The sequence below is a fragment of the Anopheles arabiensis genome, chromosome X (genome assembly GCF_016920715.1).
Source record: "Anopheles arabiensis isolate DONGOLA chromosome X, AaraD3, whole genome shotgun sequence".
NCBI lineage: Eukaryota > Metazoa > Arthropoda > Insecta > Diptera > Culicidae > Anopheles > Anopheles arabiensis.
In genome coordinates, this window is record NC_053519.1 from 19478766 (window position 1) to 19536697 (window position 57932).

Below are 57932 nucleotides of genomic sequence, written 5' to 3' on the forward strand. Positions count from 1 at the left end.
GGGGCAAAGAAAGGTAAAGACATTTCAAACAATCTTAGCGGGCCACAGACATCGCCGGCAGACCCTGGACGATGAAGAAATAAGCCTGGCTCGTAACGGTTTAGGCCAAACAAACAAAATTAAAAAAAAAAAGCCGATCGTCTCGACAACGATGTGACAATCTCGTTTTTCCCCGAACGAGCCCAGAGTTAGAGTTAATGTGTTTCGTTTCCCCTTCCTCTCTTTATGCTTCCGATTATTAAAATGAAGAGGCCATTTTTGTGAGTTTTTTATCGTGCAGTGCCCCCCTGCTCGACCTTAGTTGCATCAAAACATAGTTCCTTTACTGGCCAAGGTAATTGCGATAATGTGATTGGTTGCGACTTAATGCAAACATCTCGGTTTCAATAAAAACTTATACTTCCGCCGAGTTATCGAAACAGTTCCTTTTAAAATTTTCCTCGGAAAGCAGGGCATCCATTACTCTCTGATGGTTGTTTGGAGCATTCGAATTAAAAGCACTTGAGTTCCTTTAAAACTTTTCCTAGGAAAACAGGGCATCCATTACTCTCTGATAGTCGTTTGGAGCATTTGAATTACAAGAAAATACCCTTTTCGGTTGCTATAAAGAATAGCTTGGTTGGCAATTATTATAACATCTCCCACAACACTGCGTTAGCGTGTCGTATTGACGGTCCGACAACAAAGACACTCGTTTCAGGGATACCGTCCAGCATATATCACACGCTTCACTTCACACTGGCAGGCTGTGCGAGTAAACGCGCCTGAAAGTTATGCACAGCCGCACTGCTTCTCGAAAGCCAATACGCAATAAAAATCGAATGATCGCGAGTCATAAAACAGGTATACGGTCGTAAAGCTGAGTTCAATTATATGCATATACTCTTTTAACGGATGAAACTTTTATTACAAAAAACCCTTCCAGTTTTTTTTCTAAATTGCTTTAACAAAACTGCCAATTGTCAAGCATGTGGCGTATGCTTTGTCTGTTTCCAACACTTGAGCAGTAGTCGTTAGTAGTTGTGGAGAAGATTCCGGGTGACTGTATTAATGCGCATAAATTGAGCATGGAAGGTACGGTAGTTAAGTTGGTCGCGAGTGCATGTCTCGTGCATAAAGGAACACTCGAGATCGTCCGACAATATGTAGATAATTTGTTTTTGCTTATTATTGTTGCTTATGGAATTGCACTGGCAAGCGATGTTTTACTAGCCCAACATGGTAGCTGTAATAAAGCTCCATTCATCATATGGTTAACGAGGACACGTTGCTACATCTAACCGTGCAACCAGACATTCCGCCAAATAGTGTCGAAATGTGAAGACGCAATCGGTTATATTCGATGAAAAGTCCGTACCAAAATCCAACTGTTTTATGGCGAATATGTTTACGCCATGTGCGGGCACGTGAAAAACACGTAATTTCGTCGAACTTCATCGAACCATAAAGGATGACAATTCTGTACATACATTACTCGTGAAATGTGACTGCCATGTTGATTTTGGATTCTTTTTACGCTTCACGGTGTGAAATTGTCTCGATAAATCTTGATGCACGGTAAAAGTTGCTGTTCCGTGTGGGTTTTTCATGCAACACATACGAAGCAACTCACTCTTCCCTACCAGAAAAATCGAGTGCATTGCAACGCATGGACCAAGTGCATTTAGGGATGAAATCATTCAACCCACAACGAATCGCAAAAGGTTACCGGTATAATAATCATCCCGTATGATTTTTACATCCGTGCCTCTTTTCCTGGCAATATCACACTTGGCTCGCCGACGTGTGATCGTTAGGGGTTTTTTGCTTAACCTTTTCGTAGCTGCCATGCGACGTGCCTACCTTTGAGGCGCTTTTCTCGCAATTCGAATGAAACATTATTACACAAGAGAAAAACGTACAATGAAGAGTAACACAACCTAACAACAATCCAAACATACGATACGAACACATTACAAGATTTCTGCACGGTCTACCGTGGACGTACTGCACGGCACTGTTCATTAATATTCATGGATATGTTTTGTGTCGTGGATGGCAGTAGAAAACGTTCAACGAAGCTTGGCCTCCGTGAGGCACAACGATCGAACGATGGTAGGTCGTTTCTTGACTGAAAAGAACCACAGGAAAGAAGGACAACAAAAACACATACACTCTAAACCGCATAGAATTATGGCCCACTTTGGTCCACTGGAGATCGATTGCGCCTGGTAAGTATGCAATGCTTTCAGGAATGTGTGGAGCGAACCACATCTCGCTTCTGCAACAAGCCTTATGATTGATTTTGTAGATTTTGTTTGTTTTCTTCGTTGATTCCACACACACATACGTTCGCACACACAAACACATATGGTATTCCCGGTAGCCCGGGACGAGACTCAAGGATGAAAGGTTGTTTGCTTCTAACTTCTTGTTCAACACATCGGTTGTTTGGTTCGGGCGAGAAGTGAGCATCGTAAAAAACAGAACGCCTTAGAAAAGAAATTCCAGCAGCAAGCCTGGTTGTATCCGCTCAGCCCGTTTATTATGAGCACTGAAATACTGCGGGATACTGGCACCGTGCAACAGATGTTGTCTCAATAACACGCCAAAGCCTCTTGGCATCCGGCCTCCGCCGTCGGCATCATCGCCAGCCAGAATGGTGGCGAAGAGGAAATAACTGTTGTTACCAGTTACTTTGATGGTGTGCTGGGGTTTTGGTCGCCTTTGCTATTTTGCTTTTCGTTCCCTACTGGTTCGTTGTTTGTTGTTTTGTTGTACTTGACGCTGTTTGTTGGTTTAGTTACTTGTTTTTCTTCCTCGCACATTGAGCGGAGGAAGGTAATTTCAATTGAGTGCTTCACAAATCGAAAGGTACTTGCGAAAGCCGGGCAAAAAACGGGAGAAAAGAGAACAACAAATGAAACTTCGCCATTCTTTCCCCCAAAGCAGGGTCAACAGGTTGATAGTTGTTACACTCTTTTTCTTGTGGTTTTCTTTGTGTGAGTGCGCTCGACAACTTGATTGAAACGAGGGAATGGCGTTGGATTTAGGGGACAGCGCGGCAAAATGGTTAGGTGGGACGAATAGGTCACCCGTATTATTGGCTGATCAACACAATTAAAATTTCTATACTTCTATAGATTGAAAAACATCAAATACAATGCGTGATGCACACTGTTACCGTTGTATAACCTAAGATTTTAATAAATAAATGAATAAATAAGGAAACTAAACTACTGCTCAAAACGATGTTATTTTCACCATCTCAAAAATAATCATTTATAAACGATTAGCAGATAGTTAGAGAAAATAAAGGATGTGTATACAGGTACATGGCATAAGTAAAAAAGTAAGCATTTTAATTCATTATAATGTTTTTAAAGTTGAAGTTCGAAAAATGTTTCACTTGGGACAAAATGGTAGGTATGTTTCGGCAGGAGCAAAATAATGAGGCTGTGGTGTAAGGAAAGGTTGCTACAATATGCAGCCTTCTCTGAGTTACGCATTTTTTTTACAATACATATGTCTAATCGGTGCAGCTTTCTCCAACAATTTTCAAATGCACAGTAAAATGCATTATTGTTAAAAGTTTATAATCTCAAAAAAGACATAGATATTCGATAACTTTTTACATGTATTGTACCATGTAAGTAACTAAGAGTATAAATGTACTAAGCTTAATCAGAAATAACTATTTAACAACTATATTTTGAATGAAAAACGTTTTATTATACTTACACTGCTTCTAAACGACGCGCGACAAATTTTCGGAGATACTTAGAGTAGCGCCGGATAAGTAAGTAGTTTGTTCTAAAAAAAAAAAAAATTTTGTTTTTATAACAAAAACAAGGACAATAGTAATTGTCACGGGCTAGATGCAACAGCTTTAACCATAGCCTAAAGTCTGTTGTTGTTGTCCTTTATGTCCTATTGTTTTGATGTTTTTTGACACTTCGTATATGACCATATTGCGTTACACCGAAACGATTGAACCCCTCGCAATACATTTTCACGACTTCTGATGATGTTATTTAAATTTATACATTTACTTTTTATCATTGTATCATTTTATTTATCATTTATCTTTATACATGTAAATTTGTTGTTAATATGTCTGCTACAATTTTTGTTTCATGAAAAAAAAACGTTGATACATCGATTGCGGTAGAACTGTCAATGTCAAGTGGTGTACCCAATGGGTAAGGAGCGAAATCCTTTACAGTGCCATTTTGACTCATCTTCCCCTAAATTACTGCTGAGTGTTCACGCTGGTGCTGCAACTCCAAGGCAATGGCTTCAACTAATTGCGACAGTAATTTAGTGCTTGTTTGTTTGGGTGGTGGTGGTGGCAGTTATTTAAAGAGGTACTTGGGATGGTGAAAAAAGAATGAGAAATGTTCTCCAGGGGCTTGCTTCTGTCGAAGACCCGAATCCGAAATGAAATGAATTTTAAACAAGGACCAAAAACCATCGCCATCTCACGGGCAAGGGAATGAAAAGTTGCCCGAACACGGATTGTTTCGTTGCTTCCTGACATACCGATCGAACTACCAGAACGCACGGATCTTTGAGCCACGCCGGAAGTGGGTGCTCGTGCTTTGTGCGAACTAATTGGAAAATTCCACCAATTCACCTTTCTACCTTCTGGTGCAATTTCAGTTACATATTAAAAAAAATGCACAGCTGAACGGAGTGGACGTTGTGCTACCTGCACAAAACAGTAAAAGTTGGTTCGGGCTCCATTACGCGGTGCCGTGATGTCATGGCGACCACAAATTTGTAATGAGTATGGCCAAATGGTGCCAGCCGCAGCGATCCCAAAAATCCCCGCCAAGCTCGCCCTTTTTCGCCGGCACGTCCGCGACAAACACAGCACCCCAAGACCCCAGCCAACCACAGAAGAAAAAAGAAAAACTTTCACGTTGTCGCCATCGAAAGTTTTGGGCATGTTTTCGTCGGAGCACAAAACTCATAAAAGTTCCAAAGTGAAAACGCTGTATGTGTGTGTGTTTAGCATCAGTTTGCGCCTATAGGGTTCGCAGGCTTTTTTCGTCCCTTGAGCCTAGTGCCTGGAGCGACACCACTACTACGCTGCTGCGACGCCTGTAGTACGGTAGTGCGCAGCTAAACCGTTCAGCGTGCAAGAAAGAGGAATGGCTGCTTGCTCTTTTCCCTGATTTTTTTATTTATGTTGCAACAGCCATGCCTCACACACCCACACACCCCTGTAGTATCATTTTTCTTGTGATACTTTTTCTTCTCTTCACCCTCGTATTGAATTGCTTCGGTTTTAACGTTTCGGTGCGGGTGCCGTACGCAACGAGGAAACTTTCATTCAATACGTGCGTCTTCTTACTCATTGCTGGTGTCTTTGCGTGCCCTTATCTTTTTTCTTACTCCATTCTATTCCCGAATGTAGCACAATCTCACTCTTAAAGTGGTGAGGCGGGAGAATGCGTCAGAAAAAGGAGGACGGATTTCCAATTCTAATTTAGAGTTTCAGATCTGTAACATTTCTGCAGCGTTTTTTTTTTTTGTTGTCTCGCTTTCTGCTCTCTATTTCGTGTGCTTCCTGGTTTGCTGATTGTACCAAATTTCATTAAGAAAGGAATGGAGTTGGAAGGTTGAGGGATAAAGCCTAAGCAAGGAGTGTCTATGACAACAAACGCATTGACGGCACGGAAAAGTGCTTGGGCAATTGTTTTATCAGAGCGTTTGCTTCTTCCTTGCGCTGGCCCTCTGTTCCGGTGCCGGAAACGAAATATGCTGAACGAAGAAAGCTTTAACCAAAGTTGGGCAAACCACTTAACTCATCAACAAAAAACTTGGAAGCGAAGAGTGCTTCACCAAAGCAAAAGGTACAGGAAGTCAACGTAAGCGATTTGGCTGTGTTTGCCCCCGTGACTGTTCGGATCTCGCCGCAAGCTCGAGCTAGCCTAATGTATCTTGCTCCTGCCGTACCAGTGCGGCGACAAGTGGCTTATTCATCTTCGCACACACTTTGCGCGTTTTTTCGCTGCTGTCGCTTCGGTCACGTGGGCAGTTGCAAGCAGTGAGATAATAATGTGTTACGAACGTGTGCGGCTGATTGGACGTTCCGCAGGAAATGATTTCTGTTTGCTTCTCTTTTGCTCTGTTGAAAAATTCTTCAAGTAATGAGTTGCTTTCCAGGTTAAAAAAAAATGATTCCAGACAGGATACATATTTTCAACTTCAACGCTTGCTTTGACACAACGCTCCTACCCCTTCTCCACTCGTTTGATCAATTTTGCGGCCTCGACGCGGTGAGCAAGTTGATTCAAACGCTGCCCCACGCTCAGAAACACCTGTCGCCCGGCACTACTTTCGCGGGCTAGTAATAGATAAAGTGAGCTCGAATCGTCCAAAACCCACCCTCATCAACGCCATCTGATGACGCTACCGCTCATTCCGGCGGGCAGCGGTTAGTGTGTTTGTGCAGTAATCTAATCAATTTCCACGCAATTTTGCGTAAAGGCTTCTGGCTCAAGTTGTTTTCCGCTATCGTTATGTGCTTAAATAATGGCGCACACAGCGAACACGCAGAAGCGGACGAAGCGAAGCGTCCGATCCGCGTTCTGCTCGATAAAATGCGGAACGATGGTAACTGAGAACGAGACAGATTCGGAGCGGGGAAGTGCAAAACTTCAAATTTCACACCCCACTGCCCATTTGATTGGCGTGCCGAATTGCCGGGGACGCGGGTGTGCGATGGGTTGGAATAATTTGCCGGATTTCCAGGGCGGGCGAAACCCCTGTCCGAATCCCGAAACCATGATCACGGGGAATCTACACCTGTGCCGAACGCGTTAATGGGATTTTGCTTTTCACTGTTTCTGCCCCTTCAACGGACACCTTTCTGTCGCATTTCAATAGACGATGCACACGCTTTGCGCTAGAGATGTGCATTTTTTATTGTAACTGCTAGAAATAAGGTGTAAAAGTGTGAAGTGTACCTAGAATAAAATGTGTAGCCTATATAATTTTTCAAGTTTATTTTAAGAATAACATGTTTTAGAATTTTAAGAAACGGTATTATACGTGCTACTAGTTACCTCAAGTACTCATTACGTTCCACTCAGCAGATCAGTTTATCGTAACTTGTAACTCGTTACTTTTTTGAATTAGTTGATTTTTTTTTTCTAAAAAAAAATATATATCTATATATCCTTGCTATCCTTGCTCGCAAAGCATAGCAAGTTGTCTCATTTTGGTTTTTTCTTGTCCTAAAAATTGCCATCTCTAAACACTTCTTTGTGGAAAAATAAAACCAATTTTGCAGGTGGTGCGTGAATGAAAACAGCCCGATAAAGATGGTAAAAGCCATTCTGCCGTCAGAATCGGGCCGCAGGTTTAAAGAGTTTCGTTGTTGGTCTGAAGCCTTCCGTTCGGGTGGCATTTTTGCACACCCTGTCATACTTAATGAGTCCATCGCACCCGCAGACATTTCAATTTTTGCTTCAAAATGCCCCACGTTGTGGCGGGAATTGATTACTAACTTGTCAGTGGATAATTAATTACTGGTGATACTGAAATTACGAGAACGCAGGAGAAGGTGAAAGAATGTAAGTGAGAGACCAAAAGCACATACGAGCGAACACGATAGCAGACCGAATCAACAATATACTGCTGACTTTTTTGAATGAAAAATTTGATTTTGGAACAAAATATTGAGTTCAGCGCACACTTAAGGCGTAATGCTTGAAAGAGATTATCAGAAAATTTTAAAATAATGTTCAACATCACGTGGTTGTGTAAAATAATCGCATTGGTTGGTTTTGTTTTGGTTCAGTTTCTGATCCATTTTATTTCTTTTATTAAATTTTATTTTATTTCTCACATGAGTTATTATAATGCTCCATTTAGAGCCACTGCCACAAACACACATACAAACACGCACACATTCGCGCCCAGTCCTTTTCGCCTCCAACATTGCATGCGCCTTCGCTCCCAGCGTAGCGTTTGATCGTTGATCAACGATGCACACGTACATCGTGCCAACATCGTTCTCCTTTCTTATCCCTTTCTTTGTTTTTGGTTTTCTCACTCTACTCGGAGTTGCAGTGCAGGAGCTTGACAATGCTCACCGCTAGCGAGCAGCTCACGGTAAACCAGGATCCCGGGTATGTGCATGGTTTGCCGGAGTGCGCCACAAAAACGTGAGACGACAGAACAGCCGTTGAAAGGAGAACAACTCGGGACGATGTGATGTATACGGCTGGGGGATTGAAGGAGGGAGATTTTGTTTAAAAGACGAGGAGAGAGTGTGAGAAGAAGGGCTATGAAGAAGGGTCCGTTGGAACTTAGGAAAGGGAAAGAATCGCTAACATTCGAAATAGCAACTACATCCGCTACTCCGCTACTCAGCTCGATCTCGCTAGCTCATATACTCCCCTTCTTCGTTCTCGGATTCTCGTTTAGCCTACAGCGTGTGTTTGCGTGTGTGCGGTGTTTACTGCCGTGTAGTGTAGCTTGTTCTGTCCTGTCCGGTATGCGCAGTTCGCGCTAGGCGGTTGCTTCCATTTGTTAAAGGTGGCTTGTCCGTGTATGTTTGCATGTACGTGTAGAAATATAGTTATGAGTGCGCATGTGTCTGTGGTTCATTATATGTGTGTATCGGTGTGTGTATTTCTGTTGCTGCCTGATCTATGCTCTTTCGTATGCAATCTGTTAACAAATAATACCGTCATTTCTGATACTGTTATTTTTTCTTCGATTTTCTCGTGCTTTTCTGAACTGTTTACGCGTGTACGCCTTACGGTATACACCGCACATATATATGTATATATTTGTAATTTATATTCAATGTACTCTGCTCTTCGCTCTCCATCCCTTTACCTCTTTCTGTTGTGCTTTTTTTTAGTAGAAATAGGGAACTTTTAGAAATCGTTTATGCAAAACAACGAAACCAACACAAAATAAATATAAATACACAACATCTCGTTCGTCCGTTTATCCTTTCATGTGTCAAGATTGTTAGTGATTATGCATGATTGTGTTTTTAAAAAGATTCTCGCTCTGTCGCTCGCTCTCTCTTTTTTGCTCTTAGCTGGAGAGTTTTTTTTAGTATTTTTTTTTAAGTTACTGCGAAAGAAGTAACATTTTTCCCATTTTCCTCCATCCTCTACTACGTACTAGTTAGCCGCGGACAGACGCCCGGTAGCTCGCGGTTCTCCGCGTATAAACCGAACCTGCGCTCGGCTCTTATCATGCCATTATACTCTGCGTGCTGCATACTTAGATTTCATACCTCGTGCAAACCGTCGAGAGCGTATTCGCTTTATTGATCACCTTATCATGGGTACGTTCTGCTCACCATCCTTCTGCTTTTTTTCTGATTCTCAAGTAAGCGGATATGGGAAATGGGGAAATTTGTGCTGGCCAGCCGTTGGATGGGAGAAGGGTAGGGGAGGAAAAGTTATTCAACTGTCGGATAAAGGAGCAGAATAGGGAGTGTCAGCAAGCCTTCTAGCATACTGGTCGGGCACGGCGTGGCTCCGTCTTAGTGCAGCGTCGAGTACAGCGGTTTCGTCTCCGGTTCGTACTCCATCTCCTGCGGGAACACTACCTGGCTCGGTTTGTCCTTGAGGTACAGTCCATAGCGCGATGGGTATCTGTAACGAGCGTGTGCCAGCGCCAGAAAAGCAATAAAAAATAAATATAAAATAGTTAAGCTTCTCTATTCGTTATTAAATGAGTCTGTGTGTTATTACAAGTGTGTATCTTTCTCTCTCTCTCTCCTGCTCTCTATCATACTCCCTCTTTCTTTCTTGCTCATTTCCGTAAAGCATTTACGAGCCTTCGGTGACATTTCGAAACGGCATCCGATGACAGCGTTCCCTTGCAGGCCGAATGGTCTCACTGAGAGCTCTGAGGGGGATGCTGTGCTTCATGTATAATGTACCCCCCAGTCGCAGTAAAATGTGCCGAGCGCACACTTTAAACCACGATTCAATTCACTTGCAGTGCAGATGAGGTATGATAAGGGCTATCTTAGGCGTGGAAAAACTTGCCCTTGCTTGTTTGCCGTGCGCTCAATTCAAACTTTTCTCAACATGTCGGATGGGCCACGACAACTTGGGAATGCTCTCCTTTGAAGACGGGTATTATCATATTCTTCATAAACCGCTTGGTTCGTTATGATATCTCGTGATAGTAGGGATGGCGAGGACGTAGGTGACCAAGTTTATGTAAATTGTATAATTTTATGTAGTTGTTTGAAGGAAAAGCCATTCATCTTTTAATCGTGGCGTCTGATTTTTCTGCATTTAGGGGTTCCTCTCCCTATAAATAAGTGCGGCTCCATCGGTTCAAGCAGAATCGCTTTATGACCACTCTTGCCATGTCGCCACTCTCACAGTGCCATGATGCTAATCGCTGGTGAAGCTCAGTGAGCGATCCAATATCCTTTCCCGGGACGGATCATGTCGGTCCCAAGGGGAGGAGTAAAAGCGAACACCAACAGCGCACTGAATATTTTCAACACTCAGCATTCTTCTTCGTATTTTCGACTGCAAAAATGCGTCCCACTCCACCCTAAACCACCCAACCACTGGGGGGCATCCCAAACCGTCGGACCAAACTTCATGTCGGTACAATTTACACTTTAAGCTCATCGTGAAAGGCCACCAGTTTTTACTTTTTATTCTCTTTTGCCACTGCACACAGCCTTCCCCTAACAGTCCCGTCGTTCATTTTTTACGTGACCAAGTGAAACTATTCCAACGTGAAGCACCGTGCAGTACTATACGTGGTAGTACGGCGAAAGATTTCCAGCCATTTCCTCCCACTTGGAAGGAGGCAAAAGAACAAAAAAAAACAAAAAAAAACAAAATCCTACCAACGCGGCAGTGAGGTACCCGCAAGCCGCTGGTGTTTTTTTTAACTGTCTAGGCATTTGGGCCGGGTAGCGTTTGCCTTGCCGTGTTCGAGTTTTTGTTTTGTATTTTTCCCGGAGAGGGTCGTGGTGCTATCGGAAGCATTGTAGTGTATGGCGTGTGCTGAATTGAATTAAATTGTCCCCACTCGCAAGTTGGAAATGAACAGAGGTTTTATTTCGGGGGCTGCATTGTTATTGTCAATTATGTACTGGAAAACCGTTCTTGGCAAGCGCGAGCTGGTGGTGCATTTTTCTCGGGAAAACAATGTACGATGGTAGCCTCTGTGCTATTCTGGGCTTTCATTTCCCTTTTTCTTGGGTAAAAGCTTTTGTTTTAGCACAAACGATTCATAGGAAACATGAAAATGGCATAATTTTAGGCGCTCAGGTTATACCGATTGCCTACAAGCTAGGCAATCCATTCATGCGCCTAGAGTTAGGCAATTTTTTTCCTCAGCAACGACAACTCAGAAATAGAGTTTTTAAACTGATTATTAGCTCATTTATCTAGTCCACCCCGTTCGCTGCAAAATTGCTTCCCAAAATTTAATTTAAAATTTTCGCATACAAATCCTGCTTTAATCTTGTAAATGGAACAGAACCCTACCTGCGGTCGATATCCCTCATCCGTTCCAAATGGTCAGCCCAGGCTTTCTCCGCATCGGCCAGTCTGTTTACGCTTGCTGTAACAAAAACGAAACGAAATAATGAGCATCAATGTAATAAGCCGCGCGACTGCCCACCATCGACATTGTGGAATCGAGAGCACGGAAAGCGGTCGGATTAATGTATGCAACAGAGGCGCTTCGTGATGGGAAATAGTAGCACTGCCGATCGTTTATTATCTGTGTTATTAATTTTCACCGTGTGTGTTTGACGCAAAATTACCGGCCCGAGTAGCACCGAGTGTTGAGATCGAAAGCTAGGGTGTGTAATTACATCCGGCCGCTTGCCGTGCTTGTGGACGGTAAATCATGTGAAATTAGATGAATCTTCACGAGTCAAAAAATCAATAGTGCGCGTTTTTGAGGGCAAACTTTTGCACCCTGCCCTGGGAGATGAGTTTATTTAGTGCACGATCCTGAGTCTCAGCTGGACGCGCATTGCGGTTGTTGGAAAACTAAATGAATAGCTAAATTGTAAAATCGAAAAAAAACGGAACGGCCGTTTTCCATTTGCCACCGCCAAACAAATATAAATATTTAAAGCTTAGTAATTAGGAGGGTACGCTATAACTTCCATTTCCCTTACTCGCTCGATTTGCATATTAATCGGAAATGAAACTAGCTCTGTTAGCTTTCTCCCGTAGCAGGGACAGGGGTCTTGTTTTGCTTCCACCGTTTCCGTACTTACGTGCTCTCTGCGAACGCGTGTAGTGATGGTCGTAGATGGGACGGGGCGAGTAGCCATAGGTTTCGCGGTGAACCGGCAGGTAATGATAACCGGGCGAATTGATGCGACCGACAGCAGTGTCCGGTTCGTCGAACAGCAGAATCGGCCGCCGGTAGGCCGGAGTGTCGTGTGCACGAATATCATCAGATCCTAAAACACGGAGGAATACATTAAGACTCCCTTAAAAACGGATGGCTGAACGGCAGAACCAACTAGTCAAAAGCCCGTTTTGGCTAGTGGATTGCATACTGACAAAAGTGACGGGAAATTTCGAGAAAGGCGCCAAAAACTACACTCCACATAAATACTTACCCTTCAAGGATCTGATGTATGACTGCCAAAACTTGGCCTTTTTGTTTGGCGTCTCATTCATGCCAATCATAGCAAGATGGTTCTTGAACATTTTGGGATTGTGTTCTAGTCGAGTGTTTCGTTCGCTAAAAGGAAAAATGAACAGGAATAAGAGCAACAAGTGCACCCGGTGAGATAATTTGGCTTTAAAACCGAGAGCGAGGTTCATTTGCATAACAAGAAAATAATTTCTTCCTATTTTGCGTAAACCAGGCAAAGGTAGCAAAGGTAAGACCGACAACACTGTTGGTTCTATAATGGTAGTAGAATTGTATGTATAGAACGACTTTATCAGGCAAAACCCAACAACCACATAGTAGCGTCCCGACAGAAATGTGAATTCGTGTGTACAACTAATAATTGTTTAGTGCTTTACTCTCTCTTCTTATTTCTGGCCAGTACGATCCAACAATCAGTGTACAAACAGTAACAAAATGGGTTACGATTAATTTCACCTTTGGACCCGTCACTCCCGAACCGATTACCCATAGAAAAACTCAACAAGCGGGAATATTTAATTGTGCCAAGAAGTTCGTCACTGCTAGAGCCTTGACTGTAACACAACTGTAAAACTCTCACTCCAACAGGACGTGTCAACAATTAGCTTGATTGCCTAACCGGCCAACGGACAGATTGCATGGAACCGGGACAGTCGAGAGACGGAGATCGTTATCTTAATTAAAATAAGCTGATAGTGCTTTTCGCTCATTGTTCGTGCCGTGTTATATTCTAAGTAGCACACGATTTCACCCTAACCGACGAAAAGTCGCAACCATTTACCTTGGGCTCGATTTTTGCTTGAAACAGCGGTGGAACGCTTCTAAACGGTTGCGAAAACCATTAATCAATCATTCAAAGCCACGACTTGGCCCATCAATACTCCCAAACTTGCTGACCTTTCACCAAATGTTGAAGTAAGAGGCAGGAAAGAGGGAGAGCTAGAGAGCAGCGGCAAAATTAGCACAAAAAAATTCGGCACACCAAATCACATCGTTTGAGCCCAAGCGGTAAGCGCGGAAATGTATGAAATCGAGCGCTACAGCAACCGCAACGGGCGAAAGACTACCCGCCCGTTTTCAGTTTTAGATGTGTAATTGATTACACACCGCACACATTCTCTTCTCCCCTCCTCCTCCCTATCCATTTCTCCCCATTCCGTGGCGTCCAGTGCAGCCGATATATTATGCTGTGGAACATTTCACATTTCCCTCTTCACTCTCGTCCCTTGCATGCTTCTGCATTTCACTCCCAGCTGCAAAGGAAATCGCACCTCAAAATCGACACTGGTTGCCCATGGCAGGGCCGCTCTATTAAATTATTTTTCCACCGCACTTTATAGCGGTGCCCTAATACAACGCCCGGCGGGATGGCAGCTTCTAGATGCTCGGGCGCACGGTGCAAATGACGCGGCGACCGGCCCCAGCGGAAATAGGGTTCTTGAAGGAGCTGTTATAACCGTACCTAACTTTCGCTTATATTTAATGGTACGGTATGCATGTGTGTGTGTGTGTGTGTTTGTGGGTGTGCTTGCTAGAAACGTGAGCTGAATCCCGACAATCCAGCGGACGGGTAAAAATGTATGCTAGACCGGGGTGTTGGTGTTTAAGGAGCCAGCCAGCGCTGCAATTGACACGTTCATGATTGAAGTCATGTGTGAGACTTTGGCACCCACTTGGATGAGAAAAAAAAACTCTACGTGTACGGGTTGCACTTTTCCTACTGTTCATTTCATATCGCAAAACCACTGCAACTAATAAAACCACACACACACACACATGCATATGTATGGAGTTGCGAACAGAAATTAAGTAGTGTTTTACTTCTTGTTTCCTACGTACTCTTATCCCCATGCAGCAAGTACATTTCCTTTCATAGGTAGGATATCCGCCATTCAGAGGTAAAATCCTTCAAAATGATTGTTTTAACCACCCCTTCAGAGTAGCCGTTTGTGTCTAGCAAGGGCTATTGATCTCTCTTTCCTACACTCGCTGTACCTATGTACCAGTGCACATGGGAACGGTTTTGCAAAGTTGAATAATCGTTTCAACTCCTCACATGCGTACAGCGATGCTATCACGGAGCAGGTGAAACAACATTTCAACATCCACCCATTGCCATCGGTCTTGGAATCCTTAGATTGAAATTCCTGCTAAACTCCTATGGTAAAATATACATGAGTTCACACACATATACACACACATATACAAACATATACACACACACACATACACACAATTGTGATCAAAGCTGAAGGAAAGCAAGACTCCGGCTCTCGCTCCGGTTGGATGGTCTAAAAATAAAATCTCATCCAAACCGCGTGATGATCGCGATGCGGCTGCCGTGTGTTCACGGAATTGAGCGATGGCGGCGAAGGTTTTACTGACATTCTAAACCTGCCCCACTGAAATCATTAGTTCTCAACTAATGAAACTAGTGAAATAGCTGTTTATTTCATAACAAATTTAAATATAAACAAAGAAAAACAAGAACGTGACAAATGGCAGGACATACCGTCCCTACCCACAGAGAACTAACCAGATCAGTAAGGTAGTACCCAAACAATCAAATAATATTTCACACAATTGCACAAAAAAAAAACCAATCAAACTAGTACCACAATGCACCACAACTGGAATACAAAATCTCGCTCACTGGACACCGATGCGTTTGATTGTGATGGCCTGTGCGTGCGTGCCTGCGCTAATAACTACCTACTTGGCGTAGTGCAGCTGTAACCTGTGGGTAAAACCTACTTCAGCAAAGCTTAAACCGTTTCGGTCGAAGGATACGATCGTTGTCGCCGGAGCGTTCACTGCCAACTAGCGAGCCTGGGGGTCGCTCGCTACCGTACTACTCAGATCACTCGGACACAATCCCACCCACCCACATTCCCACACACATATGCACGATTCACTCGTTGGGCCCTCCCTCCATCTGCTTGAAAATATTTGCCACCTTGGTGCCGTGACCAGGATCCTCGCGCATCTCGGGCCAAATCCAAGGTTACGGAATGGAGGGGATAGACAAACGGTAAGCCTGTATGTGTAGGTGTGTTAGTTTATTCCAAACAGTAGACGGAGTCAGACATAACCCCATCCCCGCCCTTTTCCTCCACTTCACACGCTTTCCTCTACCACCTTCCATTGTAGAAATGGACAAGGAATAGTTGCGCAGTGGGCGAAAGAGATATTTATAGCCGTGCAGTGCAGCCGTGCAACCAAAAAAAAACCATGGATAGGAAATGGAAACGAGAAGCACACACACACACGTCAGGAATTTATGTTACTTTTCTCTTTCTCTAAATATCTCGTTCTCTCTCTCTCTATCTGTATCTGTATCTCTATCGCTCTGCTCAAGCACATACGCTTCAGGGTTAGACGAACCATTAAAAGACAATCGATTGTCTCGGAATGCCCTTTTGCGCGCATGGCGATGATCTCATTAATCCAATTTTAAAATTGATGGATTTTTCGTGCAGGATGTTAAAAGGGAAGAAGCGAGCACCAGTGCCGATGAAGATAAACGATCTTATCTTGGCCACAGTTGAAATAAGGAGACTAAAAACAAACCTGTGGCTCATCGCAAATTGCATTACCTAACCATTGTTTATGCCCGCTGTTTCAAAAAAAAAATATTTCACATCGTTTGGCTCAAAACTGCTCAAAGAGAACGTCATACAAACATCCCCTTAGACACACACCATTGCCTGACAGGCATGCAGCCCCGTTTGTGCTGGCGCAACTAATAGTGGTGCAAAATAGCACCTGGGATGTGCGCACGCTCGGCCTGCTCACGAGCTGACCGCTGCACCACTGCGGCCACAGGCCCGTGGGCAATCGGAAAATTAAACATAAAACCCGAAACACAATTCCCCATCGTGGGAGGAGTGGTTTAGGAGGAGCAAAAACTATTTTTGGACGGCTTTGTCCAGGGGCTTTTGCGTTCGGCTGTGGATCAAACATTCCAATCTGTGCACACACAGCCGACGTAGAGGAGGTTGATATATCAGCGCACGACTGTGTGCGTGAGTGTGCATCACAAGAGTTGTAGATGGGTAGATTGATGGCAGTCTGCGCAGTATACAGTCCCAGCGATCATGGCCGTCTTTGGTGTTGGAGTGCAAACGTATACGCTAGGTGCCCCGTCTCGAATTGACGTCCACTCCAATTATAGAGTGGGAACATCACTACACTTTTGTCAGAATGGCTTGCACAGGTTGATTGGAGCTCGCCAGGCAAGATGACACACATTTATGAGCCACCACGCATCTTAGCACATTGGTAACTACTCCAATGGTTCTGTGCGAATGTCACTTTGTTTTGTTGAGTGATTTTGGTGATCATATGATCCGTTCCAGAATTGCTGGCTCTGGATGCACACACACACACAGTAGACTGCATATCAGTGTTCGAGTACTACCGTACGTACCGTGCATTGCTCACACCAAGCACATCAAGTACACAATCAAAGAATGAAACGTAATCAAACAAAACAGCACAGTCCAGGCCCAGAAATATTCGCTTGCTTTCCCATACCAAGTTAGGATAAGGTTCACGCGTAATCTCGCTTTCTATCTCTCTCTACCTCTATGTCTCTCTATCTATCTCTCTCGCTCTCACTCTCTTCCTGTCTATTTCTCTATTTTTCTTTCTCTTCTTTACTTCGTTCCTGCCCTTGACTAGGTGTACAGATAATCTGTCAACACACTCACAGCAGGCACTTCGCACGGGGATGCGGTTAATCGAAAACAGGACGATGCTCCTCGGCACACTTTGACCACCGAACACGTAAGCACACACACACACACACACACACAACGGAAAGCGAACAAACGGAAGATGCGCTATCCTTACAGAGTCCGGAGGAGTTTGAGGATGGTGCTTTTTCGATCCTGCTTGGAACGATTCTATCGTAATACTGATCGTGATCGGATCTTGTCCCAGCGAGGAAAGGTGCCAGCCCGGCTGGGTCTCGGTCGGACCGCTCCAATAATTCCAACACCGTTGTCCGAACGGTTGAGAGGGAGAAGGAAATGGGAGAATGGGGCAGGAGTGGAGGAGTGGTTGGAGTAGGGAGGAAGGATGCTCGCGCTCGTGTAGCACGTTACAAACGATGTTCGTTCTTTGTTTGTTTTTTTTTTTTAAGAAAGTGTGTTAGTGTGTGCTCGATTTTAAGCCAGGTCTGGTAAAGGTGGCAGTATTGGTCGTGCTGGTGGTGGTTGGAAGTAGTTGAACCAAAATCTGAACCGATGCCAAATGGGTAGAAATAAAATTCATAATACAAATCATTTGCCCTGACACTGATTCTCTCTTTTCTTCCCTCTCTCCCTCTTTTCGTCTCTCCTTCTCTCTCTCTCTCTCTCTTTCTCTCTTGTTTCTCTTTCTATCTTACTCTATCTCTCTGTCATGGGTGAGGTGTGTTCGTTGCTATTTCTACACCCCTTTATCTATACACACTCTCTCTCTATATATCTCTAATTTCTCTGCTCTTAATGCGCGTCAGATTCGCTTGCTAGACCGCTTGGTCTGAAAAACAAACGCACCGAGAGTGAGATGCACTTTCGGCCTAGCGGGGATTTGTTACTTTTTCCTTCGTTCCCGCCTTACCTCGCAGACAGACTCGCTGTTTAACTTTTCGGACACGCGCGAGTAAGCAAAAATCTACAAAACTCATACATACTCACACACACACACACTAACACAGATACAATGTAACCGAAAGGGGCAGCGGATAAAGAACACATCTTTCACCGACAGGCTCTCTGGGCAGTGGAAACCGTGTGCAACCGTTAGTAAACTCATCCGTGCAGCAATCAAAAAGTATTGCACTGGTGCATCCTTGAGGAAGGGTTGTGTGTGTGTGTGTGTGTGTTGTTATCCCCTGTGTATAACCCCAGCTTGCGTATACAACCGATGAGTGGGGTTTGACCATCTCCTTTTGTGCAACAGCAGCAGTAGCAACAGCAAATGGAAGATATTATTTATACCTTCTAACATTTTATTCATCGCAGCTGCTCTATCTTTTGCCAACGCGCATTTTGCTCTCTGGTTTCTGTAGTGTAGGTGTGTGTTTTTAGTTGTGTTCTATTTTCAACACAAACCGCATATCGCTTTTGTTCACCAGAAGGGTCAATCGCGTATGGAGACGCCCGGTTGATGGAGGCGCCCGGTAGGGGTGGAAGCGCCCAGTTAACCCCATCAGAAGGTAGCCCATCTCAAAACACCGGTTGAGTAGAATCGCGTAGAGTACAACCGTGCTTTCCCGTACCAACTAAACAACCAGCACATACACACACGCGTGTGGTTGGGAAATTGACAGGTTAATTTTTCGTGCATTGCAAGCGCAACGCGGTGATGGATGGAGGACAAGGTCCGTTGTAAAAATGGGAATTAAATGGAGCTCGGGTGTATTTTTTGAGGTTGATGCTGTTGCTACGATTTAAGGTTATGCTTTGAACAATGAAAACGAGTGTTTCTAAACTTTATCAACATCTAGCACGAAACTTTATCATTTTATCGCGGCAAGGCTCTTGTTGGAAGCGTAATGAAACGGGAATGATGTAACAAAAGTTCATTACGTCTGAATTGGTATGAATAATTACTTCATATTTCGTTTACATTTAACGTAACATATTTTCTCGGGAATCATTACACATCAACACCTGACGTGATGTGGAGCAGTGATTTGTTTGTAGCAAAATTAGGAAAGTTAAATAAGAAACATAACATGATGACATTAATTATATGAACTACAAAACAATCCCGATACATGGTCCATTACAGGATTTTCCTGGGGATCTCATAGTTGTGGGACACTTACTTGACTCTTTATTATAAGAAGTGAATTTCATATGATGGAAATTGCACTCTATGTCACCCTTTTTGGACAAGCTCCTTGGAAAATCCTATTCGATTTGTCCAACAAGAATGCTATAGAGTCCAATTCCCATTACATTAGGTTGGTTTCACGCAAGTAAGAGTTAATAAACTGTCCCACAGTTATGCAAACTCCTGGAAAACCCTGTATTATGGAAGTACTATAACCTACACATTTTAGGGAAAACAAAAGGAGCATCTGTTTGATAACTGAAAGTACAAACATAGTTTCCACCAAAGGTCGATTGTATGCGAAATTATGCCACATCGTTCTTTAAACATGACGCAACAGTCAATCTCAAAGTTTAGTTTGTAAGTAAAAAAGCTTCCTTTGTGGATATAAAAGGCTCATATTTATTTCTACAACTCGATATGCTTAGTTATTCTAATCTATAATAAGGTATTTATTAAGATTTTTTAAATAAAATAATACTTCTGCAATACAATCTCCTCCCTCCTTCCCCCTCCCGAGTTGTCTACCTTACTCATCGTTACATGATGCCTCCCACATAGATGGCAACACGCACACCTGATGCTTGAAGCTGTACAGGGTGCCCGGTGCACACGGTAGCGCCAGTGGGGCCCAGGTGCCATTGATCCTCCGGCACTGGTAGAATTTGTCCGAAGATTCGTGCACCCAGAGTGTGTTCACCTCCTTGTACGTGCCGCACCGTGGCGCCGCACACCGCTGCTCATCCGGCAGCGCCGCACAGCCCTTCCAGTACACCGGCAACACGCACACCTGCTGCTTGTAGCTGAACAGCGTGCCAGGGGCACAGGGCATCAGCTGGAGGGCCCAACCACCGGTCGCCACACGCCGACACTGCTGGAAGTAGGCCGCGTCCGGGACGGCCCACAGTGTGTTCACCTCATCGTACGTCACGCACCGGGCCACCGGACACAGGCCATTGTCGAGCAGGATCGGTTCGACCGCTTCCTGGCTTGGGTTGACCACTAGCAAAAGCAACAAAATAATCGGGAGGACCATCTTCCATCGGCCCGCACGGCACCGCACTCACGCAAGTTTTAACTTCCATTTTTCCAACTGTTTTGCTCTTATATTGCTTCCTGCTTGCTTGCTAAATTCCATTGGAGCTGTAAAGACAAAAAAATGGCTTTGTCGGTGACTTTTTGACAACATTCATTTCATTCGTGTGCGCTTATCTCTCGAGCAATAGCGGGGGATGTTTTTTTAACAATCACACACGTGCACACACATACATGAACACGAACATCCGTAATCTATATAGAGCCAACAAAGACGCATGTAATTAAGCTGTACTGATGTTTGCTACGCTGTGGAGGCGCAATTAAACACATTGTTTTGCTTCACAGAACAACGTGCGCATTCAGACATGTGCAAACAGTATTTGATGATTGGTGGTTGACCAAAAATGATTTATCTCAAACTGGTAAGCGTTTAGAAAGCGAACTAGTGCAAGTTGTTTCAGAAGACTGCGAAAAGTTTCTGTTGTATTTAATCGCCGAGAAAAATTGTTGAAAGCATTATTGAAGCCCTAAAAAACGGTACAAAACGGTACAAAACAAACGGTACAAAACGGTGTGAACTGAGTACTAGCTAAGAAATAAACTTAAACATGCAAAGGTTACACAAGTATAGAGTTTGTTGACGTTCGAACTTGGGTCAGATAAAGCGAAGAGTAGGCATTCGAATGTTTAAACTCAACTGCACCGGTTTCTAGCCAAAATGTCAAAAGAATTTTTCGCTAGTATAGTTTTGGTTCATGGGAACCTGTACCGTTGAAATGGAACAATTGAAACAGACACGTTTCAGATACTACAGGTTGACTCAGATGATATTTAGCACATTCTAACAACAGGGGGGCGGTCCCGTGGTACAGTCATCAACTCGAACGACTCAATAACATGCCCGTCATGGGTTCAATCCTAGAATGGACCGTCCCCCCGTAGCAAAGTTTTACTATCCGGCTGCGTGGTAATGAATTAAGTCTTGAAAGCCTCTATAGGCCGACATGTTGGCGTAGGACTTTACGCCAAATAGAAGAAGAAGAACAACAACAGGACAAAAAAATTGAAACGAATGTCGAGACGGTATCCCTCATGGTTCCGAATTAAAAATTAAGTTTATTGAATAAAATTTTCTTCTAAAATGTACTTAAATGGTATATAGTATGGTATGATTGTATTACGTGTCTGTACACGCGTCGTTACTTGAGTGCATTTCTGTCTAATCTTGCACAATAGGTCTATTTTCTACAGGGTTTCTTTGGTCTATAGAAAGCGGTCCCGTATTACAATCATCTAATCCAGGGGTCTCCAAGCTTTTCAGTTCACGGGCCGCATTGCCTCACGAATAAAGTTATTGAGGGCCATTTGACGTTACTTTTAAAATGATCAAATATTGTTTTGATTTGAAAATACTTACTAAATATAATAAAATTCCACAACTTTTTTAATTGAATATTGATTATCGTCTTTCAAAAGTAAAAAAATAATGTTTGACTGATTAGTAAAATCTAAACTATTTATTTAAACCTTTACAAATCATCGCGGACCGCATTACACGCTCTTGAGGGCCATCGTGTGTTCAAACCTCATATGGACCACCCCCTCGAAGCAAGGACTATCCGGCTGTATGATACTAATATAATAAAACCAAATTATTAAAAGGAAGTACAATACGAGTCTGTTAACTTGTCAGATTTAAAGATTGCGTCATCCGCGTCCATCACATTATGTTCTTGTTTTTATTGGTTTTTGTTGTTTTTTCTTTGCGTAGGTGTGGACAATGATTGTGTTGAATGAAAACAACATTTCGATGTTTATAGAAATACTGATTTTTTTTTCGAAAGCCCCAGTAAAGCAATTGTTACAAAATGGTATAAAAAAGCTCCCGTGTATTTTAACCAACATGCCAGGCGAGTCACGTAAAAGTACGCCTCAGAGGCATGCTCAAATTTCTCAAACGCACTAGTGTTGTGTCATACGATTCATTTCACGACCCGACCCGGAGTCGGGTGCAAGCCAGTCGGAATCGATTCCGACCCGTGGGTGCAGTGGGTGCGCTAGGTCGGAGTCGGAATCAAATCCGACCCGCGGGTGCAATGAGTTCGGGTCGACCCGATAGATCAGTAGGTGCGAGAAAGCATAAGCGACTCCGACCCGTTGGTGCGACGAGTTCGGGTCGGGTCGGGTCAAGATAGGTTCAATCCGACCCGACCCGATCCGAACTCGCTGCACCAACGGGTCGGAGTCGCTTATGTTTTCTCGCACCTACCGGAGTCGTTGCACCCACTGAACCTACTTGTACCTTTCGGGTCGACCCGAACGACTCCGGGTCGCTTACGGATGGCTCCGACCCGATAGGTTCGGGTCGACCCGCCCATCACTAAAACGCACTCAAACGCTGCGTGGGATCAGTGCAGTGTTGTGTGCGTATGTGTTTTTGAGAATCTCGTGGAAGAAATATTTAGCACGAGTTAAACCGAAACCAACCTGGGCGCAACGCGTTCAAACGTTTTATGTAACTGCGCTTTAACCTTACCGGAACACACACACACACACACATATATATATATATATATATATATATATATATATATATATATATGTTTAATGTGGTGTGTTCTGAAAATAGCAATTCGACACTCGACACGAGTGCCGGAGCGAGTCGATCGCAAGGTATGTGTGATGCAGCGCGTCCAGCAAAGATCGTGCCTTCGGTGGGTCAGGGCCAGCGTACTGCCAACGCTGCTGCCGAAAAGGCCGTATGCTTTTAGTGTATGGGGTAAGTGTTAGAAATGGAAAGACTCACACATACTCAGGAAAAAAAAATACAGTCTTTGAGACTCAAGGATGGCATTAATTAGCTTGCTGCTCGTAGAAGCAGGTGCGTGCGGTGTGAACGCTATTTTTCCTTTCCACTTAAAGGTAGAAACTAATTTTAGAAAAAAAGGTACATTCAGTACAGGTTAAGATTTTTCACTGTTAAAGTTGAGTGGAAAACTTCAACGAATAAGTCAACGTATTCAACGTCAACGCTAGACACTAACACTGCCTTCGGAAGATCGAACACATTAAGGATAAACAAGCAAACAAACAAACACAGACACACACACATATAATATATATACATTGCAACAAAATGGCAACATTATGTCACACGTACACAAACAATCACGCAATAACGATTAATTGAAAATCAGTCGGAGAATCGACCACAATTTGAATTAATTGAGTTCTGCGACCACAACCATGGCATTTCTCAAAACGTTTTCGATTGCTTCTCGATGGACAATTGGGTTTAGATTTGATGCTAAATTTCAATCCTTTCTACTTTGCTTATGTTTTTACTCACTCACTCTGTGCCCGTTTGTAAGTATCCCATTTAAACACAGAGTAACACATATGTAACAGGCTACATCTTCGTATCGTTTAGTACATCTATTCCAATTATGGCCCTCGTTTAGGCACAATTGTTCTGCATGGAGTTGCTTGATTTGGAAATTCCAACAATACTGCGAATTCCAAGTAAAACCTAATGCTCCGTTAGTAAGAACAAAGTGTCATATCGACCAGTGCTCTCCAACATTCACAACTCAGCCTTGCATGTATGTTTTCCGCGGCCCACATACATTGAGGACATCGTCTTCTTCTTGATTGACAACGTTGTTCAAACCTTAAACATTACATAAAAACATATTTTATTGTTATTCTAGACATGTCTATTGAAAATATAATCTTGGTTGTGGAAAAAAAAAAAACAATATGTCTTGTACATTTTTCTTCTCAGCAGCTATTAGCAGTACTATGTTTGCCCATATTTTTGGACATACCATTCATCTCTGTCCATAATTAGCAGATGCTGTTTTGTCCCCTATCACCCCCCCCCTCTCTCTTTCTCCTCCTTCTCCTCCTTCTCCTCTTTCTCCTTCTCCTTCTTCTCATCCTTCTCCCATTCCTCCTCCTCCTCCTCTATTAATCCTATCAATATTTCACTTGTTGATTGGTCTACCGCACTTTTATTTTTATTTAAGATCAGCTTTTTGTTCGTAGCTACCCCTTATGCTCTGCTTTTGGGCGAAAGTTGTTTTGTGATCCTAAATTTCGCGAGCGAATTTAGTGCGTACCGTTGTGCGTTTTTCTGACAAGATTTGCCAAGAACACACAAAATCACAATCATCTTTTTTATGTTACTGCGATCGTTTATATTTTTTTCACCCCGTTAAAACGCACCTAAAATGCTGTTCCAAATAAAAACGACTACCAAAAAGCAAAGCTGGAGATTTCTTCGCTTTCTCCAGAAAGAAAAGAAACTGACTCAGACAGGTAAGGCAACCAGACGTGTGGAAAAATTACCGAAAAATCTTTTTCTTTGTCCTGGAGAGTTTTTTTGTGTTTTTTTACGCTCCACATCCGCAAACGTTGTAATATTAGAAGGATATTCATTTGCGAGCGGTCAAATAAAAAAGGATATAAAATTAAAGCCCTCGTTTAGGGAGCGGGTGCTGTGGGCCTGTGCAATGAACGTGGAGCAAGCGAATCTGCACGGTAATTGGCAGCTTGGCTGGTATGTTATAGCATGAACCTATATCCCTTGGAAAGCAACAGTGGAGTACAAAAAATGCACACAATAGTAAGCGAATAACCTTTCCTTCTTCTTTTTTAGACTATCGTTTTTTCTTTAGCACGCGGCGCACACTTGTTTGTTGTTAAACCGATCGCTCCTTACGGTCCAGAACACAGCATAAAACAGGCAATCGCGTGGGACAACGGACAACACTTCAATAAAGTGTTACAAGCAAAAACACGCGTATCAAAAGAAAAACAAAAAAAAAAACTAAATAAACACCAACGGGCAGCCAACTCTTTCTCCATTTTTTAGCCCGTTTCATGAGCACTGACTCTTTCTCAACACTGGGATAGTGTGATACTATATTGAAAGGGAATGCGAGACAAAGTCATGCTAAAGGGAAGCAGGAGGACGAATTTTTTTCTTGCAAGTGCCCCGAAAGGATTAAAGCATGTTGCTTCACGCTCGCAAAACCGGGCATGAGGGCATTTTTATGCCGCCGGGCGAAGCGTTCCGTAAGATTTCCTTCAAATAACGTTGGTGCAAATAAAAGTGAAAATACTCTAGAGCCGTTAGAAGAAGGGTATAAAAGAAGTGGAGAGGTGGTGGAGGAGGAGGAGGATGAGGAGGACGAGAAGAAGAAGAAAGAGAAAGAGGAGGAGGTGAAGGAAAAAGAAGAGTATGAGGAACAAGAGGAGAAGGAGAAGAAGAAGTAAAATTGGTGGAAAACAAAAGTTATCCGCCCCTTTATCTCTATTTCGTTTCGAGTAGGGTTTCCTCTGCTGAGCGCGATGCATTTGTTTATTGTAGCTTTTTGGTATTTTTGTTTCTTGCAAATATACACATACGGGCAGGACGATTTGGGATACACCCTCTCGCCAGGCACGAGGGAGGCAACAAAACACAAACCAAAAAATGGAAAATAATGCTGGTGCCAATAAATTATGCTGCCTAAATTACGTTCACCTCAATTTAACGGTTCAAGGTTTCCATCAGGGGCCGATCGGGTGGAATCCAAACCTTCAACCGACACGCTGGTATTACCAGCTAGCTATTTGTTTGCCATATTGAAAAGCAAGAGTAGAAGAACACGCTCAGTCCCGAAAATAAACACGCGGCCCTGGAGATGGTGTGATCGTGCCTTGGTTAGGGAGGAGCGGAGTGATCTCTCTGCTGTGATGATCGATGCGTGGGATTGGGGATGTTTTGATAAAGGTCACCGGATATGACCTTGGAGAGAACGGTGTGAGGTGTAAAAGACGTCGAAAGGTAAATTCAAGCTCCGAATGATTGCAAGAACATTTCTGATGGGTGACTCATTGTTGAATGTTGACGATGTGAAAGAATGTGGCTTTTTTTGTAGAAAAGAGCCGAGTGATTCACTCGACGTTAACATTGAGGAACACACTAAACCCGAACGATCTTCAAACATGCCTCTGGAGGACAAGAACAAATCAGCACTCAGTTCAAACTTCGATGTTCAATGTGGTGGGAGCAACTCTTGAAACAGAACAGCCACAGTGAACTGCACATATAAACCCGTACGACTGTAAAATAACCATTTCTAGGAACGAAACAGAGGCGTGCCTGGTTGGAGTACTTTCCGATGACTGAAATGGCTCATTTTAGTCCCCTTATCACGCTAATTGCTATGGACTATCGCCAGTTTAGTATCTTTAATAGTGGCACTAAATCTTCCCAATTATTTTCTTAGATAAGCACAATTACTGGCTATAAAATGTCTTTTGTCGAGTTGGAGCACAAGTAAATTCTAGCTTCTTTTTATTCTCAGACATCCTCACCGTCATCCGACTGAGTCTTTTTGGGTTTTTAATTGGTTGTCTGACTAAGCACTATTTTTAGTACAAGAGATGAGAAGCAATAACTTAACGGAAATGTTCCTAATTTATATAACACTCCTACGTGTTAGGTATTTTCAATGTTTTACTGAACGTCATCATTTCTGAAGTGAATAGAATTATAATACCGAGATGATCCGATGAGTTATTATAATAAACTTAACACCTTAAGATGATTTTTGGATTTCAATAAGGTATATCCGCATCAAATTAGACCTTAAATCTCTTTGTAGAACCTTCAAAAGTCTTGCAAATATCAGATCATTGACTTATACTAGAATTGCGACTTGCCGTAGAATAGTATAAACGGGATTATGTCATCTTATTGAAAAGGTTGCAACTTCAAACAACATTATAGGCAGCGATTTTTTTCAGAGAAATTATGTTTTTTACTGAGAATTAGGCAGACTAGACGGGATCCATGCACATTAGATACAGTACGGTGGTACAACTTTATCTACTGCGCTATTCCTCTTTATCTCGATATGACACGTGCCTTGAGGTACTGATAAACCTTGCAAAACAGTTGTTGTTTACAACTTTTCTGTTGCTTGTTTGTATTCTTTTTTAGAACATGACCTTTTCGTGCAGATATCCGTTTGGAAGCGGATCTGCCGCGTTGCTCTGGACCTCATGCACCGCTCCTTGATGCTGAACATTTTGTTTTCCAATAATTCAACCTCCGATGTACTACGCATGAACGTATAGTGTGTTCCAATATCCCTCTCCCGCCCCCAGATTATCCAGAAATAGGAAACGAAACGAGACAGTCCGTGGTTACGATCGTGCCATCGTGATCAACCCTGTGCGCGCACCCGTCGTTGCGATTGCGACTTAATTGTCTATTTATAGAGCAATGAACTCACTACGGCTGGTCGAACTTGCTAGTCGCACGATGAACTTAAGACGATGACGACGACAACGAACAGCGGCCGGACGCTACCAAGCGGTGCCCAAGCGTCCACGCGATGCGCGATGCAATATTTATTTCCCCGCCTATAAATCTGGCCACCAGTTCGTCAGTCACAAGCGAAAATAAACCGCCAGAACGCCCCGAACATTGACGTCAGATGGATCAGTTTAAACGCATGACGCGCGAGCAGATAAACAGGACGGCCCACTCACATCTGGTCGGTTTGCCCTTCGCTTTCCCTTTTCTTGCTCGTGTTTCCCTTTCTTTGTCATCCAGATGCCGCAAATTGCAATTGTAAGAAAAGAAGTTTTTTTTCATTGATTTTAAATTAAAGCCACACGTACACTTCGCTTGCTTTGTTTTGTTTATCTTCGTTCTGGGTGCTGCGTACCGTCATTTACATACCGATGACAGCCCCACGGAAAGAGTAAAAAACGAGAAGGCAGTAGAACGTCAGTTGCGTTTTAATTGTTGCACCAAGCGTATATTTTGCTAGCGTTGTCGGGGTTTCAAACACACATGCCAGTTTTTAAATACAGTAGATGCAGATTAGCATGTAGACTTTACCGCCACGCAAAGAACAATTGAGAGAAAGAATAAAGAAGAAGGGAAAGAATCAACCTGTACATTCCTGCCAGCCCGCTCCGGACTCGGATAATGTTAACCTCTATGATCGTAGAACGCAATTTGGCTCCTCTGACTCGTTCCTACTCATGTGCCGTGATTTCAACGCTGTCAGCGACGCTTTTGAGCCGAGGATATCGCCGACTGAGTTTAATGATCGTGTTTCTGTGCTAAACTCTGTCCCAGAGTACCGTACAATCGTCGAATCCGTAAACTCTTTTCAAATTTGTAACACTAGGTTTCGGATCCAAAACATCCTAATTCGAATCTGAAAATATATCGTGGCTTTCCAGTTCCAGAAACATTGTACTTTAACCTTCATTCTCTAAATTTGCCTGATTTGCCTTTATATACACAGTCCCATTTCATCAAAGATCTGTGAAAACGATCAACTTCCCTTCTCATATATCGACATCAGTGCTGCAAAATGTCATGAGCATCACGAGATTTTCACCAACGAAAACAATGAACATATCCGTAGTAGCTTGATGTTCATTGCTAATAGTAAATAAAAGTGCGTCATGACATGCTGAACAAGACATGTGAATTTTTAAGTCCAACGCGATACTCTGATTGACAAGCTTAGCTTAATGCCGGCGCAAGCATAATCATGATTTTTTCTGGCTGTGAACAGTGCTGCCAAATGCCACTGTTTCAGTCATCAACACTCATGACTGAAACGAAGCTCAAATCAGATCACGTACACAAAGGAGATGATCAGTGACTATACTCAATCAGTTCGAGAATCAATCACATGCTTGGTGAAATTTTGATTAGCACCCAACTCTTGGTCACTTACTTGGTCACGACATTTTTGTCGGTGATAAACACGACATTCTTGGAATATACTTGGCGGGAGGGCTCTAACAACAAAATGAGCATGCTTTCTTGCTCTATCTGTTTTTATTAACTGTCGGGTCAGACATGCTCATTTTGTTTCTTGGAACCACTCGCTCGCACCGCATATTACCCGTGACCATCGCGATGATCTCCGACTGAAAATGTTGCGACCAAGTGACTGAGCAAGAGTTGGTTGCACACAATGTCACCAAGCATGTGATGGTCGCACCAACTGTTTGAGGCTCGCCTCTGATCATCACAGTAAAGCTCGTGACGCTGAGATGATTTTGTTTCAGCCGGAATTTGTCATGACTATGTCAGTGACATTTTGCAAAACTGATCACAGCAAAAAAAAGTCATGACATAGTGACTGACCAAGCGATGGTCGCAAAAACATGTCATGAACATGTATTGGTCACACCAACCGTTCAGAGTATACCCTCTGATTATCACAATTGTGTACGGAACGCTGATATGGATTTTGTTTCAGTCAGATTTTTTTTATGACATTGACAGTGACATTTTGCAGCACTGATAAACACACACATATTATTTACAGCTGCTGGTCGTCTTCTGGATATCCGGATACCGCAAGTTGCTAAACAATCACGAAATGGAAATATATTATGGTACCAAGACAATCCCGGAGTTGATTGATCAATGCAAAGTAAAACACAAAAAGTTTCCAACCCAGTAATAGTACGCAAAAATTTTAAATACCTACTAATTTTGACGATTTTCAGAAAAAAAAATTACTGAAATGTATCCAGTAAATAGATCTACTGGAAATTAGTAAGAACATGACATTAATACTGAAATTTTGCAAAACTATCTATTATTGAAATGATTTAAATTAAAAAAAAACCTAAGCAAACATAGAAAATTTTCTGTGTACCTTTTGTTGGGTTCCAGGCCACTGTGGAATAAAAGTTAATGAAGACGCAGACAAGGCAGCAAATTATTGTTTGTACAAGAATATTCTTTATCAAAAAAAAACATTGTCAATTGGGCTGATCTTTAGGCCTGACAAAACGAATGGTGGAAACTAAAAGAAAATAAGTCTCGAATAGTTAAAAGTACTGCAATACCTTATGTTTTCAAAAACAACATCCTCCGGGAGGAAGCAATTCTTACTAGATTCCGAATTTTTAATAATAATATAAAACAAGTTTACAAATTTTCAAATGATCCCGAAAGTACTACCTTTGAAATACACAAGAAACAAATGTTTTCAATAAATCGTAGGTCTTTGGAGAGCTCAATTTTAATGCCAACGGTTGCCCTATCTTTAATTATTTACTCTCTTCAGAGTGACATAGACACCAGCCAGCAACAGGTACATATAACGGGCTCTACTACACAGAAGACGCAAATTTGTTTTTTTAGATTTGAATACCGGTAGTATTTTTACACTACATGGCCGAGGCGATTTCTTATGAATTAAAACCTAGGTATGATATTTGCTTTTAATTATTTTTATACTCGGCCTCAGCACCATTTTTCGATCGAAAACATTAAATAGGCGCTCGTGTTAAACTGACAGTATTATTAATTCTTTTATATCCCTACAAAAAGTCGATTCCCATCGAGTTCAGTATAAAGTGTGAGCAAACTATTTTTAAAAATAATTAATAAATTATTTTTTATCATCCAAAACATTGAAAAAAGCCAAAACTGTTACCAAATTGCTTTTCCATATTTTTTTTTTAATCAGCCTTGATTTATGGCATTTTTCTTAAATAAAAATGGCATTAAAATTATTAAAACTAAAAGAATTCTTCAAAGCAACATTTTTCACGTAGTCAAATTAATATTTATTACCATATGAGTATTTTCTACTGTTCTGATTTTCTACTATGAGTATTTTCTACTGTTCAAACTGTAGTATCCTATTTCAAAGCATACGTCCCAAAATAAAATGTCTTTTACGCTTTATTAGAAAATACAACATGTTTTTTTAATGCCAGTTGTATGAAGTAAACGTCGTACTACTTTTTCTGATGAACATAGTAAACTTAAAAAACCAGGAATATAAGTTATGCGTTTTTATTGCCTCAATCAGATTCAGTAGAAAGCAAAGATCAAGATGGAAAATCATAAAGTTTATATTTTCAAATGTAAATAAACCCAGTGTCTATCATATACTTTCATATGTCAGTGTGGTCAACTAGCATGACTTAAGAAGATGCCCGTCGTGAGTTCTACCCTAGAAAGGACCGTCCCTCCATACAAGGACTGACTCTTCAATAAGTCCCGAAAGCCTGTATAGGCCGTTATGTTCACGTAGAACGTTACACCTAGTACCAAAGCTATGGTACCGATCATATCATCTATGGCACTGAGCCACTTCAACAAACTCGATCAAATTTTCGAACGATCGAAGCGATTGTCAAAATAACATAAAAATCAAATGAAACCTCCAGCTTAGGTCATTTTGCCATATTGTACGTATACAGAGTAGGACTCATGTAATAAATTAAAGTAATCATTGTTTCCAGGCAACTGCAACCACCGTTTCTCGTCAATCGAGTTAGGGAATGTAGCTGCCTATTTATGCACTGCATCTTATGATTTTTATGAATGGTAGATCGGAAATTCTTTCATTCATATTCCTGCTGTATTAACAACTAAAATGTAATACGGCCTTTTTGGACCGTTACTTCTGTCATCCCTCCTTTCCAATTTGGATTTCAAGCAAATTTTGCCACCACTCACCAATTAAATAGACTCGCTAACACTATAAAATCAAATCGAAATATTAAAAAATCTACAGGACTAGTTACACTTGACCTAGAAAAGGCATTTGACACAGTATGGCACGATGGACTAATATTCAAATTGATCAGCAACAATTTTCCCCGCAAATTAATTCTTCTCATTAAATCCTTCTTGTCGAATCGATCTGGCTCCGTTCATCTTCATTCTTATCATTCTGAACCCTTTAAACTACTTGCCGGCCTGTTCCAAGGCAGTGTACTGTCCCCAATACTTTTTAATATATTTACAAGTGATATACCTACAATGAAAGGAGTTAAGAAATACGCCTTTGCTGATGATTTTGCTATCAGCTCATCTAGTTCCAATAGCATATTGTGTAGCCTCAACAAAGGTATTCGAACATATGTGACATTCTGTGAGCAGTGGAAACTAAAAATTAACGATGGAAAAACGGAATCTCCCAAATAGTTCACTTATGATAAAAAATAACGAAATTCCTTGGAATAACACCGTAAAATATTTAGGAGTAGTATAAGATAAAAAGCTTACATTTCAAAAACACATGGAAGAAAAATTAGTTAGCGGCACAAATGGGATAAGAATTCTTTACCCATTTTTTAAAAGAAACTCTAAATTGAATTTACGAAACAAACTTCTTATGTACAAATCGTTAGTAAGACCTATAATTTCCTATGCATCACCAATATTGAGAAACAATGCAAAAACACACATAAAGAAAATTCAGATATTTCAAAACAAATCCTTAAAACGAATACTAATCTCCTGCCTTGGTACAGTACAGGATTAGCGAGTTTATAGAAAAAATCAATATTAAATATCGATCTAAATGCATAAATAGTGGCATACATACCCTACAAAACCTCATGTAAAACGATACTTCTATTTGTAAATACTACTTTTTTTTCTCTTTCTCCCTAATTTTAAATCCTAATATGAATGAGTTCCCCTATACTAAATAATAAAATACTAAATTGTAATTCAGGAATAATGTACATCTAAGAAATAAATACAAATGAATGAATTAATGAATGGTCCGTTACTCCTGAATAAAAAAAAAACAACAAAAATATTTCGTGAACAATATTTAAAACAGTGAATAACTACGTTGGAGCCGGTCTCGTAGTACAGTCGTCAACTCGTACGACTTAACAACATGCCCGTCATGGGTTCAATCCCCAAATAGACCGTGCCGCCATACGTAGGATTGACTATCCTGCTATGGGGGGAAATCAATTAGTCACTGAAAGCCAAGCCCACAAGTGGTACAGGCAGGCCTTGACCGACAACGGTTGTTGAGCCAAAGAAGAAGAAGAAGAATAACTACGTTGAATGTTAGTTCAAATAGAACATAAAATCCTTCTTCAATACAAAATGTTATTATGTAAAAACAACATATCACTATCTCAGTTTATGCATGGGATGCATTTACTGTGCACTGTTTAACCGACAACATATGCAAGGCCAACCTAGTACTAGGAAAACTTCTTCAATAACAAAGTTCCACCTTCCGGGTTCGGTTGAAACGCACCAATTTATGCACTATAAAAGCATAAAGTTACGTTCTTCCTATCCATATTTTATCCATGTTTTTGTTTTTACTCTACTACACTAGACAAGATGTATCTACCATTTGCTTCTGTGCATAGAAAGTTACCCATGAAAAGTGCCGCCCATGAGTACCGGGAAGTCTATTGTCGAAAAGCAAACGCTGTAGAGACACAGTTCAACGCAACTGGAAACATGGTTCCGACTGCTCATTAAGGGATACATTCTACCATGGCAGAAACGCTCGGAAACAGTACGGGCGTTGTAAATTACGTTTCCGGGTACTTCTTTGCGTCATTTGCAATTTCAATGAGAAGGCAATAAGTTTCGAAAGAGTAGGAAGCGTGATATGTGTTCATACATTTAAAGTCAAATTATGTTTAATTTAGGCCCGATCGGACAATGATTCAAGAGTGAGGAACGTGCAGGATGGATTTATAGTGACTGAAGTACTGAAGCTGATGATCACACATACGACGCCAAACCACATCAACATAACCCCTATTGCAATTTGCAATCTGGTGCTGCAATAATTAGATAAATAATCACAATCTACCAATCTTTCAATCTTTTAAATGCTGAGGAAATGTTACCAATTGCTACAATTTTCAAGGTAGGCTGAGATAAAATAACAATAACATCTCGATTATGCAAGTGACTAAAAAAAGACAAATGGGCAATTACTATGGTTAGTTTCAATGTCAGAGAATCGATAATGATCCAATGTCCTGTTCCAGACATAACAAACGGAATAGACAATACAGCTGAGAACAAATGTTATGAGCTAGGGGGTCGCAACAGAAGCTCATATCAGAAATTGGGATAAGAAATAAAAATTAACATGACTTACGTAAGTCATGATAGCGCGGTAGCTAGATCAAAATTAATAGAGTCTTTAATAAATTTCAAATGTATTACATTTGTGTTTATCAACGACGAATGAACAACTTATCTAACCTGATCTTATCATTCTGTGATTCTTTAGCAACAATGATATTCATTTAACACATTAAAAATGTTTCACACACAAACGTACTAGATGATAAAATCTATCTTCTCTGTCTGGTTAAGGCACTTGATGACTGCCCACATAACTTTTAACCTAGACTGATACATTACTTACTTACTTACTTACTTACTTACTTACTTTTCCGGCGCTTCAACCACTTTACGGTCTTGGCTTGCCCCGGGAGTGTTCGAATCCGCTCACGGTTTCGCGCCTTCGTCTGTCAATCTGTTATACCCGCCTTAATGGCAGACGCCTCCATGCCGTCGCAGCAGGTTCTTTGAGGTGAAATGATTTCTAAGGCTGTAGAATGACCGGTTGGCACACAGCATCCTTGCGCGCAAATTCAGCTTCTATACTATTGCCGTTGCTGACCTTTGACCCTAGATAGGTGAATTCAGGGGCGACTTCAAAAGTGCGTTCACCTATCTGTACGTGCCTAATTTTGGATTTGTTTTTGGTAGGGGCGATGATGTAGCCACCATAAGTATGGAATTTGCCTTGTTTATCTGCAATCCGTGGTTTTCTGCCGCCCGCTCAACCTTTAGTAGGCTTCTGTTACATAGGAGAGCCGCAGACCAATGATGTCTATATCATCAGCGTACCTGATCCTGATCCTTTTCATGTTTTTACCAAAAAAGACAATTTAATAAAATAAGTGAATGCATATTTGTTTAATTAAAATATTTTCAAAGTGTTAATAAAGTAGTTTCAACTGCTTCAAAACACCAAACAAATAATTGGGTGTTTTCAGTACACTGATGTGCACAAAGGTTATACGTGTAAAAAATTATTCGACCGCATGTCCTCGGCGCGGAACAGTGTGTTCGAGAAATGTGCCGCAGATTCAGCATTGCATCCGATGAATTCAGGTATCATCAACGTTTTCAGGTATCATCAACGTTTTCAAGCATCATACCGCAGTCTTGGCATTGGCTAAGACAGATTCGGGAAGGGGTCCCGTGGTCTTGAGATAAAGTGTGAAACCCTGTAATTTAATTGTAATTAGCCTGATCAGTTTGACCGGCATTCAACACCGTAATACCCTTATAATTGTTGCAGTCCAACCTGTCTCCCATCTTGTATGTGGGGTAAATAATACCAAGATTCCAATCACAAGGCAACGATTCGCTATTCCACACCTCAGTAACAATTTAATGAATCGGGTTTTCCAATCATGCACCAATCCATTCTTGATCAGTTCAGCTGCGATTCCGTCGGTTTCCCTTGTTATTTTTCAGCAGACGGAGAGCTTATTGTCTGCGCCTACGCGCGAGGTCCAAAACAGCCGAAGTCATACAAAATCATGAAAAAGTCTGCGCCCTTTTGTTCCGACGTCCTCGTGAAGTTTACCGAACCGAATAGTTGTGTTCGATAAACATGTGTGCGTATCAGGTAGCAGCATTTGTACTGCTTACCTGCCGTATGCCGCTGTGATACCGAGCGAGACGCATAGACAACGCATCAAAAGGACATGTGTAGCCGTGAGGAAATTTTTCTGTGTCTCTTTTGCCTTGTCCTTGCCTTTAGATCCTGATGAGTGAAGTAAGCATATCTTTTGGGTACGTTCGGGGTATAAGCCCTGTCCCTCTCATGTTAATGGTAAAGATAGAATCGTATGCCATCGGCTCTGCATTCGGGCGTGGGCAGGCCCGTGGACGCCGTCTGTTCGCAGGCACTGTGTCTATCGATGCGATAGAAATGCCTCAAACAGCTGTCTTTCTCGAGGCGGTGGAGTACTAATTGCGGTGAGTCCCGCTCTCCGCTCTCACGCGCTTCCAGTGCTTGCGCAAACACTTGAATTCGCTTGCATCTGCATTCAGCTCCCGACGTACCGATTATACATTGCTGCTGCCTACCTTCCTCCCAACCATAGCACGGACGAAGGAAAAATAAATGCATTACTGGACACCGTCAACAGCATTTGCGACACACTAGGTCCAAACGACAGATTCGTGCTCGTGGGAGACTTTAACCAACCCGCTCTTTTCTGGTCGCCTGCGCAATCGAATCATGAAACCCCTTTTGTGTTTGTTGAACCTCATACTAGTTCAGTTCGTAGCGCCCAATTCGTCGATGGACTGCACCAGAATGCGCTTTACCAACTTAATAACAACACTAAATCTATGGGGCGCATTTTAGACCTTGCATACGGAAATTGGTCAAGTGCAACAACTTCTTCGCTCATACGCGTCAGCGAGCACCCGCTGCTGCCAATAGACTGCTATCACCCACCGCTCGAATTTGATTTGGAAATCACAGCATCGTCTATGAATCACGCTACCACTGTTACGGAAATAAAGCTCAATTACGTACGTGCTGACCTTACTAAACTCAAGAGACTGATCTGCTCCTTCAACCAATCCTTTGAATGCTCAAACTATACATCCATTGACCATGCCATCTCAAGTCGTCATACAGATGGTATCCCAGCCACAATTCTCAAGCGTTGTGCCGTATCGGTAGCTCCTGTTTTAACTAAGATTTTTAACGAATCTCTGCGCACAGGAACCTTTCCATCACTGTGGAAGGTCTCATGACTAACACCCATCTACAAAAAGGGCAGCAAAAACGAAGCAGTGAACTATCGAGGTATTACCTCTTTAGCTGCCTGCGCCAAAGTGTTCGAGCTCCTCATCTATGAACCATTAATAGCATCTGCCGGCAAATACATCAGCACCAACCAACATGGATTCATGCCTAAGAGATCAACTACGACAAATCTGATGCAATTCGTTAGCGGCTGTTATAAGTCCATTGATGATGGCATGCAGGTTGATGCCATTTACACGGACATTAAGGCGGCTTTTGACAGTGTGTCCCACAACATTCTTCTGGCAAAACTTGATAGACTTGGATTATCACCACCCCTGGTAAAGTGGATGAAATCGTATTTATGTGGTCGTTCATATGCAGTTAGAATGGGCTCCCACCAATCTAGATCTATTAGTGCCTCTTCCGGCGTACCCCAGGGCAGCAACCTGGGGCCTCTGTTGTTTCTGCTCTACATAAGCGACTTGTGCACGGCACTCCCGGATAATAGTTGCCTACTCTACGCAGATGATGCTAAAATCTATCGTGAAATCCGTGAGCCCGAGGACCATCTTCAACTTCAAGCCACTTTGACCGAATTTGTCTCCTGGTGCAAGCGTAACGCACTAAGCGTCTGTATCGATAAATGCGCCATAATCTCATTCAGCCGTTCAAGAGCTCCAGCGATGTTTAATTATACGCTTGATGGTCAGAACCTCGAAAGAGTGAACTGTGTAAAGGATCTAGGAGTCCTCCTAGATGCTAAACTCTCCTTCGAAGAACAGATAGACCAAGTAGTCGCTAGTGGCAATCGTCTACTTGGCTTGGTCATAAACATGACGCGCGAGCTTCGTGATCCTATGTGTTTCAAGACACTGTACTGCGCAGTTATCAGACCACTGCTGGAATATGCTAGCATTGTTTGGTGGCCAGCATCTACTCGGGCACTTGCGCGGCTAGAGTCCATCCAACGGAAGGCAACGCGCTTCGCCCTTCGTGATTGGCCGCGTCGTCTCGATTACAGAACTAGGTGTTTGCTGCTTGGGATCCCGCCTCTCGCCGAACGTGTTGAGCACACCAGACTGGCATTTATCACGGAAATCTTAAACGGAATCATCGACAGTCCCGAGCTACTTTCAAGGATTCACCTCTATGTTCCTGCCAGAATACTTCGTCGCCGACCAACGCTGGCAGTCGCTGAAACCCGAACAACATTTGGCTCTCGCAACCCCCTTCTTTGTATGTGCCGTCTTTTAAATTCAGCTGACGATATTAACGAGCCTGGAATGACGATAACGGAACTGACTTCGCTTTTAAGTGTTCGGAATGCGTTCAACAATAACAATATATAAATATTCTGTTCGTTATCTAATGTGTATTGTAAACAAATTTTGACTCGAGAGGGCTTCATAGTCCATCGATTAATAAACTAAACTAAACTAAACTAAACTAAACTAAACTAAACTAAACTAAACTAAACTAAACTAAACTAAACTAAACTAAACTAAACTAAACTAAACTAAACTAAACTAAACTAAACTAAACTAAACTAAACTAAACTAAACTAAACTAAACTAAACTAAACTAAACTAAACTAAACTAAACTAAACTAAACTAAACTAAACTAAACTAAACTAAACTAAACTAAACTAAACTAAACTAAACTAAACTAAACTAAACTAAACTAAACTAAACTAAACTAAACTAAACTAAACTAAACTAAACTAAACTAAACTAAACTAAACTAAACTAAACTAAACTAAACTAAACTAAACTAAACTAAACTAAACTAAACTAAACTAAACTAAACTAAACTAAACTAAACTAAACTAAACTAAACTAAACTAAACTAAACTAAACTAAACTAAACTAAACTAAACTAAACTAAACTAAACTAAACTAAACTAAACTAAACTAAACTAAACTAAACTAAACTAAACTAAACTAAACTAAACTAAACTAAACTAAACTAAACTAAACTAAACTAAACTAAACTAAACTAAACTAAACTAAACTAAACTAAACTAAACTAAACTAAACTAAACTAAACTAAACTAAACTAAACTAAACTAAACTAAACTAAACTAAACTAAACTAAACTAAACTAAACTAAACTAAACTAAACTAAACTAAACTAAACTAAACTAAACTAAACCGTATTATAAAGCCGTATTTTCAACCCAATGATGCTCGTAGTACAGTCGTCAACTCGTACGACTTAACAACATGCCCGTCATGGGTTCAATCCCCAAATAGACCGCGCCGCCATACGTAGGACTGACTATCCTGCTATGGGGGGGGGGGGAAATCAATTAGTCACTGAAAGCCAAGCCCACAAGTGAGTACAGGCAGGCCTTGACCGACATCGGTTGTTGAGCCAAAAGATATAATGCTGATTTATACCGGGCATATTCGGTTGTTCTGTACATCCATTGTGTCAAATAAAATTAAATAAAGTAAAATCATTGTGTGACCTTGAAAGCGAACTAGCCAATGCCAGCTGAAGCAAGATTACGATTGAAACAACGACATCAAGCCATCGTTCTGTATTTATGTTAAAAAATGTTTCCAAAATCACTTCAAACAACTTTCTACTAATGAATTTCTGCTTTTCCGCTTTCCTTTTGACCTTCAGTAAAACTTCACGCGCAAAACCTTCTTAAAATTCACGCGCGAAAAAACCGCAACAATTCTTGAAACCATCGCCCATTTTCTCATTACCGGGGAACTGATTTCATGCACGACTCAACCGACGACTCAATTACAATTTTCCTTCTTACTCAAACCCTCCCCCCTCACCCTCCCCTCCTCTATCAAGTAAATTTTATTTCCGGTACACATTTTCCTTTTTTATGTATATGAACCGTCACTATCCAATGTTCTGGCATAAAAACAGTCAAACTACCTTTTGTGTATGGCTCGAACGGGGAGCGGTGAGAGTGGTGATGGGATATTTTTTAATTCTGCTATCTGTCGAAAAAAAATCCACAAAAATACCATCCATCCTTAATGAAAGGAATCGATTGATTTGTATGAAATTGCTTATTGCCGGATACTTTCCTTTTTTTCTCTTCAATCTGTATTTGCATCTGTCTTTTGTTTCAGCCGTCTGCTTAAGCAGCAACGCACACACAAACACACTTGGACGAGCGTTAAAGTATTGTGCGTGTTGTAAAAGTGTTTTGTGTTGTTGTACACGAATTGAAGTGAGCCTGTAACCAGAGGCGAATTTATCTATCTCGGGGCCCTTAACGGGAGAACAAAATAGGACCCTTAGATTCCTTAAAAATAATATTAAATAAATATCTGTTTACAAATACCAGGTATATAATCATGAATACGTTAAGGATTAATTTTCTTGTGGTATTTTATATTATTTTAATGGTATTTAAAGATAGTTTTCTTGTAACCAGGCTTGCATTTATTTTGTTTGTTTTGCATTTATTTATTTGTTTATTTTTAGATTGTCAACTATCCGTGTTTTCAGTATTGATTTTTTTTCTCAAAATCGTAATCAAATACTAGCCAGTGTTTGAATAAGGAAAGTTTTCCTTAAAAGTATTTCAAAACAAATACGCATTTGGTCATCTTTCTTAGCTAAGAGTATTTTATGTGTAGTTGAATCAAACAATGAAACGATAAACTGTTGTTAATAAGACTCCAGCCCAATTTCAGTTCTGATCCAGTTGGTATACCTTGATAAATTGGACCACTATAAAAAACTGAAGATTTTGTAATTCATTTGTTGTCAAACAATTTAGAGGTGAAAGCAACTGCATATAGTTTGTATGATTGCCTGTTTCTTCTTCTTCTTCTTTGGCTCAACAACCGATGTCGGTCAAGGCCTGCCTGTACTCACTTGTGGGCTTGGCTTTCAGTGACTAATTGATTCCCCCCCCCCCCATAGCAGGATAGTCAGTCCTACGTATGGCGGCGCAGTCTATTTGGGGATTGAACCCATGACGGGCATGTTGTTAAGTCGTACGAGTTGACGACTGTACTACGAGACCGACCGGGATTTCCTGTTTCACAGATACAAAAAATTGCCCGAAATCCAAATGTACGACAATGATTATTCTGTACTTGTGTACTTGTAAACTTATCATACTTGCCATCGAGACCATCGACAAAGCTCTTAGAAAAATTTGACCTGTGTTAAGTTTCTCTAGGTCTTCAAAAATTATCTTCAAAGTTTGTTACATCTTTAGGTAGCTATTAACGTTATAAACATATTCCATACATTTACTTGTAAAAATGTACTTCTTTGAGATAGATTTAGTTTTCTGTTCGTATGTGCATGAATAAAAAAGCAAAAATCAATCGCTTAGAAAAGCGAACAGATCGAGGTTTATGTAGAGGCCCTCTTTAGGTCGGCTCCCCCGCAACTCAGTCCACTTATAGAAAAATCCACCTCTGCCTGTAATTCAAGTGACCGTATTTCCGGTTCTCTGTGTTACAATACGAGTGCTTCCAGGACTGTTATTATGTCTCGCAAATGTGGTCCATGTTGCAATAGCGAGATGTAATGCTAATCCATAGCCCTTCCCTAAGAAGCATACCGAAAGGTGCAAACCATGGGTAAAGGCAAATCTTTCGAACATTCCCCCTCCTTGTAAAACAAAAAAAAACACGCACACACACTATCACAATTCTTATCTGACCATGGCTGCTTCAGGAGCTATTCAAATAGATTCTATCATGCAACATCGCCAAGTTGTCCATCTTGTGCGGCAGTAGACGAGACACCTGCCAACGGTACTATTCGAATGCTGGAAATTTGAGGAGAAGCGTCGCGAATTGTACTCGATGGTTGGAGCAACTGTGAACCAGGCAAACCAGGCAACTGATGCTGAAGAATGCTGAATCGTGGAGGACAGCTGAGAACTTATTTTTTATCTTCAATTAGGCCACTGTGCCCATTGCATTACATAATAATAATAATGCGAATGGTTTTGAGTAAACTTGATCGTTAGTCGCAGGAGGCGCAGCTGACGGGGCTAGCTTAGTAGTGGAGTGCCTGTGCATTAATATACTTACGCGTGAACATTTACGGAACTTTCAAAACATGATTGCGTCTGTGTGTGCCGCTGTACTGCTCCTCTTGCGATGTTATACCGAAAGGTAAGTCTGTGGGTGTGAAAGAGTCAAGGAGAGTTGTTTACTGGGATAGAATCCCATGTTCCCAGGTAAGGGTTCTGGGTTTTTCCCCTGGGTGTCGTACGAAGATTTGTCTCTACTTGAAAAAAAAAGTATATGTATTAATTTATATATATACACACACTCATATACATCCAAATAGTACCTGTGCCTGTAGTTCTCCTTGCTCCTTGCTCTCCTGTTTTGTGCCTCCTTGCGCGCACGTGTGTGTGTGTGTTTATGTGTGTAATTAAAGTTACGCTAAAATTTTCAAATTTTCCAGCGAAGGTACCTATCTTGTAATTTATCGCAACCGACGGTGTATTTGTGTATCTTTGTGTTTGCCGTAAACTATAACGAAGATTACCTTCCAGCTGTTTCCCGATTGCACTGGTGTGGGCCTGAAGGATACGCAGTAAAGGAGCAAGCACGAAGGAGTAAATATAATCTGACCACAGCCGGTGCTTAAGGTTGTGCTACTCAATCGCCCCCAAATAAAGCACAACTGTAGCATCACGATTGTCTGCGGCGTCTTGCCCCATAGGCGAACCTCTAGGGCAGACATGTCAAGCATACGAAAACTTTCAATCCGGCCCGCAAAGAACTTTGGCAGTGATTTGAATGAAACAGAAATATATTGTAGATTATAAGTTAAGAAAAACGGGTGTACTAATGTTTATCCACTGTAGGTTTCAACATTTAGTCTTTACAGTTCCATTAACGATCTGTGAAGTAAGTTACATATTGTTTCTTGTTTGGGAAGGTATCCACGAAGATGGTATGTAGCATGTGTTTAGTAGTTGTTTCTTGGCGGCACCCTAAAGTCGGACTCCCCATATTTTCACCCATTATCTGACTTTGAGGCTTTCCGGGAAGTTCGGAAACCATGTATCGGAATACCATTTTTTTTAATTCATTGATGAGGCTATTCTTTTAGCTATAGTTCTGCAAAAATCAGGCCGATATCTTTAAAAGACTTCACAAAAAACAATAATTTTAAAATGACATGGATTGTATGAGGTGGACTGTAAGTTGGTAGTCTCTTTTCCTTAACAAAATGGCCACATAGCCAGCCAATATTTGCCGATGTAGTGCTAAAATTTTGAATTATCGTTATTAGTCGGTAGCATTTTTTTCACTAAAGTAAAGAATCAGTAAATTTCATGAACTGCTTTGGTTGTAATAATGTTATTTCCATGATTCCTTATTTCTACCCAATGAAATATGTATGATAGACAATCTGTTATTAAAAGCTTTGTTGGGGGCTACGAAAAAATATAGATAAATAGATAGATAGATAGATATAGTCCTAAATGATTTTGCCCGATGGAATAAACGCCCCCCCCCCCTCCCCTTAAGAGCAGCTCGCGAGAATATTTTTAACCCTAATCCGTCCCGCGATCCAAAACAAGTTTGACATCACTGCTATAGGGACTGAAACGAAAAGGGAAGAAACAAAAAAGGGTAACTGTATACCAAGGAAGAATGGTGGAATGAGCTGGGAGGGGCGACAATGTTTACATGCCATTCTCGTTCACGACTCTGTCCGTGTGGATCTAGCCGTGGGAAAAGGTAGCGAATGGCGAATGGAGACGCCGTGGGTACGGTGCGCATTGTGAATGTTTGGCGCGTGGTTGTGGTTTGTTCCCGTTTCTCTTTTGGTGGTCGGTCAATTTTGAAATAGAATTCATACCACCGTGCTACAGTGGAAGTGAGGAAAGGAGGGCTACTGTGAATGGTAGGGAAGAAAGCATGGCCCCGTCCTCGATTCGGCGGGTTGACGAATAAACAATTTTTAACGTCGTGAATGAAATGCCTTCGTTCCGTTACATATAGCCAACACTAGCGACGCTGTTTCCTGACCCACCGCAAACGCAGGACTGAAAGTTGCGCCAGTTAAATTTAGACCCCCTGCTTGGCCAAACACACTGCTGGCCATACACTCCCACGCGACTCTTGCAAACGCGTGCGAGCGCCCAACCAGGATGTTGCGGCACTGTGGAGTTCACCTTTCCCAAAGATAATTGTGTTTCTTATCTACTTTATCTAAAACTCGCTTTTCGCGTGAGCAACTCAACAAAACGGATATTGTATTCTATTTCTAGTTTGAATACATCATTTCGTCTCAGCTTTGCAAGTATGCTCACTTTTGCTACATTTTTACGTGACATTCCGCTGTGCATAGCTTTATGGGTTGCGTTCGTCCGTCACGTTGGGCGTGTATGCGGTCCCAAGGGACCGACTAATCGTTGCGTATACATCGTGACACGCTTCTTTTGGCGAAGGGAGGAAAGATAAGAGAAGGAAAAGGGGTTAGTAACTTCCTCTCTAACTTTAAACCTGTCGTTCCAGCGATGTTTTGCAAACTGTTTAAGGCATCCACGGCAACACGGAGTCTCTAAATTTCACTGGAAACAAAACAAAAATAAACAAAAACGAACAATGGCTGTGTAGGCTGTCTGTCAGTTGCTTTTAGGTGAGTGAGTGTTTGTGTGTATGTGCTGCGAAAGTTTGCCACCTGTCGGAAGGATTAATTTTAATTTGCAAAACTCTCTCCACATCCTGGTGTGGCCCGTATATTAAGTAAAACCTGCCAAAGCACTTGGTGAAAGTGATCACAGCCCAAGATATAAAAGACAAGAGAAAAAAATAGAGAGAGAGAGAGAGAGAGAGAGAGAGAGAGAGAGAGAGAGAGAGAGAGAGAGATAGAGAGATAGAGAGTGAGTAAGAGATAGATATACACAGAGAGTGAGAGAGAAAGAGAATACCAGGGTCCAGAGCAGCCAGGTAAATAACAAGGAAGAGACGAATCATTGTTAAATTGAATTTCCAAGAAAGGGAGCGACAACAAAAGGGTCCTGCGTCTCGATTCCCAAGCTTTTCTCTTCCCCGCCTGTTCTCTTCTTTTGCTGTTCGATTCGACCCCGTCTTCCTCTTAACCCTTTGACTTTGGGGGATTGCAAGAGCTCACCCTGGACCGAATTAGCAGGAGGGGTGCGAAAGCAAAGCAAATCCGAAACCATGCTTCATATGTCAGCCAAGCCGTAAATAATTAATCGCGTAACAAAGTCAACGAGCCGCTGAGCGGATAATAATTGAGCTTCACAGGAAGGACGTCCCGCCGCAACGCAAGAAGTAGGTTGCGGGTAGCTGAAAAGGTGAACTGAACCGCGTAAGCTGATCATTTATTCAATCAGCAGCCTACTGCTGCTTGTGCTGCTGCTGCTGCTGCTATATTACTCGAGAGTTTTTCCCTGGTCGACGTTGAATTGAGGAACAAGATATGAAAGAAAGAAGAAGTGAAGTGAAAGTTGGTGTGAAAAACGAAAATACCAAAGAAAGACATGAAGCCCTCATAGACGAGAATTGTTTGATTAATATTTTTGTGTTTGTCAAATTCTTAAAAGTGTAGCGGGTTTGACGTGATATTCCTAATTACGAGATTAATCATTTTATGCGTGTATTGCCCGTATGGTTTTGTTGAAAAGATATAGCATGAAGTAAATGGTAAATTTAATAGAAATCTATAAACATAAAATAAATTGTCATTTTACTGTTACAGTTGACTGTTTGAAATTGACGGTGATAAAAAATTGAAATTGCTTACACATAGAGAATTAAACAATCATAAATCAAAAACTAAAAATAAGAGTTTGATTGCTTTCAAGAGAATCAATTAATTTAAAATACAAAAAAGCTATACAAAAGTGAAAAAAAAAAACGGTAAAACTCTAATAAATTGAGCAACAAAGGAAAATGATAAATGAATAAACGTATGGAAAATAAGTTCGAATTCGGAAAAGAAGGAAAAAAGGAATAAATATAATTTGCACGTAACAAATCGACGGGAGAGAACCGAAATCATGATAATTCAATTCGATAACGCAAACGAATAGAAAGGGGAAAAGCTGGCTAAAGATTGAACCGCGCAGCGCTGATTCCACGAAAGATTTCAATTTACTCGCTGATTTTATTTAATTTTCTTGTAGCCAGCAGCATCGGCAAATTAACCATAATAACAGCCGTTCCCCTACCCTGCCCAAACCAGCAACCGAACAACAAAGAAACAAAAAAAATAATAAAAGAACAAGACACGCTTCCTTCCGAAACCGTCTATTCCGGGAACGTTTAAACCCTTCTCAAAGAGGCTTGCTCCAGACTCCTCTCCTTCGTCCAGGATTCTGACATTTACCGAGCAGCCCACTGACCTTGGCTCAAGAGCGCACTTTAGAGCGGTCTGACGGACTCGCTCATAAATTGAACGCAGCGCACAGTTATCTGCTTATCCCGTTGATTTGTGCCCCGAACCACCCCTCCCTCTTCCTCGCGCTCATACAAACAAACCCATACCGCCCATCAGTTGGCTTATCGGAGGTTGCTTTCGTATTAGCGCATTAAGTGTGTTGCCTGGATGCCATAGCGCGTTGGAAGTGCTTTTCCGTGTTGGGTGCGAGACCCTTTGAGATGGCCGGCGCTTGTGGCCGCTCACCTTGGCCGCAGGGCACCGTTTGGTTCATAAACGCACGAGCAAGTAAACCCAAATCCTCTTCCGCCTCAATCAGAGCCGTGCGTTAGGTGAGAGCGGGGTTTTTTTTTTAAACATTATTCATCCTGATTTTCACAGCGCTCGGTTTGGATTTTTCCTTTTTCTTTTCCGAGACTGCCTAAAAATGGTCAAATGTCTTTGAACTAGTAGCCCGAGGGAAGATACGGGAGAGGACGAGAATAACAGCAAAGCAAGGAAAAGGATAACTTTCAATGCGTCACCTCGGTGTGGCGCGCGTTGTCGGAACCATTCTTGCTTTCGCCGTACTGCCGTCATCTCATGAAATATGCAACACATGGCCCACACACACGGCGCAGAACACTCGTAGGCAGCAAAATTTGGGAAAGAAAAGCCCGATAAATTGTGACACACATACAAGCGCGCAAAAACGTGATACGGCGAGTGTTAGATTTTCATCGGTTTTTTTTTCCCTGCCGCACGGTGTTTTGCATCCCCTGCCCCCGGTTAGCGAATGTGGGAAGGGCGCAGTAACGGTTTTTCGCACAAGTGTTCGAGACCTGTTGGATGGGGTTTCTTAACCGAAAAAACAAAAACCCTTCAGAAGCAACCCCAAGGAATGTTAATTTTCCTCCCGTCATCTCACTTTTCCACCGTGTCACCATCTTTTCACTCCCTTCGTCTGACTTTCTGCAACGTATCGATGACGGCGCTTGTTTCATCGATAAAGGCTTAACCGAGGCAATCTGGCCGGTGTGTAAGAAGTCCTAGAGGAGCAAAACAGTTGAGCACAACTGCAAAAAAAAAACACCAAACAAAAATAAAACGTGAAAAATGCTAAATCCGTGCAAACGCAAAGCAGCGTTCCAAGTTTTGAATCTCCATTGTTAAAAACTTTGCTTTGCGAAGTTATTTAAGCTATTTTTCAAACTTCCCGGCGTTGGTGACTATTCCTCACAGTGTTGCTTCATGTCCACTTTTGGTTTGCTTGTTCTACACTGCACTGTTGCACTGTTTTCACTTTTAATGAGGATGCCCACTCGCGTGGCGATAATACTCTTTGCGCTAATTAAAACGGCACGGAATCAATGCCTCCTTGTCCAGCGCAGTAATGGCGCCTTGTTGACAGTGCTGGCGCTATAAACAGGAAAATGGAAGCGCAAAGCCAATTGTTTGCATGCTGTGCATGCATCCTAGGCCTTGCTGCGCCATGCCATCTGGTTGTATCGGCTGGTTAACGAGGGTCTGGGCGGATTTTTAAAACACAATTATCTGATGCCCACAAACCCACGGCACCGCAATGTGGTTGGAATAAGGCTGAAAAAAAAAGAAAATTGGTAAGTACCGAGCAAATGCACTCCACATGGATCAGGAAAGTGTGCTGGTAAACAGTGTGTGTGGGTAGTGATTAAACGAGCGCTATTTGTGCCCACAGAAAGAAAACACAAAAAAATATTGTAAATTTTAACAAAAGAAAAAAACACTGAAATTCTCACATACACAATATTGCAAAGCAAACACGATTGAAGTACATGTTGAGATACCAGGCAGGAGTTTAAAAAATAACTGAGGTGAACTGTAAATAACCAAATAGCCCATATACAGGGTTTGCCAAGTCATAAGCAATACGTCACTCCAGTTAAATCCCAACTCAACTTTGTCAATCGTGTTTAATGATCCGATGCGTTGGTTGTGTAGGGCTTGCGCGATACAATTTATTTTATTTAACGTGACAATTGCGATGAGTGAACCGTATTGATTGGCGGTCGAAAGATGAGAGAGCGACAATCGGCGCATCCGATCGCTCGCAAGCTCGAGGACCACGATCGGCGCATCCGATCGCTCCTATTCGTGTCCTATCCTTCGTGTCCTATCCTTCGTATCCTATACTTCGTGTCCTATACTTCGTATTACATCGCTACCTACCTACACTAACTTAATCTTACCACAGTGTGACGCTCGAAAGTGGTGAATTCGGAAAAGCAGCCAGGAGCGCAACACCACCAGTGGTGCCGAACACCACACGATCCCCCTCCAGTGACGTAGTCACGCTTTTATATCTGCCGTCAAACGCTTATTGCGGACTCGGCGGTCTTATTCTTAGCGAAAATGAACATGTTTTTTCGTTACGGGGGACTTTTCCAGCGGCTTGGTTGCCTTAGTATGAGCTTCACACTCAAAAGCGGGTTTGAGTCGATCAATAGAAATTGATTCATTCCTATCCTTCATTTGAATGACAAAAAATTTTCTGAATCTTCGAACAACGGTATATGGACCGTCATAGGGAGCTTGAAGTCCTGTTTTGACCTTATCAACCCTGACAAATACTTGTCTACAATTTTCTAGGGCTTTAGGTATGTAGTTGTTCGTATTATTGTTATCTTTAGGGCTCGATGGCTCTACGGATTTGAATGCTTTCTTTAAATCAACGATTAAGTCAGATGTATCATCATCGATTTCGTCTCTAGATGGTACAAAAACTTCTGCAGGTAATCGGAGACTTTGACCGTAGACCATTTCTGCTGGGCAACCTCTGATTTCATCTTTATAAGAAAGACGAATGCCGAGAAGTATTAATGGTAACCGAACTGTCCATCGTGGTGAGTTCCCACTAGCTTTTAAGGCTTCCTTTAGCCGACGGTGGAAACGTTCCACCATACCGTTGGCTTGTGGATGATAGGCAGTGGTTGCAATATGGTGTGTGCCCAATAGTTTGGTCAACTCCTCGAATAATCTTGAAGTGAATTGTCTTCCTCTATCTGTCGTAATTCTTAACGGACAACCAAACCTAGACACATACTGTTCCACGAAAGTTTTGGCAACAGTAGCCGCAGAGATGTTAGTTAGAGGATAACACTCTGGCCATCTGGTGAAACGATCTACTACTGTTAATAAATATATTTTGTCCTCAGATGGAGGTAAGGGTCCAACAATGTCCATATGAATATGGTCAAACCTTCCCTTTGGAAGTGAAAAAGATTCCAAAGGTGATTTTGTGTGCCTAACTACTTTAGCTCTTTGGCAAGCAGGACATGCGCGAGTCCAATTAGCTACATCTTTATTTATGGCTGGCCAAAAATATCGATCAGTCATCATTTTCCTAGATGCTTTTATGCCAGGATGGGAGGCATTGTGCACACCATCGTATGTTTCCTTACGTAAGGATTTCGGGACGTACAGTCTATTTTTCCCCGTTGAGACCTCAAAATACAATTCTGTGTTGTTTAGCAAAAGCTTATCAAGTTTATAAGCAGAGTTTTTATTTTTTTTATTCTCCAATAATGTTTTCAATTGTTCATCAGTACGTTGACATTCAGAGAAAATTTTGTAATCCAAGTTACTAATTGAATCCGTTTCTGCCACACGCGAGAGAGTATCTGCAACTATGTTGCTGTCTCCTTTGATGTATCGAATGTCGCTTGAGAACTGAGAAATGAAATCTAAATGACGATTTTGTCGAGGTGATTTCTCGGTTTTTGACGTCAGCGCTGTGGTGAGCGGTTTATGGTCAGTATATATAATAAATGACCTGCCTTCTAAAAAATGTCTAAAATGCTTGATGCTCAGCACGATTGCCAATAATTCTCTATCGAACGTAGAGTATCTTTGTTCGGTTGGGGTGATTACTCTAGAGAAGAATGCTAGTGGTTGGCAACTTCCTTCAAAATGCTGTTCCAGCACCGCTCCCACGGCGAAATTAGATGCGTCCGTGGTTAAAGAATAAACTGCATCGGACCTTGGGTGTGACAGTATCGTAGCTTTTGCTAGGTCTGACTTGACCTGAAGGGCCGCTTTGTCGCACTCCTCCGACCAGTCGAATGTCTTTAATTTCTGCTTGGTGTGCTGTGCTATCAACTTGTACAAGGGTCTCAACGTATTTGAAACGCTCGGTAAGAAACGGTGATAATAGTTGACCATTCCCACAAATCGCTGTAGTTGTTTAACCGATTTTGGCGTTGGGAATGTTTTTATCGCTTCTACCTTATCCGCGCATGGGATAATTCCATTAGCTGAAATTGTGTGGCTTAAGAAATTAATGGTAGATACACCTAGCACACACTTGGACGGTTTAATTTTTAAATCGTATTCTGCCAGCCGATTGAACACTATGCGCAAGTGCTCAAGGTGCGTTTCCTTCGTCGAACTGGCAATTAGAATATCGTCAATGTAGACGAATACGAAACTGAGGTCATTGAATAAACTGTTCATGAACCTCTGGAATGTTTGACCGGCATTTTTTAAACCAAAAGGCATTCGTAAAAATTCGAACATGCCGAAAGGGGTAGTAATGGCCGTCTTATGTATGTCCTCTTCTGCTACTGGGATCATATGATATGCTCGTACTATGTCAAGCTTTGAAAAAAAATTGCAACCCTGCAGTTGCATGGTAAAGTCCTGGATGTGAGGGATAGGATACCGATCTGGTGTCGTAATGGCATTAAGCCTTCGGTAATCCCCACATGGTCTCCAGTCATTGTCACCCTTCGGCACCATATGCAAGGGTGATGACCCTGGTGATGATGATGGGCGACAAATTCCCAAATTTACCATTTGCTGAAATTCCACATGCGCGATTTTTCGCTTTTGCGGGTCAAGGCGACGTGGCTTCGCAAAAGGCAAAGGGCCTTTGGTTTCAATATAATGAAACACATTATGACATACTGGCTTTCTGTAGTCCGGTGGTTCTACCAAAGATGGAAACTGGTGTAGAACTCGTCCGAAGTCTCCTGCTTCAAGTACAAAATGTTTAGGGGAAGGAGTATCCACAAGTGCCAATGATCCTATGATCGCTAAATTAGTGGTCGAATCAATTAGCTTACGCCCTTTGATATCCACTAGTATTCCGGTTTTGTATAAAAAATCCGCTCCTATTATAGGACGATTTACGGATGCTATGATAAAAATATGGGTAAAAACTCTTTTGAAACCTAAACTTACTTGAATCAGCTTTGTGCCATACGTCACTATGGTACTTCCGTTGGCTGCTTGCAAAACTAAGTCTGTAGGTTTATAAGCTTTACCAGCTAAATGAAATGGAATGACGGATACATCAGCCCCTGTGTCCACTAAAAAGGTAAATGATGTCATCATATCATTTACGAACAAACGAGGAGAAGTACTATATGCTCTAGGGAGATCCGCCAACTCCCGTGAGCTTCTTAGTTTTTTTCTTCCTCTGAGTGTTTGACTCGTGTTGTGGAAAAATTACAGGGCTTAACACACTTGGTTGCTCCGTTACCGTATCTGTAATGATACTTGCACCCAGCTGTAAAATAAGCACCCGCAACAAGCTCAGGAAAGGATTTACTATAATTGAAATAATATATATACAGCCTATTTAAACCAAATTGATTGATTAACTAAGGGATTGAAAGAAGTTGGACGATGTAGATCGTCCGACACACCAACTGACACCAACAATAGATAAAGTTGTGTTTGGATTGAATATGTGAAATTTCACAGAGCATTTTATTTAATGCGGGTTCGCTCGGCATATTCCATACCTTTAGGCGGATATTTTCTTGAATCAGTTATAACAATAAAACCATCGCACGACGAAATTAATTGATCAATCTGTCGGTAAGCGCTGAAAGACCCACCCCTGTAACCGTGAAGCGAACCACCATGAATAGATAACGGTTCGCTTTCGCTGCTAGGCGATAATGCTGGTGCAAATTGGATTATGGCCAGAACCCCAGCGCTGGTTCATCAAATTACATGCCAACCTTTCTGATCGTTACTGCCACCCGCTCACACATCGGCACACAATCGCAGGTAGTTATACCAGTTGATTATGCGCTGCAGAAAGAACATGCACACCAGCCGCTAACCGATTTTCGTACATCCCTTTGCGCGTGGACACTTTCTGCTGTTCATTGTTCGCAGGTGTGTGTGTGCGTATGGTTTTTTTTTCGTCTCATTGTTGTCCCCCCGTTCTCTGTGCAAGTGAATCCATTTATTTTTATGCTCCCTTGGCGGGATGCACGATGCCGGCAGGCTTCAATTTTCCCGCGTGCGGTTAATCATTCAGCACACCGAGTTCCCCGAGTACTCGCCACGGTCACATAAGCCATCAGCGTCATCATCATCATCGTCACATCAAGCGCTCACAGTGTACCCGGCAGGGTGGAAAAGGGGTGGAGAGGAGGAAGTTTCCGTCACACCACTCACCCAAAAACCCTCCCGCTCCCACCCACCCCTGAAGCCGTTCCACTTTCTTTTTACTTCCCAGCTCTCAGCCGAAGGGTCCCAGAGTGGTTTTGGGCCTTAAGGCTATGGGTAATTGGCATACCTTACACTGCGAGCGCGGTTGGTTGATGGGGATGAGGAGCGGGGGAGGGGTCTTGCGACGCGTGGAAGCGTGCGAAAATTATGTTCTATTTATACACAATAATCGTAAAAAAGCACAAAAAAGACGAGTATCGTTCCGCACAAATCCAATCCGATCCGGGCTTTGCAGCGGGCCCGTCCCCGTCCGTTACGTTCGGAAGGGGGGCAAGGAGGGAAGGGAGGGGACGGGGGCTGAAGGTCGTAATACGCGGCTAGCGTCTGAAGAAACTCATCAAACGCACAACACACGGTGCGACTATCCACCTTTAGTGTGTCATTGCCTCGTCGGGACCGTTGTGCGTACCTTTACATTTTGCTTTGCGTTTGTGTCTCGCTCTCTTTATTGCAAACACCCCAAGGTAGCTCATCCTCCACTTCGTCTAAGCTATTTGAGGGGGGAGAAGGGTGTAGAGTGTAAGACGCTAGTTTTGCAACGAGCAGCAGCAAAGGGCCTGTCAGTCGCGTCAGCACCATCGATTTCTGGGGGAAAGGATTTTGTTTTTTTGTTTTGTGTTGCTTCTCTGTTCCGTTCTTGGTTGCTGTTACTTTGCTACCGAGAGGAGCCAATCAAGCCGAAACCCAGTCGGAAGCGATGGCACAGATTAGTGTGCCGTAAAGTTTTCGCCCATTTCGAGTTCCGTCAGCTGGTGCCCTGCCGTCGGGGTGGGTTTTTAATGGATGTGTACGCGGAAAAGGCACCGCAATTGCTGGCGGGAGCCGCGGGAGCTGAGGAAATTCGCGCCAGATCGGAGCGTACATTTCTTAATTTCATTTCGCGCTTCGCAGCTCGCCGAAACGTTGCCGCCGGGTACTGGGGACGAAACGGAACTTCATTGGTTGGCGACGACGAGCGCAAGTTTCGTCAAATGATAGCCCCCTTCGAGCAGATAATGAAGTCACGCAGGCTGGCCTACTCATTCCGAATGTCGAACCCCCGACCCGGTATGTCAGGATGGGTTGCGTTGAGGGTCGCTGCTGACATCGATTACCAATGTTGTGTATCGCTGAGTCAGTACAGGCAGCCAGTGTGAGTAACCTTCGCACTACGGGGATCACGGGCAGAACGTCGGACAGGGTACAGGAAGAGTCAATGGGACTGACCACCGAAGTTGGTCGGGTTTTGCAAGAGACAGGACCTAGATTAAGATGGATGTTTTAGAATGCAGTGAAAAAAAGTGTAATATCCACTCCGGTGATCCCTGACGACAGCGGAACATGAATTTCAGGCATAGCCTCTACTTCTAGTTATTCTCCCGCATCCACAACTTCCGACAGGTGGAAATTGTTTACCCGTTAACCAATCAGAAAAGATTGCAGCGTGGAACAAGACGAAGCAATCCTACGCCGGGGAAATTCTCGAAATTCATTCGGATCAGGCGAAATCAGGGAACAGCGGGACACAACAACAAATCTTAATTTGTTTCAATGGAAAATAAAATGTAATTATTTGCCACCCTGGCAGTGGGTGAACGTATGCAACAATTCTGCCGCTTGCCGCGCACGCTAGACAAATGTGTCACAAATGGTGTTACGCGATAATATTACTCTGCGGTCGGTCGGTTGGAGCGAACCAAGCTGGAGGCAATGCTATTTATTGCCATTAGACATGCACGCACCAAGTACGGCGTAAGACATCGTGATTTTTCGGTATACATTTACAGCGAAAAAAATAAACCTTTCGCCACGCTTGCCCCGATGTGGGCCGATTCACAACCGGAGAAAACACACAAACCAGTTGAACAAACCCGCAGCAGTGGTGGTGTGCTCTGGGCCACCAAAGTCTCAGATTTATAGGAATTTTTCCCCGTGCAAATCTATATTTATCTGCACACGCTCTCTCCCACACGCGCACGTTTGCTGCTGGCACGGTTACTTGCCAGCTTCCCGATCACTTCTACCCGCTCCGCACCGTCGGTTAAGATTATTGTTTTGGCATGAAACGGGTGCGCCTTGCGATTATACATTCGCGGGGTAAATATTTCATCGGAAACGACACGTAACGCGACAAATGGCGTATTATTGGTGCCGAAGAAAAATAAACAGAATTTTGAATAAGGAAGAAAAAACAATCTGAGAAAAGTATCTTTCTAAACCAACTAGAACGGTGAAGGAAACACGACCAGGCAGAACCGCCTACGGACTTACTAGGTTGCTAGGTTTGGTACAATGGTTTTCCCCTGCGCACAACTTTACCTGAACTTCCCTCGGTTACGTAACACGAATATTGAATACTTTTTGCACCACCTCTATTGAATAAACGCACCGGTCAGCACACCTGCAACTGCGTACATTTTTGTTTAAGCATAGCTTTATCCTATACATCGCAAGCGTTACGTCATTGATGGATGTCCCCTTTGGCGACTGAGTACAGTAAAGATGAAAAAGCAAACAACACTGCGTCCCAAACAATGGAAATGATTTTTTTTCGACTCCCTTTCCCCTTCCTACCCACCCGTGCGTTGACAATGCGAACTGTCGCACATAAAGAACAATTTTGTCACCAATTGTCAGTATAATGCTGTTACCGGTTACGCTGTCAAAAATTAAAACTAATAGGTAAACCTGCTAACGGATGAGGGAGAGAAAAATAAGATTATAATTGGTTTTGCCCGAGTATTACATGCTTTGGTTTGTTGTTGGCCGTGCCACGAAATGGGAAGAAAAACAGCGTGCCGTCGGATGTCATCCTGTTGACACACGATGCTAAAATGTTTGTCTCGGATAGCTGTGACAGGTGGACGTAACACGCGCACCTCGCGGAGGTGTGAGGGACGGGCAAACAAAAGCAGGAGGAAAAATGGGCAAACTTCTCGGCGTTGTCTAAAACACCGCCACTTGTGTGAGTGTGTGCGTGTATTGCAGCCAGGTTCCACTATGAACGGGCGGTTACTATCACTTTTCTGTGACAGCTTTCGTTTACAATACAATTCACACGTAACATCAAAGCAAGAAAGGCACACTCAAGCACATACCGCGCATTCAATGGTATCGTCTTCGGGCGCCTGTAGTCATGGCGATGATCTGAACCTAAGGCACTTACTGTGTACAAGGGATATTAAAGCAAAGCCCACCAAAAAAACAGATACTGTCGCAGTAAGGTGGCAAAGCTGAGCATTTACCGCTCTGTAAATAGTATTAGCGAGCCCCACACGGTCTGGAAAAGGGTAGTAAGGCTGACACACCACAAGCAGCAAACCAGAAAAACAGAAACTGTTCTATTCTGCAATGAAAAGATCAACGTGGAAAAGCAATACGCGGCATTCCACCCGCTCAAAATAATGACAGAAATGGTGGGGGAAAGGGTACTGGGTAGAAAACATCGTAATGAAACGATAATGTCGCTAGTCACAGATTCCATGTTTTTCATTCCCGGCCGGCACGCTGATGAATATTAACGATTAATGAAAGGGAAAACGCCAGGGAGTTTTTAGACTGAAGAAGGTGAGGGTGCTTAGGGGTATCGGGTAGCTCAAGGGTAAAAAGAAATAAATGTGCCATTCCTCTCACCCGCTGGAGCGCTTCATAACCGACCAATCGAACACACCGGCGCCCCCACGAGTCGCTCGCCGTAACCCATGCGACGCGACGAGAAAATTTCACTTAATGCTTTCTGGCAGCATTTCAGACCCTGGCAAGGGGGGGGGGGGGGTGAGGGGCAGTTTGACAACTGGCCGCAACTGGAGGGGGGGAAAGCCCGGTTTTTCATGAATTTATTTATTATCTGCACGATTTTCTTTTCCGTATCTGGTGGTGCGGCAGGCATGGTTTAGACATTTTACTTCACCTCCAAAATATGTCGATTAAATGGAGATTGTTTCGTGCCAAGAAGAGGAGCATGGGAGTGGGGGAAATGAAGGGAATGCGAAAACGTTGCATAATATAGAAGATGCTAAAAGTAGTCCAGATGTGCCGATAAGCGTGTTGTGCCGAGTGCCCGAGGGTTTTACTATGACTACGTGCGAATACGAACCATTACCCCCGCCATTCCCCTGGTTAACAGATATTTATTCCTTCTTTTGCAGATTTTATTTTCTCTTTTGCCAGCGTATATTTAGTACCCAGCGCGGGCTAATAGCTACCTTTAAAATGCTTACTTTTCTTCCATCCCTTGCTGAAGTTCCGAATTTCACCAGAGCATCTGCCTTTTCATCGTGTGTCATGTGTGCAATTCCGTGCCGTGACCAGGATTTGCCGATAGTAATACATTTTAAAGACTCTTCAACTACGTGTCTGTGACTTAGATTGCCCAGCCTCAGACGCATTGTTCCTTGTGCTTATTCGGTCAATGAAATCACCCAGCATTCATTTTGATAAACTGGCCAATTTCCTTCCCAGCTCGCCAGTGTTAGATAAAAGGGAATTTATCGCTGAAGGATTTGAGTGCCTTAATCCACCACCTCTCCCTTGCCCTCTCGCTCTCTTCTTATCTCTCTCTCTCTCTCTCTCTCTTTCTTTCTCTCTCTCTCTCTCTCGCACTCTCTGTCTATGTCTATCTCTCTCTTTTTTCTCTCACACACACTCTCGCTCTTTGTGCCTTGAATTGGGCATATTTATTGCTGTTAAATTCATCGAAAATGCGTAAAGACCGGCCTAATCAACGAGCGATTCCGTGTGGGCATAAACAAATCCCCTGTTTTCCCCCCGCCCCTCCTCAAACAAGGCAAAACAGGAAGCAAATATTACAGGTTTGCATCTTGCAAGCCCAAGCGCGCGCGTATAAAACTCGAGAGCGGTTGGGGATGGGCTAAATTGGCAATGAAGATACCCATCACCCGAAGCCCGAAATCCATCCAAACATCCATTTTGCGCTCCAGATAGGCTCAAGAGCGCCTCTAAAATGCGCATTTCCCTGT

General features: G+C 42.4%; 2 protein-coding genes across 11 annotated transcripts; both read right to left on the reverse strand.

Annotated features, from left to right (window-relative positions):
• Positions 1–7772: 7772 nt before the first annotated feature.
• Positions 7773–17604, reverse strand: LOC120905594. Of its 7 annotated transcripts, none has more exons than XM_040316537.1 (5): positions 17476–17604; positions 12584–12708; positions 12233–12421; positions 11487–11562; positions 7773–9614 (listed from the first exon to the last, which is right to left on the reverse strand). In XM_040316537.1, exons 2-5 carry the CDS (start codon positions 12672–12674, stop codon positions 9503–9505), a joined length of 468 nt encoding a protein of 155 aa, XP_040172471.1. In that variant the 5' UTR covers positions 12675–12708; positions 17476–17604; the 3' UTR covers positions 7773–9502. The 7 variants fall into 7 exon arrangements, with proteins under 7 accessions (XP_040172471.1, XP_040172470.1, XP_040172469.1 ...); XM_040316536.1 differs by having other exon boundaries at positions 17334–17545; XM_040316535.1 differs by lacking the exon at positions 17476–17604 and adding an exon at positions 15376–15507.
• A 2209-nt stretch (positions 17605–19813) lies between these two features.
• LOC120906255 lies at positions 19814–49206 on the reverse strand. 4 transcript variants are annotated; one of them, XM_040317795.1, is made up of 4 exons: positions 42412–43576; positions 42147–42342; positions 34719–35194; positions 19814–20592 (listed from the first exon to the last, which is right to left on the reverse strand). In XM_040317795.1, exon 4 carries the CDS (start codon positions 20483–20485, stop codon positions 19979–19981), a length of 507 nt encoding a protein of 168 aa, XP_040173729.1. In that variant the 5' UTR covers positions 20486–20592; positions 34719–35194; positions 42147–42342; positions 42412–43576; the 3' UTR covers positions 19814–19978. The 4 variants fall into 4 exon arrangements, 3 of the variants coding, with proteins under 3 accessions (XP_040173729.1, XP_040173728.1, XP_040173727.1); XM_040317794.1 differs by having other exon boundaries at positions 34715–35194; XM_040317793.1 differs by lacking the exon at positions 34719–35194.
• Positions 49207–57932: the final 8726 nt, after the last annotated feature.

Coding starts and splice junctions, on each gene's coding strand:
- LOC120906255 (XM_040317793.1), bottom strand. CDS start 20,485: ATGGTCCTCCCGATTATTTTGTTGCTTTTGCTAGTGGTCAACCCAAGC.
- LOC120905594 (XM_040316537.1), bottom strand. CDS start 12,674: ATGTTCAAGAACCATCTTGCTATGATTGGCATGAATGAGACGCCAAAC. Junction 11,563..12,232: donor CACGCGTTCGCAGAGAGCAC/GTAAGTACGGAA, acceptor TTTTTGTTACAG/CAAGCGTAAACAGACTGGCC. Junction 9,615..11,486: donor ATGAGGGATATCGACCGCAG/GTAGGGTTCTGT, acceptor CGCTCGTTACAG/ATACCCATCGCGCTATGGAC.